At 51.9% G+C, this 68,669-nt stretch overlaps 4 protein-coding genes across 14 annotated transcripts in view; all 4 read right to left on the bottom strand.

Moving 5' to 3' along the window:
- Positions 1–6,056, bottom strand: part of Arhgap4 (Rho GTPase activating protein 4) — a 15,957-nt gene extending 9,901 nt beyond the window's left edge. For both annotated transcript variants that reach the window (XM_071606734.1, XM_027921659.3), the window contains exons 1-6: positions 5,946–6,056; positions 2,087–2,294; positions 1,845–2,007; positions 1,556–1,618; positions 1,055–1,243; positions 1–43 (exon numbers count right to left, since the gene is read on the bottom strand). The exon at positions 1–43 is cut by the window's left edge and continues 86 nt beyond it. In XM_071606734.1, coding sequence (XP_071462835.1) covers positions 1–43; positions 1,055–1,243; positions 1,556–1,618; positions 1,845–2,007; positions 2,087–2,294; positions 5,946–6,012 — 733 coding nt within the window. In that variant the 5' untranslated portion in view covers positions 6,013–6,056. The remainder of the gene's footprint in view (positions 44–1,054; positions 1,244–1,555; positions 1,619–1,844; positions 2,008–2,086; positions 2,295–5,945) is intronic.
- A 4,968-nt stretch (positions 6,057–11,024) lies between these two features.
- Naa10 (N-alpha-acetyltransferase 10, NatA catalytic subunit) lies at positions 11,025–15,853 on the bottom strand. Its single transcript, XM_027921683.2, has 8 exons — positions 15,631–15,853; positions 15,102–15,200; positions 14,631–14,689; positions 13,804–13,849; positions 13,591–13,706; positions 13,358–13,402; positions 12,168–12,252; positions 11,025–11,320 (listed from the first exon to the last, which is right to left on the bottom strand). The coding sequence occupies exons 1-8, from the start codon at positions 15,649–15,651 to the stop codon at positions 11,084–11,086; spliced, it is 708 nt and encodes a 235-aa protein (XP_027777484.1). The 5' UTR covers positions 15,652–15,853; the 3' UTR covers positions 11,025–11,083.
- Positions 15,854–16,109: 256 nt separating this feature from the next.
- On the bottom strand, positions 16,110–22,610 carry Renbp (renin binding protein). Of its 6 annotated transcripts, none has more exons than XM_027921679.1 (11): positions 22,528–22,610; positions 22,147–22,256; positions 21,911–21,986; positions 21,678–21,753; positions 21,355–21,527; positions 20,678–20,902; positions 20,013–20,094; positions 19,498–19,673; positions 18,977–19,108; positions 16,338–16,425; positions 16,110–16,256 (listed from the first exon to the last, which is right to left on the bottom strand). In XM_027921679.1, the coding sequence occupies exons 2-11, from the start codon at positions 22,251–22,253 to the stop codon at positions 16,138–16,140; spliced, it is 1,254 nt and encodes a 417-aa protein (XP_027777480.1). In that variant the 5' UTR covers positions 22,254–22,256; positions 22,528–22,610; the 3' UTR covers positions 16,110–16,137. The 6 variants fall into 6 exon arrangements, with proteins under 6 accessions (XP_027777480.1, XP_027777479.1, XP_027777477.1 ...); XM_027921678.2 differs by having other exon boundaries at positions 22,498–22,604; XM_027921676.2 differs by lacking the exon at positions 22,528–22,610 and adding an exon at positions 22,422–22,498.
- A 2,756-nt stretch (positions 22,611–25,366) lies between these two features.
- Positions 25,367–52,699, bottom strand: Hcfc1 (host cell factor C1). Of its 5 annotated transcripts, none has more exons than XM_027921689.2 (26): positions 51,016–52,699; positions 43,981–44,129; positions 43,590–43,750; positions 42,691–42,899; positions 41,500–41,584; positions 40,837–40,943; positions 39,290–39,469; positions 38,844–39,203; positions 38,366–38,526; positions 37,573–37,770; positions 36,990–37,214; positions 36,724–36,828; positions 36,247–36,466; positions 35,775–35,917; positions 35,487–35,625; positions 35,049–35,269; positions 32,934–34,437; positions 32,502–32,665; positions 31,392–31,836; positions 30,694–31,017; positions 30,351–30,469; positions 30,114–30,251; positions 29,403–29,588; positions 28,149–28,449; positions 27,472–27,535; positions 25,367–27,272 (listed from the first exon to the last, which is right to left on the bottom strand). In XM_027921689.2, the coding sequence occupies exons 1-26, from the start codon at positions 51,206–51,208 to the stop codon at positions 27,233–27,235; spliced, it is 6,141 nt and encodes a 2,046-aa protein (XP_027777490.2). In that variant the 5' UTR covers positions 51,209–52,699; the 3' UTR covers positions 25,367–27,232. The 5 variants fall into 5 exon arrangements, with proteins under 5 accessions (XP_027777490.2, XP_071462764.1, XP_027777488.2 ...); XM_071606663.1 differs by having other exon boundaries at positions 30,694–31,020; positions 31,392–31,965; XM_027921687.2 differs by having other exon boundaries at positions 31,392–31,968.
- Between the last annotated feature and the right edge of the window lie 15,970 nt (positions 52,700–68,669).

Consider the following 68,669-nt stretch of genomic DNA (forward strand, 5'->3'; position numbering starts at 1 on the left):
CCTTGGTGCACTTGAGTTTGTGTTCCAAGAACTTGGCCTGACGCTGCTCAAGACAATGGGGTACACAGGGGTGATGCATTCCCTAGCCCACCCCCATCTCCAGTCTTCCATATAGCCCCCTTGACTCCCCTCCCATTGTGTCCCATGGGCAAGTCCCTTAGCAAGTTGTCTTTCCCTCCTTACCTTGCAACACCTTAACCCTCAGGGATCAGTGCTTGGACCCACCAACCCTGGGGTGCCCAGCTGAGCCTGACTTGACTTCCCAGTTCTTTACCAGCTACTTCTAGTCCATCCCACTAGCCCTCTGTGAATCTACCTGTCACCTCTATTTAGGCCCTGACCTGCTTCACTGTCATTTCTCACAGCCAAGGGGGAGGACAACACACCAGATACCTAATAAATAAAAGGCCCAAACATTCACCCTCCATAATGGAGGTGGGAGGACCTGGAGGATACACAGGAAATTCCACTTGGACCCAACAGGGGGACTGAAAAGAGGAAAAGGCACATACTGTGTAGAAGGGACTAGACCAGTACACTCAGTCCCAGCCAGCATGGGGCCTCCTTCCTGGCATTTCACACCCTCCCCATTCTCTCTTTGAGATCACCTCGAATGTCCTTTCTCCTTGCACGTCACTTTATCACTCATCCTGAGTCTTTTTACCCCTCTGACATCTCATGGGATGGCTGGGAGGAGAGATCCCCAGGCCTGGCAACACCAAAGTTCTCTGTACTCTGGCAGGGATGTGGAGGCGGGGGCAGCTTGGAGCATGGGGGAACTGCATTGGGCTGTCCTGGGTCCTGAGACTGTCCTTCCCCCTCTGTGTCTCAGGCCCATGGATCTTTCTGTGTGTGATCCCTACGGCTTTGTCCTGCCACTTCTGCCCCTAGCTTGGGGAACCCTTCAGAACCAGGGACAGGTGACTGGGCCAGAATCCATCCTTTACAGGAGGTAAGAGTCTTGCTGGAGGCCTGCAGCTCCCCCTCCCCCCAGCAGATCCCAGGAAGAGCCAAAGGCTTGCAGGGATGAAGGCCAGGAACCCTCCAGGCCCACCTTCTCCACCAGCTTTCCCCCCTTCTTGAGGGAGCTCTTGCGGAGTGGCCCTGTCTCAGAGGTGGTGCTGGTGGTGGTGGCAGCAGGGGCACTCCGGCCTGCCCGCTTCTCCTCTTGCCGCTCAGCTTCCCGGAGCTTCGCCTCGGCATTCATGCTGTCTACATGATACACCTGGTACGTCTTCTTGGCCTGCAGGGAGGCCCCAGGCAAGGCAGCCCTGCTGAAGGGCCTGGCCACAGCCAGCTCCTTCCCCATCCCAGCCCATCTGGGACTTGGACCTGGGATCTGGGCAGTTCCACATGAGCACTTAGTCTAACCACCCTATCCCCAGAGCTGAGAAGGGGCCTTGCCCATAGTCCCCCAAATTCAAGTCTCCCCTGGGCACCACATTCTCCTTTAGCCTGATTTGGGGAGATGTGACAGCTTGGGGGTGTTCTCGCCTCCAACTGGTGTCTCTCCCTGGGCCACTGGGGTGGACCTCGCCCCTGCCCCATCCTTTACCGTCTGCAGCTCTGAGACCACTTCCAGCAGCTCATCCTGCAGCTGTTGCACCAAGTCCTTGCTCTATAGGTGGAGGGGGGAGTAACCATAGCACCCACCACAGTCCTGGATGAACCACCCCAGCTCAGCTGGGCACAAACCTGTCTTGAGACACAGGTCCCCTCTGCCCAATACCCACCAGGCCTCCTGTGCTTCCAGCCACAGTGCCACCAGATCAAGCCCCCACAGGCTGCCCCTGCTAGATCCTGATGGCCCCCATACCTCACATAGCCCAGGGCAAGAACCCTACCTTCCTGACAATGCGCCCCACATCCTCTGCGATGTGACTCAGACGCTGAGCCAGAGGCCCAGCCAGCACCTCGCTGAGGGCCGCACTGTCCCGGCTCTGCTGCCGTGTTTGCTGCAGCAACACAGCCCAGCAATGCAAGGAGGACAGTAGGGCTGGCTCCTTCCTGGGGGTAGAGAAGCACTCAGACCAGGGTGCCTGGCCCCAGGGTCCTGTTATGGCATCTCGTCCAGTGCAGCACCTACCGGAAGCTTTGCTGCTCCCGGCTGTTGCCTCCCAGGCGGCCTCCTCGGCTGGCAAAGCGTTCGGCCAGCTTGTCCAGGCCTCGGGAGTACTCCAGCTCCACCTCGGCGCGCCGTCGCATGAACTCGGCCAGCTCCTGCAGCAGCTCTCGCCGCAGCTCGCCCTGCAGCTCCAGGCAGCGCAGCTGCTCACTCAGCTGCCAGCGCATCTCTGCAGGGGACCATGGCTCAGGCCTGGCCAGCAAGTGTGGCCACCTCATCTACCCAGAAGCTCCTGCATGCCCGGGCTAGGCTAAGACTAAAGCTGAGAGGAGGGAAGAGGCAGCCCTGCAGAAAGAAGCTGGGCTCAAGGAAGCCTCCCGTGGGCAGGGAGCTCTGTGCTAATAACGTGTGTCCCAGCAAGAGGGGAGAGCCATGCAAAGGCCCAGGGGTGAAGGCAAGCGTGGCAGCTCCGGGAAGGTTGAAGCCATCTATGACTGGCAGAATACAGGGCCACTTCAGCTCCGTCTTGCCCCATTGCCAGCCAGGCGCCTTTCAATTTGGCTTCTTATCCCTGTTTGGTTGCTGGAAAGCCCCCAATGGTTTCCCCTGCCACTTCCTTCCCCTCAGGCACCCAGGATTCCGGCGCTGCAGCTTCTCTTGAACAGATACATGGAGCTGCTCAGGGGTGAGACCGCTGTGGCACTCTGCCAAGCCTCCAATGAACTCATGGCCTCAGTGGCCAGGGAGCCCTGTCCTTGAGCCCCAGGGGAAAAGGCAGTCTCATAGCGAATGGTTAGCTGATCCAGGCTGATAAGTGATGGGACAGATCCTACTCTGGATCACCCACTCCAGGGCTTCTCCCCGCCCCTGCAAAGAGGAGAACCACACCCGGAGGGCCCCCTTGCTGGCCTCCTGACAGCTTATCGCTGGCTCAATTGGGCAATGCAGCTTCCCCCACACAGACAGAAAGCTTAAGCAACTCACTGGCTGCACTTCTGCCCCCACGGAATGTACAGGTGGACATTAGGGATCCTGAGCAAAAAAAGTCACTGTCTTGGCTGCCATTGCACCAGTGTCTGTTCGTGCTCCCAGGGGCAGGACACTAATTCATCTCTTCACTCAGCAGAATGTGATTTCCCACCCATTCTGTGGCAGACACATCTTAGATACAATGGTGAAGAGGACTGACTGAGTGCCAGCCCTCCTGGAGCTGGGATTAGAGCAGGGGGACAGAGAGCAAAGGACACATTCATCCTAGAATGTCCAGGAACAACAGGTGATGAGAAGAAAAACACACAAGGCAAGGTCAGAGGGCAAGTCTGAGAAGCAGGAGTGGGGGTGGGGTGGGCAGATTCCCAGAGCCCATGGTCCAGGGAGGATTTCCAGCTGGACCTGAGGGAGAGGGGAGTTTCATTTTTAGGGCCCTCTCTGGCCGCCATGTGGAGCCTAGCTGGTAGCTACTGCACTAGCCCAGGCAAAAAATGGCAGGCTTCAAGTGGCTGTCCAACAAGACTCCACTATTAACAGGTTGGTACAGGTGGGTTTCTGTGCTTCTAGTGACTTCCCAGGGCCTGTGGAGCAAGCGGCCTTGGTGGGTTTCACCTGCCCAGGCATCTTTATCTCCTCCAATTTCCTCTTGCAGAATGTCCCATCCCAGTCCTCAGCCCCCAGGTTTGGGCAGGATCAACCTCTCTCTCCCTGGAGCCCCAGAATCAACTGCATGTGTCACTACCCCTCAGTCCTTCACACCACTCCCACTGGCCTGGCTTGGGGAAGGGCCCAGGGGTCATAACCCTGACCATTTATTTCACTGAAATTACTGAGCAGGAGCACTCTCTTTCTACCAAGGGGTCAAGCTGGGCAAGTGGAAGCCTGGAGTGGGGAGGAGTTCCCAACAGTGAAGCCAGTACAGAATAGGCCAGAGCTCACAGCATGATGCCATGTAATTTAGTGGCAATGGTTAAGGAACCTCCTGCTTAACCATCTCAGCCAACCTCCATGGCTGATGTGCGCTATGTAGGCACTAATGCCATGAGCTCAACCGGGAGAGTTTTCATTTAATCAGGATAACATTTTTGAATAGAAGTAAGTTTAATTGCATTCCAAGCAAGGTTTTCAATGACCCAGCTGGCCTCGTCTTCCCTCTAGCACCTGTCCTGCCCTCTGGGAGGACTATGTTCCCTGGGGACCTATCACAACTGAACAGTGCTGAATGGACCAGCCGACCACAGCACTGCATTTATTCTTTGCTGCCACCAGCAAAAACTGATCGGAGAATCGCACCCTATCAGGATCCAGACATGCAAACTGGCTGGTGTCAAGTAGCCACAAATGGCAAGCCAACTGCATCTGAAGTCCACAAGAGTACAAGGAGCTGGTGCCTAGCCCCCAGCCTCTAGGCTGTGCTATCAGAGCCTGCAGCTTGCAGGTCAGAGGACCTTGTCCTGACCTTCCCGCAAGCAAGGTCTGGCCCCATCCCATCCCCTTTTGCTATAGTTATTATCATACTTGAAAATAATTGTGCACTGGCTTGTTTACTATTTGTCTCCTCTACTGGACCCATGAAACATATGCAGGCAGGGACTGGTTCTTTCTTGTACAGCATCATATTCCTAGTGTCTGACTCAAAACAGATGTATACAAAACATCTGGCAAAAGGAGGGACTGAATCCAGAATCACATATGTTTGAAATACAAAGCTGAGCCTGGGCCCCATCAGCACTTCCTGTAAGCAAGGCCTTCGCTCTCACTTCTGCTGACAAGAGAAGTAGAAGAAAAGATGGCCTCCCAAACCACGGTTATGCTGACCTTTCAGAATTTAGGGTGTCAACACAGGGACCCTGTCTGTCTACCATGGTTGGAAGGACTTGGGGGGGAGAGTCTGGCTCAAAACTCCACTTTTTCAGTGTGTATAACTGACCCATATTGAAGAGTATTCAAAGTTCTTCAGTTTCATGACATTTTGAGGGAACAGGATGAGGATTACTGAGAGGTGGTGAAGGCTCACCCACTCAGAAATCACCTCAAGCTGATGCTAGACACCAGGTGGCCTCTCCCAGAGTGGAAGGACTAGGGCACACATTGGTATATACTGCTTGCATTGAATAATTATACTGGAACCACCACAATCAGGTTGGAAGACACTTCAAGGGTCATTCAATCTACCTCTTGAGAGCTACTGTGCTGTGTGCCCATGGAAAGTCACAGTACCTCTCAGGGCTGTTACCACAATAGGTAAACTGGGGTGACAGAGAGTGATATGAGGATCTGGCACTGGAAAGCAGCAGGGAACTGCTGGCCCTTACATGCTGCCTTCTTTCCTTTGCAAGAACCACCATGCCCTGAATTAATAGAAACTGTCTCTGAGAGTTTGCAAAGCTGATTTGCATGTGATTTGCACAGAGTGTTTATCAGAAGAGGTTTCATTTGTAAAACCAGCCCTGTTGACTCTCCCAAGCCAAGATTCACAGCACCAGCCTGACCCAGAGGCAGCTGTCCCCACCTGGGCTCACTCGATGCCAAAGGGAGGCAAAAGTGTTGGGACCTGGGATGGTGTTAGGGAGACTTGACCACCAACCCAACCAAGCTACTCACGTGACGCTCTTACCCGCAGCACCTTCCAGCAGTCAAGGTGGCCAGAAACACTCTAGCGGGGATGCCACCTTTCCAGTCTCCCCTCCCTCGGGTCACCAGGGTTTTCACTGCTCCCTGGGTGAGGCGCAGGGAGACCCATTTCGGGCAGACAGACTGAAGGCAGGACACTGGCGGGCGCTCGGGGCGAAGGGACCCACTACGCGGGCAGGAGCTCGGGCTCCCTCCGCCTCTCTCCTGAGGACGCTTCGGGCTCCACCACGAACTGGGGGGTCTCCGCCCCTCTCACCTTTCACTTGCGCCTCGTACTCGGCCTGCAGCCCCCGCTCCCGCCGAAGCTTCCCGTGCGCCGCCATGGCGGCTGGGCGGCCGCGCCGTCGAGCCCGCTGCTCCCACGCGGCGGCAAGCGGCCGGGCGCTGGGACCTGGGGCGCCACCGCCAGCACCCTGCGCCAGCCCCGCCCCGCCCCGCCCCCTGCGCGGTCCCCGGCGGGGCGGGGCGGGGCGCTCCTGGCCGGACTTTGCGCCGGGGGCTCCCTCCCTCTGAGCTCGCGCCCCGCCGCCGCCAAGCAGCTACCAGATGCCAAGCAAACTGGCACCCCCTGCCGTCCCCGCCCCCCAAAGGCAGTCTTTGGTCGCCACTGGCCCTCAACAGCAGTGGACAGTACACCATAGCTGCTCTGGGCTGGGTCTCCCCCTGAGTTGCCTGTTCCCCCAGCCTCCCTGGACATCCCTTGAAGTCCTTCCCCTTCTAAGTCCCAACCCAGAGAGAGGCTTAAGGAGCTTGGAAAACTGGAGTGGGAAGTTCTGCAGCCAGCCTTAGGCCTTCCTTCCCTCCAGGCAGGTCCCTTGCTGGGGGAGGGAGCAGGGTTCAATTATGGTTCCCCTTCTGCTCAACCCCATAGGGAGGAACAACCCTCATTTCCCCATAGGTGGTTACCACTTCCTGCTGCCGGAAGACACTCTCCTGCCTCCTTTCCCCAGCAGCTTGCACCTGCCCTGACCAAGGCCTGGCGGGTAACCCCCTCAGAGCTAGGTTTTAGCCAGCCTAGAGACAAGTCCTGGGGCCTCCGTCATCCAGGGATGATGGGGTTTCCCTCCATTCCTCTGTAACAACTCTGTGCCATAGGGCAGCAGCTTTTCTCCAGTAAATTGGGAAGGCAGGTGGCAGGTGGTGAAAAGCCAGACTAGACTACCGTCTCTCTTTAGTGGGAGATAAATCCCTGGGGTATAGGCCATGGGAGAGAGGCAAAGCAGTTAGGCAGTGATTGTCTCCAGACAGGAAGGCCTGCAGGCATTAGAGCAAGGGGTCCAGACATGTGTTCATGGATGTCAAAATGCAGGTATGGGTCTGGTACAGTGATACATCTGCAATCTCAGCTATTGAGGAAGCTGAGGCAAAAAGGACTGCAAGTTCGAGCCCAGTCTAGACAAGCAAGACCCTGCCTCACATTTTCTAAAAAAGATGACTGGGGGTATAGCTCAGTGGTAGAGTGCTTCTCTTGCACAAGGCCCTGGATTCACTCCCAGTACTAGGGGAAAAAATGTACTTGTGGATACATATAACCTTGACCTGCAGATCTGAGGGAAGGAGAGGCCATTCAGGTACTGTCTTTCAGCTTTAAGCAATAAATTCTCTTGCCCAGAGGGGAAAAAATACATCCCCTCAGCTGTGTCCCCCCAACACACACACCCCTAGTACCAAAGCCTTTCTCTAAGATGCTGCCATGTGCCCACAGGACCTTGAAGAAAGACATGGGAGCTAGCCAGACTCTGGTAGGTCCAGGACCTGAACTTCTAGTAGCTGGTTTCTTTTGTTGTTGTTGTTTGTTTGTTTGTTTTTAGTTGTTGACAGGACCTTTATTTATTTATTTATTTATGTTTATGTGGTGCTGAGGATCTAACCCAGTGCCTCACACATGCTAGGCAAGTGCTCTACCACTAAGCTACAACTCCAGCCCCAGCTGGTCTCTTTAAGTGTGAATGTTGGAGTCTTCCAGCAAAGCTGGTGAGCTTGAATCCCTTCTCACCATACACACACACATGCACATGCACACCTGAACCTGCTCCTGTGTTAGGAGAGACCCACACACCCCACCATTGCCTCATGCTGAAGGAACCAGGCACCCATTCCCCTCATTAGCTACCCAACACATCCTGCCTGGTTTCTATGCCTCTGGGCCCTGATTGGTCCCTAAAGGTCCCTCATCCATTCAGCAGAGCCAGGCACAGAACTCAACCACTTGGCTGCTAAAGTGGCCTCAGCCCTTGCTTTCAAATGCTCTCCTTAGTCCTTTTCGGACTCCAGAAATACCACATTGGTGCCCCTTTCAGTCCCTGCTTCCTCTCCCCTTCTTTGTCTCTCTTTCATTGGAGATTGAACCCAGGGACGCTTTACCACCGAGGTACAACCCCAGCCCTTTTTATTATTATTTCTTTTAATTTTGAGACAGGATCTTGCTAAGTTGCTGAGGCTGGTCTCCAACTTTTTAAAAATTCTTTTTAGTTATACATGACAGTAGAATCCATTTTGATATAATTATACAAACATAGCATATATCTTATTCTAGTTAGGACCCCATTCTTATGGATGTACATGATGGATGGTGGGATTGACTATGATATATTTACATATTTACACAAGAAAATTATTTCAGACTGACCCCGACCTTGCAATCCTCCTGTTTCAACCTCCTGAGTTCTTGGGATTACAGAGGGGCATTACCACTCCTGGCTTCAGCCCCTGCTTTGAATCCTTGAGTTGAAAGCAAAAACCAACCAGGCAACCCCTTGAGTCCTGGCTTTTAAGACACTTGTTTGGCATTTAAAGCCCTGAATGAAACTGCACCCTATTGATGGCTCTATCTTTAACTGTACTGTTCCTCTACAAAGAATCCAAAAGCCAAATTATATCACATAAGGTGAGGGCCAGGACTGCAGGACCTTTCTAAGCCCGTTGCATATACATTTGGTAGTGAGGGGTGATCGCAGAGCTGATGTAGTTAGGTAAGATGTGAAGGTGGACCAGAGGGAGATTAAACCAATGGTGAAATTGTCACCATATATCCACATGGAAATAAGAGCATGAATTAGGCAATGAGCCGCCGCTTCCCATTCCTCTGTGTCTGTTTTCCAAAAGTTTAATAATGGGGATTCAGAGGTCAAGGTTGTGCATCTTGAATGTGTATGGGTTCATCTCCTGGAGAAGCTTCCCTGGAGTCCACCCCCAGCCACACAGTGAGGAGGCGGGGGACCTGCTTTCCCACCCTGTCTTCCAGCCTCTACTCATCGGCTTAGAAGCGGCCGCTCCCAGGAGGCAGATACTGCAGAGGCAGGAGAAGTACCGGGCCTCTAGGGCCAAGCGGGTCTGTGGTTTCCGTCCTCTCTTTTTCTCCCCCGCTCTGCAAGTCCCACCTCCGCCCAGGAAACCTAACCGCCTGGGGGCGGAGGGGGCGGCCGCGCGCCTCTGGGCCGCTAGAGACGCAGAGCACCAAGGTCTAAGGCATAGTGAAAGTAGAGTTCCGCACGGCGCCGTAGGAGCTACTAGCAGCTCCCTCTCTCTAGCGCTGGGGCGCGGCCGAGACAACGCGCATGCTCGCCCTCTAGTTCGTAATTGGGCCGGCGCCGCCCGACCAATCAGAGCCTGGGAACTTAGCCCACCGCCTGCTTGCGAAGAGACTGACTCAGGCACGGTGGGCGGGACCAGGCGCCACTTCGACCCATACAAAGAGAAGCCTTGAAACTTCAGCCAATTAACGCAGCCTCACCCGAGCCAGCGAGCTAGGGAGAGGCGGCCGCGCGCAGGCGCCCTTCCTGCCTAGGCCCTGCCCAGCTGCGCTCTAGTCACGGTTTCTGCAGTTGGTCACGCGCCAGGCGCTAGCCAAAGAGGAAGTTCTGGTTTGGGTGGTGAATTATTCAACCTGACGGGGAAGCAGCGTGCCACCCGCAATAGCGGGACCATTAAGCATAGTGACAGCTCAGGAGTGCGGAGCTCCGCTGGCATGCTGGTGGCCCAGGCAGAGCCGGCTCAGAGACTAGGAGCATCAAACGCTGGCGTTGCAGCCAGGAGGGGCAGGGAGGAAAGATGCGGGAGCTAAAATTAAGGTTAGAGTGAGGCCATGAATTGGCTCATGACTTGTAACAAATATGCCACCTACTAGAAAATGTTAATAGGGAAACAGGGGGAAAGGGGATAGGTACTATCTGATCAGTTTTTCTGTAAAAAACTACAGTGGCACACGTCTGTGATCCCAGCAGCTCCAGCTCAGGAGGCTGGGCAGGAAGATCCAGAGTTCAAAGCCAGCCTTAGGAACTTGACGCTATCTCTAATAAAATTAATTTTTTTTTGGGGGGGGGGGTACTGGGGATTGAACCCAGGGCCTTGTGTATGTGAGGCAAGCACTCTACCAACTGAACTATATCCCCAGCCCCTCTAATAAAATATTTTTTTTAATTTGCTGAGGATGTTAAGCACCCCTAAATTCAATCTCCAATACCCCCCCCCCAAAAAAAAAACAAACTATACTGAGGTCTCTTAATTGTTTGCAAATGTAAGCTCATGTTAGGGAGTAGATTCAAGAGGTATCATGGTGGTTGAATACACAGGGCTTGCTATACTTTCACATGGCAGGGGAAGAAGTAATTGAAATAGTTGACAAGGCTTGAAACAACTGGATGGCAGGTTGGGACATGACTCAGATAGGATAGGTGTAGATAAGCCCAATGATCAGTTGGACACAGGCAACTGGCATCTACCAGGTATGAATTGGAGCTGAGCTGCAGTAGCTGGAAGGAAATGTGACTCGAGAAAGGGGTGGCAGAAGTAGTACTGCATACTAAGAATGAGGGGGAGATGCCTTTGAAGCTTAAGGTTGGCTAGCCTAGGCTTGTCCCTCCAAACATTGAATGTGGGAAAACAAGAAAGGCCCTGACAGATCATCTACCTCAGCCCTGGAATGTTAATGAGGACACAGAGGCCTAGCAAGGCAGCAGCAGAGCAGGGCTCCGAAGGCAGAGTGTCTGCTTCCTCACTGGGGATCCTCCTCCCCTGACCCAAAGCTGCTGAAAGCCATGGATCTTGGGAGTCCCATCTCCACACCCCTGAAGAAACCCTTCCCTTTTACTTGGGCTTGGCAGGTTGCTCTAGGTCCAAAGGTTGTAAAGTTTTTATCCCCTGGGCAGAAGCTGGAGAGGCACCCCCCACCAAACTCTGCAAAACACACCACACACACACACACACACACACACACACACACACACACACGCTTCCCAAGGCTTCAAACTGAAACAATAGAGTATTAGCATTGGCCTGTGCAAGGATGACACGCAAACTCGTGAAGTATGCCACACTCAAGAAATAAATCCCCAAGGACCACGGGCTGAGGTTTATTGTGAAAACCTATGGGTGGAGGATGGGCTAGGGCAGGCTCTAGGAGGCCGAGTCAGAGGCCTCTGAGCTGTCCTTGACATCCGTGCTCTCTGTGGTCTCGCTGACCTCGCTGAGGTCTTTGCTGTCCCCGCCACTATCCTCAGCAGCCAGGCCTTTCTCCTCACGACAGACCTCTCCTGAGCTTGGAAGCGAATTGCCTTTGCTCTCCACCTTGTTCTCAATGGCACCCAGGACCACGTGCCTGCCCTTTTCTTTCAGCTCCAGATGTCGCCTCAGCTGCCACCAGGAGCCCAGGGAGAAGCATGTAGAAAGAGAAAAGACATAAGACTGTAGTCAACAGGGCAAGGGAAGCCAGGTTCAGTCACTATGGGAGGGGCATAATGAGAGGCCAGAGCAGGGCCAGAGCAGGAAGCCCAACCGGTGGGGAAGACCTTGCTTGAGTTCTTTTTTTTTTTTAAATGTTTATTTTTTAGTTGTAGTTAGACACAATATCTTTGTTTTATTTATTTATATGTGGTGCTGAGGATTGAACCCAGGGCCTCACACGTGCTAGGTGAATGCTCTACCGCTGAGCCACAACCCCAGCCCCTTGCTTGAGTTCTGACTCTGCCCTTCTCTAGGCCTGTTTTCTCACCCATAAAATGAGAGTGACTGTGCCTCCCTCAAACCAGCCACTGGGAAACCCCCAAGATAACAGTGCCCTTTGAAGAGCCTTGTCCTCTAAGGAGGCATGGCCAGGACCCCAACTTTCTCCACAGCCCAGTTTGGTTTTACCTCTGAGCAGGCAAGTCACAGGTATTCCCTGGTCATCCCATTCCCCCTCTGGAAAGTCTCCCTCTGCACTTCATATCCCTCCTACAGGCTTGTTTCCCAGAAAACCGAATCTTGGATGGATGGCCTCTTCTAGAGCCAGCCAAGGCCAAGGTCCCCACTTGACCACTTAGGAAATGAAGGAAAAAGAGGGGCTCCAACCCCCAGCACTACAGCTGCAAGGACTGGCAACAAAAGTTGGTCCGGCTTCCAGCCTCCTCTGTCTCAGGCGTCCTGATAAGCCACCTTCCCCCAGCAGGACCCACCCCCCTTCACCTCCAGGACCGCTGCGGTGGCCAAGGTGGACTCTTACCTCATCAGCCATCTGGGTGAGGTCCCGCTTCATCGCATATGCATCTTCCCCATCTGCATAGTATTTGGGCTCCACTTCGCTGATCCTGGAGATAGTAAGAAAACCCAAACCTGGGGGCAAATTATCTTGGTCTCCTGGTATCATAGGCTAATGGATACGTGTCATTTCCCCCTGAAGAATCCTTTTGGAGGCAGAAATCCCAGCAGAAAGGAACTCTTGCCCAGCAGCAGGCAGCACCCACTGCATTGACATCATTCACTACAGTCCTGCCACTGCCGAGGCCAGTCCAGCTACCAAGGTCTGTCTGTGGTTCCTCGTGAGGTTAAACCTGGGTTAGCCCTGTCCTTCCCTACCTGCTCTGCTCCCTGTCACTTACCAAGCACATAGCCAATTTCTCTGCCTAGCAAGAACAATGGGAACTGGGGGCGAGGGGTGCTGTGGCCTCTGTGAGTACTCTTCCCACACATTGTGGCCCCTGCCCAAGCAGCTTAGGGGGAGTGCCTACATTGGGAGGTGTGTATGCACACTCTGGTGGCCCTGCCACTGGAAAGAAAGCTGCACTCATTGGCCTGACCCCAGTCTGACTTTCAAGTACTTTCTGCCACTGTCTACTGAACACGTCCAGGTTCTCTTGCCCATGTTGGGCACATGAAGATTCCCACATCCTGAGCCAACTTGCCCTCATCCACCAGGATGCTCACAGTTCTAGGTCTCTTGGTGCTCTAGCTGGTGGCCCTTCCTTCCTGTGTCATCCTTCCTTCTCCTCTCAAAGATGGTTCCTAGTCACTTGGAGTCCTGCTTCTTCATCTCTGTTCACACCTGGGGACCATATCTATCTACTCCCAAACTTGAACAAAGAAGCCTCACATGTTCTTTGCCACAGTGACCTTCACCAACCTTGGCCAGTAGCAAGCTATCCCTCCTCCATCAGCAAGACATGCCAGATCCCCCCCCCCACCGCCATCACAACATGCAGTGAACAGATATGGACAGGCAGGTGCTGTCTCCATGTCAGCAGCACAGAGTATGGAGAAGGACTCCTAGCAATGTCTGGAGTCCACAGCTGCCTGCCTCCCCCTCTTGGTCCCTCCCACATTGTGCCTGAAAGGCAGCTCAGCCCACTTCAACCAACTGGATGGACCAGACCTGGGACCAGCCCCAGTCCCTTAGAAAAATCTAGATCTACTTACTGAAAGTTGAGGGTGTTGGAATAGAGGTGCAGGGCGGCCCGGTTACTGCAGGGGAATAAGGCACTGCTGAACTTGGCCAGGTAGGCCATGTCCAGGTCCTCCCCCTCCCCCTGGTTCCCCCTTCCCACTGATCCTACTTCCCAGATTTCCTCCAAAAGGCTGAGCACCCTAGAACCTGCATCAAAATGTCGTCTCTTCTTCCCCCTCCCCCCATCCCTCAGCTTAGCTTCCACCTCTTCCTGACATGCAGGGAGACGTATTTGGCATTGAAGTTCTCTATCATGGCTCGAGAGGCCTGGTCCATCAGCTTCTGAGCCAGGCCAAGGCGCCTGTGGGAACGTTTCACAGCCTGGTGAGAAGAGGGTGGGTGGGGGAGGGATCTTAGTAAGATCTTAATGTAAGGGCTACCCCAATTACCCCCTGCTTCCTTGGTGGGCCCCACTCACCAGTGAGGTGATATGTCCATGAGGCACATCATCTGGGTCCTCTTCCCTAGAGGAGAAAGGAAAGAGCTAGAAAGGAGCCTGGTGCAGGCACAGCCACCCCCAAGCACCTGTGCACAGTGGGTGTTCAAACTACTTAAGGCTGGTCTTCTAGCACTCCAAGATCCAGGCTGGGGAAGAGCAGCCAGTAGTGCTCCCTGTACCCCACATTGACCAAATATGTGCAGTGTCAACACAATATTGTACCATGATAAAAATATATAAATAAAGGGCTGACAAGCCACAAAAAAGACAGGAAGGAACTTTAACTGCATATCATTAAGTGATAAAAACTCAGTCTGAAGAGTCTACAGACTATATGATTTCAACTACATGACATTCTGGAAATGGCAAAACTGTGGAGCTGGTAAAAAGATCAGTGGCTGTCAGGGGTTAGTGGGGGGGGGGGGCAGGGGGCGTTGCAGAGCACAGTAAAACAAGTCCTAGCCATATGTATAAGGCTGGGAGCTCACTGCACAGAAAGAACGGCAAGAATGTAAACTTTGGGCACTTAGTTAACAAAGTATCATTGTTGGTTCCTTACTTACAACAAATGTACCTAATGTAACATGTTAATAATAGAGGAAATGGAGAGTAAGGGATCGTATGGGAAATCTGTACTGATCTGCTTAATTCTTCTCTAAATTTACTGTCCTAAAGAGCAGCCTATTTTCTTTTTTAAAACCTACACACATGAGCATCCATGAGACATAGGGACTGTTGGCCTTCCCCTCCAAAGTTTGTCTCCCATAGTCCCAGCACTAGACTTCTCTTCCTCCTTGGTGACTCACATTTTGGCCAGGACATACCCCACAATCTTCCCATTCTCATCCTCAGCAATGTAAGAGAGCTGGTGACAGAGAGGAAAAGGAAGTCAGTACACAACTTCATGTAGGAGCCCAAAGAACCCACAGCCCACGTCCTGCTATGTGCCTGACAGCTGGAAGTTGCTCAAGTGGCGAGTTCTGTGACAGCTTTTGACCTTTGGGGCAAGTCGGACAGTTTTCACCATACCACAGAGTGTCCTGTCTTTGACCCACAAGAGAAGAGACAGAAGGTAGGAATCCTGTCCCCACCCTGCCCCTATTCTACTTCTACGCTCCCTTCAGGCACCTCCTTTTCGTCTGCCCCTGCCCCCTCCAGCTGAGAACACCCCTACCTCAGGCGACCACAAAGCCCTCGGGGCTCTTATGGCCTTGCCCACTGGGGCTGCAATTTCCTCTGCCTAGGGTGTCCTACTCCCAAATTCAAACTCTTCCCACCTGGGGCCAGGAGAGGCCATGGTAGAAGTAGTATTTCATCTGGTAGTTCTCAGGCAGGCAGAGGAGGTTGCAGTGCTGCATGTTCATCAGGTCCTCAGGCTGCAGGGGAGGACAGCGGGACGCGATCAGTTTAGGGCTGGGGTGACTAAGTAGGCCTCCGTCAGGTGAGAATCCAGCTCCCTGTCGGTGTTCTCGGCCTCCCCTCCACCGGGGCTGGGCAAGGCTGTGAATATCTGACTGCACAGGGCCTGGTCCATAGCCGCTGGTGCAAAACGCGTCAGTTTCAGGAAAGAGTGAGAGCCTGGAGGTTCCAGGAGTCCACCCTACCGGGTCCTGACATCACGCAAACAGGGGATTCACAGCCCTAAGCCCTGCGTCCCTGACCACCACTGCAGGCTGGTCCAGCTTCACGGTTCCCGCGGCTGCCGGCGCGCAGGGCCACAGGGCCAGGTCCCTCGGGAGCATGCGCACGCGGCCACCCGGTCCGGCGCCCACGCGGCGCGGACAGTCGCCCGCCCCGGCTCCTCACCCTCGCATTGCGGATGTTCATAACGGCGGCGGGGCTCGCGGGTCCCAGCGGGTCGTGAACGCGCAGTCAGCTGCCACCGCGCTCCGAAGCGATGCAGGGGAGGATGAGGATGGGGCCGGGGCCGGGACCGGGGCCGGGACCGGGGCTGGGGCTGGAGCTGGGGAAGGGCTCGCGGGGGCGACGGCGGAAGAGGCGGTGCGCTCCCGACCGGCCACCGGCCGGAAGTGCGCGGCTGCTGGACCCGCCCTCCTGGCCGCTAGGCCAATGTGTGGGGTGGTCCAGCGCGCAGGGTGGGCCAGTCCTCGGGGCGGGCTAGTGTGCGCACAAGCCAATGAACTGAACAGACCAAAGCGCAGGGCGGGAGTGTGGGTGGGGCGAGGCGCCGGCCCGGCGAGGCGGTACCTGCGGGCGGCTGGATGCTGGCTAGACGCAGTGGCCGCCCCCTCCCGCGCACCCATAGACTCGCGCACACCAGCAGGTAGAACAGGCTCTGCTTTATTCCGCGCCTCAGGGGGCGGGGACAGCGGGCGGGGAGCAGGTGGGGGCGGGGACCGAGGCAAGGCGGCTCAGCAGAGCGCCTAGCATCTCCTCGCACATGGCTAGGCACCGCGGCACGTGGAAGCAGCCTGTGGGGAAAGGCGGGTGGGTTAGGAGGGCAGGGGGAGCCGAGTCCACGAGCCCCAGCGGCCCCGCTGTCCCACACTCACCTTTGAAAGGACCCCCCTTAATGGTGAGGGCGACCTTTCCCTCTCGATTTAGATAGCCAAACCACTCCCCATACTCGGGATCTCGAAACTGGAATAACAATGAGACAATGACAGCTAGAGCCGGCAGAACCTGTCTGAGTGCTCGGAATGCTCATCGTACCCGCTGCACCGCTGTGTGTGTGGGGGGGTCGGAGCCTCGGTAGACCCCAGGTATCATGCCTCCAGAATTAGTGGTTTTAACCGCTACAAGGCGTCCTGGACAAAGATGAAAGCCGGAGAGTGAAAGGCAGCAGGCCGTCTGCCCCTGTATAACTGGCTAAAGAAGGGTCTGCAGGCGAGGCGCTGAAACTATGAGATGGAATAAAAAGAACCCTACTCTGAAACTACAGTCTACACTTCATAGCTTGATTGCAGTAGTGGTTACACAGGTTTATTACATTGTTATAACTCCTTGAACTGAATCCTTAAAGTTGATACATTTTAGTGTATGTGAATTGTACTTCTGGTCAAACCACTTAAAGAAACTTGAGCCCGTTGTGGTGATGCACACCCGTCATCCCAGTGGCAGGCTGAGACAGGAGGATCCCGAGTTCAAACCCAGCCTCAGCAGTGGCGAGGCCCTAAGCAACTCAGGGAAACCCTGTGTCTAAATGAAATACAAAATAGGGCTGGGGATGTGGCTCAGTGGTTGAGTGCCCCGGAGTTCAATCCCCAGTACCAAAAAGGGAAAGAAACTTCATGGGGGCTTGACCTGACAGGAAACTGGTTAACAAGTAATTCCCCTGTTCCCTGATTCAGAGGTCTGTGGTCCAGTAGATGACTATGCAATCCTACACAGAGATCAGACTCCTGTCCTTGTATAATGGGTTCCAAATGCATCTCATCCTTTTTCTTCCTCTGCCCCTGCCCAGTATTCCACTACTTTCCATACAGGGAACAGCATCTCAGCTAGCTAAGCTGACCCATTCCCCCACTCCTGTCCTGCCTGCACCTCATCCAGCATCTGTCTCAAGGAGGTTTGTCAGTTCCTTACATACTCTCCAGGATAATTATACTACAAGGCCCTAGCCTAGGTCCATTTCTTTTTCCTGATAAGTGGAGACCCTTCTCAGAGGATCATAGAGCAAAACAATGATATTAAACTCTACTATCAAAATGTCCCTTTAGGAGTTAGAGGGTGTAGCTCAGTGCTTGAAGCACTTGACTGGTATGCAGAAGGCTCTGGGTTTGATTTCCATAACTGCAAGAGAAAAGTCCATTTAAATTGTGATCTATGAGTTCATGGCACCTGGTCAACATGGTGCACACCTGCAGTCCCAGCAACTCAAGACAGTGAGGCAAGAGGATCTCAAGTTCAAGGCCAGTCTCAACAACTTGGGAAGACCCTGTCTCAAAAAGAAAAGGCACTGGGGTTGTGGCTCAGCAAGAGAGCACTTGCCTAGTACATGCAAGGCCCTGGGTTCGATCCTCAGCACCACATAAAAATAAATAAATAAATAAAATAAAAGTATAAAAGAAAAAATAAAAGACTGGGGATGGAACTCTGATAGAGTTCCATCCCCAGTACCAGGGGAGAAAAAGAGTTCATGGGAGTTAAAACTAATTCTTATCTATTCATTATTAACTTTTCAGTTATATTGCTCATGTCCCTATTGTTTTATGACTTGATGTGACACAGGAAGATAATGCCCAGCACCACACACAAATAAATAAACAAAAACAAAAAATGTAAGTAAAAACCTTCCTATTGTTTTTCTGTCCAGTTTTTCTTTTCCTTGACCATCCAGATTTTTGTTTTCTGTATTATGTTTCTTAGTGCATACTGATTTACATGTTCATTATGACTTTTGTAACTGTTTAATGTCATCTGTATCTTGTTCAAATGTGTCCTATTTCCTTTTATATTTATAACTGGTGGCCTCTAATCCATGCCCTTTATGAATACATTCAGTATTAAGACAAAGTCACAAGTCTAATGATTCCTACTATTTGGAAAGTCATAACAAGCATGTGAGATACTTGGAGATGCCTCTAACCACAACATAATATAAATAAATCTGGGATTCCCTTGCCTCCAGTCACAATGGCAGCAGCGCAAGATTTCAATTAGAGATCAGTGCACATAAAATAATTTTTCTCCTAGCTTCCACAGCCCATAGACCCCAGGATAAGAGCCTCTGCTATGGTTCCAGGTTTATCATCAAAGTGATCATGCCTTTGGAAATGCATAACCAATCTTCATTCTTTCCCCACCACTTGGGCCTCTGGGGGACCCCTGACTTGGTTTCCTTACTACTTCATGACTAACTTTCGTTTCTTTGTTTTGTTGCCTCACAGCTCTCAGTATTAAATATCTGTAGCCAGCCCAGACCTCTCCCTCTGAATTACAGACTCAGAAATCCAAACGCAGCTCCACCAGCCTCCTTGTCTCAAGGCTGAGCAGGTCGTTCATGGTCCTGCCAGTCTTCTTATCCAGGTTGAGCCCTGCCTAGACCCTCTTTCCTCATACACACCCTGCCCTGCTCTATCCTCCATAGTCTCAGATCCCTGCCCCTGGAAACTTAGGCACTCCCCATTCTGCTACCTGCCATCTCTGCCACCTACCAGGGGCTTTCAAGGGACAAGGGGGCAGTACTCACGTGGCGGAAGGTGTACTCAGCCACCTGATAGAAGAGGTGTAGCAAGGCAGGGTCCCCACTGTCACTATAACCCATGAGGAAGGCAATCATGGCCTCACTGTGTGGCCACCAGAGCTTCATATCCCACTCCAGCTAAAAGTAGAGCAGAGGCAGGTGGCTGAGAGCCCTGGTCACCTGCATCCCTCTCAGTAGGGCACTCATCACTCATCCTCTGGTCCCAGCTCAGTTTCCATCTGACACTTGGAGTTTAATTGTGAGATATCTCTGGGAGGCTCAGAATGGCCCCTCTGACAGGGACATACCCCAAGAGACCCCTTAAAAGGACAAGTGGAAGGACAGGCTCCCTTTTAGCCCTTGAATCAAAACCCTGTCCCTCTTGTTTAGGTGTCTTTAAGCCCCTTGGACACTGTTCCCACCCATGGTCAGCACAGCCACCCTCAGCAGTCAGAAGGCCACAGCACCAGGGAGCAATTCAAGAAAGCCTTAGAAAGGAGGCTAATCGTGTCCCTGGGAGCGCCAACCTGGGTAGGGCAGAGGTTGTCAGCATCCTGGAAGTAGAAGAGGCCTCCATGCTCAGGGTCCCACCCAGAGTGGAAAGACAACAACAGGAACTTCTCTATGACATGAGCACGAAGTTCAGGATTGCCTTTCCTGAGGGCATGACGAAGCAGGAACCAGCCAGCTTCCAAGGCGTGGCCTGGGGAGGGGTGGAGTAAAGCAGCACCAGACCCTCCTCAGGCTTGGGGGGAGGTCAAGCCCCCCCTGGCACTTCCCTTCCTCCCTCCCTAACCCTTAGAGCCTTGTATTCCGCCCCCAAGGGATAGTCTGCTTTTCAGCCTTTCAGGCCTGCCTGAACTCTGCAACCTGGCAACAAGCTCCCCTGACTTATGCTCCTGCTGTCGCCAATGTCCCAGCACCAGAAGACCAGTTCTCTCTCTGCTCCTCTGTAGAGGGTGGCAGAAGGCAACTCCCCTTACCTGAAGCCTCAAGCCTGAGGTTGTCCCTTCCTCAGGCTCAGTCGATTCTGCCCCCTCACCTGGGTTCTGGTGTCTCCCCAAACAACCAGAGAGTTCTTTGCCATCCTCTGACACGTTCTCCAGCACAGCTTGCCCATCCCTCTGCAGGGGAAGGGGCAGGAGAAGCCAACTCTATCATCTAGCTCCCAGCCCCAAGTAACCCCTCCCTCCCACCAGCCTAGTCACCCACCTGATTCACCCCCATAGGCCTCCAGGTTCTAATCCTGGCCACAGGCCTGGGCCTCTTGAAGGGGAAGTGTGAAACATTGAAGGGGACTGACAGGGCAGGCATGGATGCCAGCAGAGGATGGGGTGGGACAAGGGTTAAGTCTGGGTTTCCAGCTCAGGGGCTCTGGCTCCCTTCCTTCAGCCCTTGGCCACACCCAGTTCTCTGCCAAGTGACATGCTTGGGCTCTACCTTCCCAAGGGCTCTGGGCTGCACTTCCCCTAATAAGCCTCCCCAGGTCTGACATTTGGAGTTTAATTGAGATATCTCTGGGAGGCTCAGAATGCCCCTCTAACTGGGATATACCCCAAAAAACCCCTTAAAAGGACAAATGGAAGGACAGGCTCCCTTTTAGCCCTTGAATCAAAACCCTGTCCCTCTTGTCTAGCTGTCTTTAAGGCAGAAGAATCACCCCAGGTAGTGGGAGAGAGTGTGTCATACTACCCCTCACACACACACCTGGACATGTTGCAGAATCCTCTGGGCACACCAGTCTCCCAGCTCTGCATATTTGCCTGCCAGCTCCTCATCTGCCTCCCCAAGCTGCTCTACCAGGTTGAGTAGCATCATGGGCACTGCCATGGACTCTGCAGCCGGAGTCCCTGGCAACTGGGGCCGACCAAGCCCTGATGAGTCCTCTCGTACCCAGTGGATGATCTGATCCATCATTTCCACTGCTTCATTCTGCAGGAAATGGAGGTGAGAAAAGGAAGGCCCAGGTGAAGGCTGTATTGCCTCTGACTCAGCTGTACTGTCCCCTAGGAACCTGTAGGGTCCTGAGGATTCAGCCCCCTGGTGGGAAGGTTGTGTTCTCTTCTGCACTCCAAGGACACCTTCTACAGCTCTGCTTTAGTACTAGCCTAGGGGCCTGGGGAGGAGGTGAAGGACCCCTCCCAGCTGCACCCAGGGTGTGGATCAAGCCCTCTCTGCCCCAGGGCCCTGTGGTGATACAGGAGGTGGGGCTCAGAGGAGAAGAAGACTTGGGCGGAGGGAAAAACCCTTAGATATGATGAAAATACATGCAATAATACAGGGCTGGAGCAGGCCCAGGGCAGGATAGGATTGCATGGGACACATATAGCAGAGTTCTAGGGCACCTCTTCAAGGTGCACCCTTAGATCCATCCTCCCACAGACCTGGTAACGCTCTTCCCCTGTCACCCTCCACAGCTCATTCATGGCCATGGTGAAGAAACACTCGCTGAAGATGGTCCTCTGCACCTTGACAGGGAGGCCACTCTGAGTCAGCACAAAGGCACACTTCTTGTCAGGAGGTGCCACCCGGGCATAACGCAGCAAAAACTCGCCACCTGGTGGTTAGGGAGTTGGCAGGGGAGGACTCAGATGAGGACCTTCACTAGATCCTTTACTGCTTGTAGACGGCTCTAGTAATGCCCCCATGAGCCTTATTGAGTAAACATGGATGAGGCCCCTGGGGAGATGGGGATAAGAGGAGGCACCTGCTTTGGCTGAGTCCAGAAGTTCAGAACGGCGGAAGCGCTGGAACTTGCGGTACAAACGACAATACATCCATACCTGTGGGGGAACAGGGCAAGTAGGGAGTGGCTTGGGTGAGGGGGAGGCCTAGATTTTCCTATTGTGGGAAGAAGACTGTTGAAATGACAGGCCTGTGTGGACTATCAGGAGGGGCCCAGGGGCTCAGTGTGAGCCATAAGGCTGGGAACACCCCTACCTGTCTCCCCTGCAGCCAGACATATTTGAGGTTGTCATACACCTGCCCATCTCGGCCCAGGCATGTGAAAAAGCCCCTGTGGGACACAAAGGGGTTAGTGAGTGGGGAGAAATCTCACACCTCTACACACAGATGCAGGCCAGGCTGGGGCCATTGGATCTGTGAGTTGCCTTTGAGTGAGGTAGAGGCTTGAGAAGGGCAAACACCCTGCTGAGGACACCGGGAGGGCCACGCACCCATGCTCCTGGTCGTGGGAATGCTCCATCCAGAAAGCCACTACTCGGTCCAGCTCCTGCTCCATACGCTCCTTCCAGGCTCGCAGAGTCTCCCACTCCTTTTCCATGTCCTGAAGGGGGACTCAGGGGTTGAAGGCACAGCGACCCAGGAGGATTTCCCAATCCCCCTGGGTCTCAGTTTCCTCAGAGGACTTCAGTGGACCCCAGAACTCCCTGACTCGTCCCCCCATAGAAGGCGAAGCTCAGACACAGCCTCGGGGCTTCCCCACCACTACCTCTGTGCTGAACTTCTGACCCCACCTCCGCTGGGGCCCTCTAGGACAGCACCTCCCCATCAGTCCCACCACTAGCCTGTTGCACTCGGAGACCCCCGCTCATCACCCTCTCCTCCAGGAAGCCAGACGGAGCTGGTAGCGGTCCCGTGACTGTCACTCAGCTGACCGAGCTGTGCCCCACTCTCCCGCCCCTTCTTCAGGTTCCGCTGGGCCAGGGGGCAGGGCCTGAGGCGGGGGCGGGGCCTGAGGCGGGTGGGCGGGGAGTAGCTCCGCCCCCGTGCTCAGCCCTGAACGACCCTTGGGCCTGCGATGGCTTCTGCTGCGCACCCTCTGCTGGAGATCTTCCTGGTGGGAAATGCTGCATGAGTTGGCAGGACAGTCTGGGACGATGGGGAGGGCAGGAGTGGGGTGGTGGGACTGGGTCTGAATGGAGTGGTGGTCTTGGCAGGTGTGCGTGGCTAGGGTGCAGCAGGAGAGGGGAAAACTGGAAATGCCTGAATCCAGAGGCCCTTCTGACCTGTGACCCCACAAGGTAGACAAGTCCTCTATTGAGTTAGTTCTCTAGCCTTCAGCAGTCAGCAATAGGCAACTATTGGTGCTTATTTCCCTCAAGAAATGCTGCTGACAGGCTGGACGGTAACTGTGAACAGAGCAGGCATCCGTCCAGCTTCCTGGGTCTGTCTTTCAGCCACCCAGTCTGTTTGCATTGTTCAGTGACCTACCCCATCAGGTGCTCCAAGGAAAGCTGACTAAACTGTTCTTCACTCTCCCTGCCAATTGGCCAGCCTCACTGCTCAGTAGAATTATGTGGGGAGTGTGTGTGTATGTATTGGGGGAAGGGGGTTCCAGGAGCCAGAATGTCTGGGTTCCCTGGGCCCCTAGTGTGGTTGAGGGAGCTTAGACATTTTCTGGAAGGATGGATTGCAGTCCAGGAGCATACGTAGGTCTCTCTGCCTCATTGATGCAGCTCTGGGAGATGGCCAGCATGCAGAGGTTCCAGTCCTTGAGCATGACGCCGTACTGGGGCTCCTACTGCTCTGTGCTGGCCTTTGGTGTCATGGTGGTTGTTTCCTTCCAGGCTATAGCTACTTAGCTCCTGCCACAGGCTGATTCTCCCAACATCAGTTTCTCTTTGAGGTGCTTGGGAGTAAGCTTGGTCTTGTGGCCAGCAGGTGGCTATCTACTGCAGCTGTTCTATGTTCACATCTCAGCTTTAGATCATGCTTGGGGAACCCTGGCTTTGTACCCAGAGTCTTGTGTCCACTTGTATCATATCAGTTCATGTCTTGCCTCTCTGTACATACTCTCTTCCTGCTCAGCCAAGGGCAGGCCTTGATATATGGAGGGTTCTAGATTTCTATGGGTGGTCTATGCCTTGGCCGCTCCAGAGGTGGAGAACTGGAAGAACTTCTGTCCACAGCCCGGGAGCAGGGCAAGATGGGGCCGTGCTGCCTGTCCCTGCTGTCTCTTCCACAAAGCTGAAAAGTGGTGGGCTCAGACTCAATCCCAGTTTAAGACCAGCACCAAAGACACAACAGGTATGGCCCTTGCCTTCTGGAGTGCAATGCAAGCTGCCGTGAAGCAGGGCAGGGAAGGTGGAGGATGGGTGACCCCACATGTATGGGCTACAGGAGTGGGATAAGAACCCTTGCAACCCTCCCAAGCTAAGCATCCACAAGTCCAACAATTACATAGGCCCCTCCCCTTCTGAGGCCAGCTCCACATAGATCCTTCACCCCAGCTAGCTGGTGCTGTCCCATCCCTGGGCATGGGTCCCACAGTTCTCCATCTGAATTGCTTTCCCACCCCTCTCCTGGGCCTCTGCCTGGTGAAGCTGCTCTTCTGAGCTCCTCAAGGTGCACATGCTGGGCTCCAGATTCCACCTAAGGTAAAGAAGACAGCCATGGCCCCTAGTGTCAAGACCAACAGGTTAGGTGGGTAGACATGATGTCCCATGATAGGAGATACTTTAGAACCCAATGGTATGAGCACCAGGGACAGAGCTTCCTGGTAGAGGTCCATTGCATTGGGCCTTCATTTGTCACCAGCATGCACCAAATGCACATACCTGTGCACACAGGAGTGCCACAAGCCAAGAAATAGAGGCAAGTTTTGGTGCCCCACCCAAGGATCTTTTGGTACCAGAGTGGGTGAGAGGAAAGTTGGCAGCAGAGGTGTCAGAGAGAAAGTAGAGAATGCTGAGGAATCATACTCTCCACAGCTCCTTTCCCAAGCACAAGCCCCAGGACCCGGGCCTGCAGCAGGGGCCTGCCCTACCCCAGGCTTTGTCTCCTTTTTGATTAGCATTAAGCATCCATTTAGTCCATCTAATGCTAGATGTACTGTCAAACCCAGATGCCAGACTGTCACTTCTATAGTTTTTCCTCTTCCCCTTTGAGGACCTCACTTTTAAGAGGAAGCTGAAGAGGATTCATTCCTGCTTCATAGAGTGCCCACCATGTGCCAGACACATCTGTCCTGTCGGGGCTGGCACTCTAGGAGGCCTTCTGGTGGTCCTGGCCTTCAGTGAGATGCACATAGGAGCTGCAGCTCAGCTCCTGCCCTGCGTCCCATACCAGGGAGTTGGCTGCTGGTATCATGCTCTGGTGTCATCTTGTTAGGGAGAGAAGGTGATTTGGCCCCCAGACAAAAGGCATGGGTAACAGTCGCCTATGGGCCCCCTGAGACCTCACCCTGTATGGCAGCTATTATGCAACCTGCTGGTTACACCAACCTAGGATTGTTGTAAAAGGCAGCTCAGGACACAGTGGGGGGTCCTTGCTCTGCAACCTTCCAGTTCAGGAGAACTGAGAAGCGGAATCCCTTATCTACAATGCTTAGGGAACAAGAGGCCCCCAGGTGGCTCAAGTGAGCCTTGGGGAGGTCCCAACTTCCCCCCCTTCCACAGGACACGTGAAACCTGGACACAGTGAAACACCAGATGGTTATTTCAAAAAAAGTCTTTTTAATTGTTCAAAATAGCACAAAACGACATCGCACTATGGTAATATTGAGTCACAGGGGTTACTCTACAATAGATGAACGGGTGGTACTGTTCTCAGAAACAAGAGAAATCAAAGGGCGTTTGGGAGAAGGAACAGGGGTAAAACAGTGGGACCAGGCGAGTGGGCTCCAAGGTGACTAAACGTGACATTTTCCACAGCGAAATATACTATAATACAACAAACCAGAGGCCCCAGAGGGTGCAGGCCAGAGGTGGGAGGGGATACCCTTTCCCCTCCCACATCTCCAGAGATGGCAGGACTGAAGATTGGCTGCTCATTTTAAATCCTTCCATGACCTGTTTGCAACCTTTCCTCATCACCTAAAGCCTGGGTGTGGGGCAGAAAAATCCAAACAGAGCTCTAACTCCCCAAGTCTGGCCCTTTGCAGGGAGGATCAACCTAGTCTGGGGATAAGGCTGCAAAATTCATGGAGCTGATGGCCAGTGTTGTTAGCTTCAGGCTCCCTCTGGGTGACACAATGCACTCTCCTGCACTGGAGAAAGGCCTCTGAGGACACCTCATTCCCATTCTTTCCCTTCAGTTCAGAGTGTCAGTCTCTCAGACAGTAATGCTGGAGGTGGGCCCACTCTCAAGCTCCCTCAAGCCTGACCTTGTAGGTGTGAAGTGCTCACCCATGGGGAGTAAGGTTTGACAGCTCACCCTTCCTTTGACCTAGAGGCTTGGGGACAGGCAAAGAGGCAGAGGGCCGGGGCTAGCAATTGGAAAGTTGGGCTGGGTATTGAACACCAGTCCCATGTGGGAGATTCCACACCTATCCTGCCCCAACTGCCCCCAACTTTTCCTCCCGAAAGATCCCTGCCAAGGATTAGCCAAGGAGAAAAAAAGTTGAAAAAAAAAAAAAGATAAACATTCTGTACACAGCTAACAACAAAAAGGGACAAAACCCCACACGCTAAGGCTAAAATTACAATAAAAATGTTAACTTCATCAATTTCAACTTAAAAAAAAAAAATACAACAAATGCAGCAGTTGGTGATGTGGCCCCAGCCTCAAGCCAGGCAGGTCCAAAGCCAGGCTTGCCAGGGACCACTCCATGCCCCATTGGGAGATTTCAGGATTTCACAGCCGCTGCTCAGGCTACCCAGGGGGTTCTCCTTTCCCCTCCTTCTATTTCCTTATTTTCTCTTTATAAAGGGGAAGGGGAGAAGTGGGAGCATGAAGGCCTCAGGGAAGATCTGTAAGCTTCCTGTGGGCTCGCTGGGCGAGATAGGACTGGCTAAGCCTGAGGAAGGGATGGGAGATGACTGGAAACACAAGGGTAACAAAATAAAATAGAACCAGACAGATAACCCAATTTGGGATGCCCAGGAAAGTCTCTCTGAGGAGGGACCCAGGGGGTACCTTTCCTTGGCTCCTCTACCCAACCGCCACCCAGAACTTGGCTGCCCCCTCAGGCCAAGGGTGAAGAACCACACACGTGCAGGCTTTGAAGCGAGGGTGATGTCTATCTCCTTTGAGTTTCAATTTCTTTCCCTCAAAGGCCTCTACAGCCTGGGGGCAGGTGCTGGAGGGAAGGGGAAAGGAGGAGCGCTACTCTTCTGCTCCTGGCTCACTTATCACTTGCTGCTCTTTCAATCTGCCTTCTGCTTCCTCCCAACAGCAATGATAAAATGTGCTTTCTTTATTGTAAAAACAGACAGAAAGAAGGAGCATGAATGGTGGCCAGTGGCTGGTGAGGGTGAAGTGCGAATGCCGGGCAGGCGGGGCAGGCAGGGCAGCCCCTGATGGGTGGTTCCTGAAGCAGAGGGGGTCTGGAGAAGAATCCAGGTGCTGGTCAGCTTACTTTCACTGACCATCTGCCTTAGATTTCTTTGGAGCAGATTTCCTTGGAAAATGGAGTGGGGGGGGGGGGAGGGAGAGAGAGAGAGAGAGAGAATGAGTGTGTTAGGCTCCAAGTTGGAGTCAGCAAGATCAGCAATATTGGACACCTGGTGGATCCAGTCCCAAGCCAACTGATGAGAGGCTGAATCTTACTATTTCCGCCCCCCACCTCAGACTGTTCCTGAAAGGGACCTTCTGCTTACATTTCCGGAGAGGACATAGGCCGCTTGCTGGCCGGCTTGGTGCCTGAGCTGTCTTTACTGGTTTCTAAAAGGAACATGAGATGGTGAGCAGCCTGACAAAGAGCACGGAATACATTTGTGATTCACCCCCGAAAAGCCCTGGCCACCTCTCTGCTGCTCCTCAGGGCTCAGAACTGCGTACACTCCCCTCAGATCTCCCCAAGACACAAGCCAGAGGCCCACTGGGCTTCAATCTTGCCTCTCTTGCTGCTTTCCCTGCCCTCAGAGGAGCAGAAATACTGCCCTCTGATGGCTGCCCACCCCACCCCACCCTTGCCCCCCAACCACAGGGCTCCAGACTCAGCTTGGGCTCTCTACTTTTGGTAGCATGCTGTTCTTGGACCTAGAAATCTTTGTCCTTCCCTACCACCCTACACCGTTGTGCACCCATGTTGTAGAACTCCCATGTTGTAGAACTCCCAAGTCTAGCTTGAAGCTGGGGCCCCCTGCCCTACTCACTGCCTACCCCCATGGGAGCACTGTACATAGCATTAGCAGGAACAACTAGGGGAGGGCAGGACACACAGGATGAAGAGGGGACAACATCTGAGAAGAATCCTATAGTAGGTCAGTACCAACCTCCTGCTGTACCCAGCTTAACCATAAGCTGCCCCAAGAGCTCCACAAATGATACTTACCTTGCAACCACCTCACTTGTGTGGCTGGGCCATACCCCTTCTCATTGCGGGCAGCGATGCGGAAGATGATGGCGGGCTTGGTGGTGTAGTCAATGTGGGCATTGGAGAGACTGGAGGACTGCACAAGGCAAGAGGGGCTGGGCCCGCAGTACACTCGCATAAAGGCCAGCTGGGCTGGGGTTGAGCTCTTGGGCTCGCCGCCAGCCTGTGAGCTCTGGATGGCCAGGTACACAGAGTACTCGATGATCTTGCCGGAGGTCACAGAGGGCGGCTCCCAGGTGAGGTGAGCACCGTCTGGACTCTAGAAGCCAGGACAGAAGGTCAAGCTCTGCCTTCTTCAGTCACTGAGGTCTCAGCCCACCCGGCCTGTCCCCAGAACAGGGGGCAAAGAAGCCTGCAGTACTGATTGCTCCTACCCCAAGAGCTTTTTTTCCCCCTAACACAATAGATATTCCACATCAGAGATCAAAGAACTTTAAAAGAGATCTGCCCCGAAGTGGAAAGAATAAAAGGAACTGGGACTCAAAACAGCCTTCCTGAATCTACTACATAATGTGTGACCTGTCACTTTGCCTCTTGATGTGTCAGTTTCTGCATCTAAGAAACGGAGCTATAATAGCAAGAAGAGCCACACCTCCTGGGGATGTTTTTAGGATAAAAGACATATCGAAGAGCAGGCCTGGTGGCACATGCCTGTAATGCCAGCTACTCAGGAGGCTGAAGCAGCACAAGTTGTAGGCCAACCTGGGCAACTTAGAGAGACCCTGTCTCAAAATAAAAATAAAAAAGGGCTAGGGATGTAGCTCAATGGTAGAGCCCTTGCACAGCATGCATAAGGCCTCAGGTTCAATCCCCAGTACTATAGGAAAAAATAAAACATGGAGCAGTACAGACAGCTTAACACAGAGTGCCTGCTCAAGGACACTAGCTGTCAGGCTACAGAGAAAGAAACTGAGGCTAGGGAATAGAAAGGAACTTTACCTTGTCACCCTGGCAATTGATGACACAGGACCAGAAGCCAGAGTCTTAGCATTCATTACCCACCAGGCAGCAGTCTCTGTCCACCAAGGGTGGGCCCGGCTACCATGCTCACATCTGTGTGCACCCCCATCACCACCACCACCACCACCACCACCACCTGGGTCCTCTGCATGGATCGGGAGCTCTGTGCCTGTGCACTCAGCCGAAATTTGCTCTGCTCCCAGCAGGCAAGGGACCAATGGTGGGGACAGGCCACCCCACAGGGAGACTCACTTTGCTGATTTTAATGGCACAAGGGGCCCCTGGGAAACCAGGCAGACATGTCTTAAAGGCTGAGATCTCGCTGAAGGGCCCCCGGCCACAAGCGTTGATACCAGCAACACGAAACTTATAGGCTGTGCCTGGCTGTAGCTCCTGCTTCTTCAGTTGGTTATAGTCAGGGACAGTGCCCGAGTCATCCTGGGGAAAGAAAATGTAAAAATCAGATGAAGAAAAGAGAAGAAAGTGGCATGAAGCTCATTGCTAAGAAGTTGGCCCTGTGGGCTGTGGGTTAAGCTCAATGGCAGAGCATTTGCCTAGTACTCAAGGCCCTGGGTTCCATCCCAGCACCACAAAAATTAAAAAGGCAGCTAGGGGGTCAGAAGAGCAAATGTCCATCTTGTGAACACTGTAGATGCATGAGAACTATGTGATGAAGGGGAATGAGGTCACCAATGGCTGCCGCTATGTGGCAAGGAGGGATATGATGAGGGTGGCTGAGGTCAGGCACCATCAGGAAAGGACCAAAAGTTTTCACTTTCTTATTGCCTCAGGGGGAAGGATCTCCACCTGGCCATCCTCAATGTTTACTGACCACTCAAGTTGGAGAAAAGATAGTTTCTTGTGAGCCTCAACTCAGGGCAGCAGAGCCAAATCTGCTTCTAAATACTTGCCTCACGGCCAGGATCCACTCACCCAAGGGTGCCAGCTCTTGGGGACACTTACATCTGATGGGACAGCATCATCAGGTGGCAGGAAATAGTGAGTCACCATCACATTGGTGCCCTTAATGACCCCCACATCAAACCATTGGTTCTCCTTCTTCACAGGGGCTTTGCTGGGTGGTGGTGGCAGGTCTGGCTTCTGGAAAATAAAAAGGGAGATGAGATCAGGTCCTTAGCCTTCAGGGTCTGGAGGCAATGCGGATCCCTGTCCCCCAGGGTCCCATCACACCCAACTCACCACACCCAGGGACTCTATGCCATTGGCCACTTCAGTTAGGGTAGCTGCAGCCTGTAGCTTCGCTGGGCTAGCTACCACAACTGGCTGGGGGGCCACAAAGGTGTTGGACGGAGCCAGGCCTGGGAATAAAGAAGGTATCAACAGCAAAGGTTCTGGAAACCTGACTTCTCTGCAGGGCCTGGACCTCCTGAAATGGCACCCTTATGCTACCCTCACCTCCCTGTCTCCCCCTGGCCACCTTCTACCCACGTACTCTAGCACCAATTTACCCCCCAAATTTCTTTCCCAAAATAACTAAGCTCCCCAGGGGTAGGGCTCAAAGCCAAGGCAGGGCCCTGCTTACTCTCAGTGGCTGTTGAAGGCAGCAGAGCCACGGTACTGGGGACAGCACCAGCCAGCTCATTGAGGCAGTTGCTTTCGATGGTTGGGTCATTGAGGCTGTCGGCTGGGGCTAGGGCCTCGGTAGGGAGGTGGTGCTGCTGCTGGGCCTGGGCCTGGGCCTCCTGCAGCTGCTGCTGCTGCTGCACCAAGGCAGCCAATTCCTGCTGCGTCAGCACAATAGGGATGGTGGTGGCCTGGCCCTCCTGGCCCTCGGCTGAAAGGTGACCCAGCTCTGCTTGTGTCACAGCTGCTGCCGCCTCGGATGTGTCCATGGGCTCCCCGGTGCCTGCTCCAAGGCCAAGAAAAAATACTACTCAAAAGGAACGCCAACATGCTTGGCCCTATGGACAGGGATGCTGTCCCTAAGGTAAGAGCTCAGAGACCTATTTCTCTGATGGTTTTTATCCCACCCATACCCCACTGTGGGTTGTACTCTGGCCACTGGACCCTGCCTCCTTCTCAGTTGTCAGCTCCAGCCTGCCTGGCCAACATAGGTCTCCCCACCACTGGCCTGTCCAGGGTCCACTATACCACTCTTGCAGGAAGTGGGCCTTCTCTCCTCAGCTGACCTACCACCACCTGTCACCTCAGCCCTCTATTTAGGGCTATCATTCCTCATGAGGAGTCTACTTTCTCTTGGGACTCCTGGTTAGCACCTACCCATGACAGCCTGCTGTGCGGCCTGGAGCACTGCCTGGATGGCCAGGGCCTGGGCCTCCTCGGTGGCTGCAGCCTGGGCAGCTGCTTCTGCAGCAGCAGTCACTGCAAGCTCCTCAGGGGTGAGCCCTGTTACCATGAGGGTGGTGGTGCCCGCCTGGGCCTCAGCCATCAGCTCTTGGGGAAGTGTTAACTGGTCTACTTCAGACTGTGTGGGCTGGGGTGGCTGGACCACCACAGTGGCCACTACCGCTGAGCTGGCAGGCTCCTGGCCTGAAGATGGGTCCCCTGTGCTGCTCAGATCCACGGCAGTCTGAAGCTCAGGGGTCTGGGAGGCTGACAGGACCTCGGTGGACTCCCCCATCAGGGGTGTGGAGGAAGACTGCAGGAGTTGCCGTGGCGGCAGCTGCTGGCGAGGTCCTGGTGAGACCTGGAGTTCCTCTGGGGGCTGCAGGATGTCAACAGCAGAGAAGGGCATGTCAGAAGTTTCTGTGTTGGCTATGGTCACTGTTATCGTGGCTGGGATGGGGACTTCGGAAGTCAGAGCCCCTGGGGTAGTCTCAGTCAGTGATGAAATCTTCTAGAAAGGGAGAGAAGCTCCCGTCAGAGGTGGGGAGGGAAGCCAGGACCCAGTAGTGAGGCTAAAAAGCAGGATAGCCTTCATCTTTCCCTTTGGGCCTATAGGGTCACTTGTGATGGGCCATCTTGACCCCATGCTAAATGGGAATGGGGACAGTGGGTCATCAACCAGCACAAAAGGTACAATGAGAAGGGTAGACCCTTGAGACCCCCAGGTCAAATTGAATTAGTCTTCAGAGAGGCTTCCCAGTATATAGGCAAAAAAAGCACTCAAACCCCCACCATCTCACTTTTATAGGCTACAGTGAAACCACAAGCGACTGGAAACAGCTACGGAGACAAAGCGCCCTGGAATGGCTGAGAACTGTCGGACAGCTGCCTCCTGCCCATCAAGTATGGAAGCTGCCCTTTTACGGTCTGGAAAAGGAACCAGGAACAGCACTGTGCCTGGTACAAGAGCGACATCTGGTGTCTGACTCTGGAACAGCACGGGCCAAAGGGTACAGTGGATGAGGGATCCCTTCTGGCTCTTACCGGCACGGAAGGGCCTGGAACAGGTGTGGACTGTGTCACGGTGGTCACTGCCCGTGGCAGCGTGGAGGACACGGTTGTTGTGATGGCACTGGAGCTGGCGATGTTCACACTGTCACCCTGGGTGCTCTCCACTTCTCCCTGATCACTGGCAGCTGGTGGGGGATCTGTGAAGGCACAGGCAGAATGGTTGGCTTCTGCTTGGCTTTACCATCATAGGCTTCTGCTGTCCTCAAGGGAGGACCAGAGAATGAGACAGTATCCTGGAGACCCCCCTATGTGTAACTTGACGCATCAAAGCTCTCTCCACCTCACCCCACTTGCAGATTGATTGCCATAGCATATTGGTCTCTGGACATAATTTTGTCACCTTTTTTCTCCTCTGAGCCTTGGGGTCTGGGGGATATGAACACAAGGACAAATGCCTTCACTCACCTTGATTTGAGCTCATGTTGGAGGTGACAGTGGTGGCTGTGTGTGTGGTGCCCGTCTCGTGGGTCTCACAGGGGGGGTTGGAGCACACCCTCTGTGTTGGGAAAGGAGCCAGCAATGCACCACCAGCCTGGGAGGTGATGGTGGGCACTGCTGCTGCCTCCAAGCTGGACTCCAGGGTCCTGTGGGATGGGGCAGCATCAGGGAGCAGGGCACCCACGCTGACTGACATAGTGGTGCCTGTGGAAGTGGTCTGGTGCGTCTCACAGGGTCGGCCAGCAGGGGGCTGCTGCCCACCCTCGGGCTGGCCTGCCCCCCCATTTGAGGTGGCAGTGGTGGCCGTGTGTGTGGTACCCGTCTCATGGGTCTCACAAGGCGGGTTGGAGCACACCCGCTGGGCGCTGCCTGCATTGGAGGTAGTGGCGGTGTTGGTGGTGCCTGTCTCATGGGTCTCGCATGGCGGGTTGGAGCAGACTTGGGTCACTGTGGATGAGGGGCACAGCAGAGCCTCCAGGGCCGTCACAGTTACAGTGGTGCTGGGTGAACTGGTTTGGAGGCTCTCGTATGCAGGTGTGGGGACCACACGAGCTGCACTGGGCTCCCCAGTACCTATGATGGAGCGTGCCATGGTGGGGGTGTTGGTTGTGTGTGTGTGATGCGTCTCCAACTGGCGCCCCAGGAGCACGTCCTTGTTGCTGGGGCCACTTGGCCCAACTTTACCACTCAGAGGGGCCAACTGCACAAAAGCAGGGCTGTGGACCCCAGCCTCCAGGGCCAAGCTTGGCCTCAGCAGGGAGCCAGTTGAGCATGGGGCCCCAGTGGCCATCACAGTCATGGTGGTGCTGGTCGCACTGGTCTGGCGGGTTTGGCACTGGGACTTGACAGAACCTTGGGCTCCCTCCAATGCCCCAGGAACCACACTGATCCGGACCACAGTGGGAGTGGTAGAGGCACGACGGGTATCTCGTTGCTGGCCAGCACCAATGCTGGACATGGCCGTCGTGGCGGTGCTGGTGGTGCCCGTCTCATGGGTCTCACAGGGTGGGTTTGAGCAGCCATGCTGCCCAGCCATGTTGGAGGTGGCTGTGGTGGCAGTGTTGGTGGTTCCTGTCTCATGGGTCTCACAGGGTGGGTTCGAGCAGACGCGGACCACACTACCATTCTGCTGCCCCACAGTTGAGGTCACAAGAGAAGCAGCTGCCTCCTGCCTATCACAGACAAACTGCACTTGGGTGGGCTGGGGGTGTCCCCCAAGGTTGGCCACAACAGTGGTGGTGGCCGTGTTGGTAGTGCCCGTCTCGTGGGTCTCACAGGGTGGGTTGGAGCACACCAGTGTCACAGTGCCAGGCTGAACATCACCCTGGCCAGAGTCGGCAATGGTGACTGTGGCTGTGGGCTGCTCTGTAGTAGGTGAGGCCAGAATGGACACAGGGAGATCGTGCACAGGCTGGGCCTCGACCCCACTAGGCGCTGTAATCAGAGTCACCTGGGTAGGCTGAGAGACAGGCTGGGGGAGATACAAAACCAAAAGAGTTAGTATCATGAGTTACATGACTTCCCATCTGTCTGTCTCTCCCATCATCCTACATTATCACCCATGCCAAATGGGACCACAAACTCTCCTCCTAACCAGCCCTGGCAAATCTGTCTCCCCTCTGATCCCAAGAGGCTGACTTGATGAAATACCAGGGAAGAGTCACTGCTTTGCCTCAAGGGCAATTCAAACTAAGGAAGGGGTTGTGAGACAGGACCAGGACAGGAGAGGAGGCTAGAATAGAGTCCTTCTCAGGGAATGTAATCCCTTGATGATGTACAAAGGCCATCAAGAGATTCCTCACTACTTTTAGAAATCCAGCTTAAGAAAACGTACGGAGAGAAGACCAATACTACAGGCACATGAAGATGAACTCTATAACATTATAAGAGAGTAAGTATTGGCTCAAACAGGGGGTCTCACCACAACAGACTATGAACAGGACTACACATCAATAAGGAAATCACCCCACGTGCTGGAAAAACGCCAGGGCTGCACAACTTCTGGAAAAGGGCCTAGTCCTCCCATACTTTTCACCTGGGTCACTGCTGTGTGCGATGGCACATCTTTGGGCCCCACCCTACCTGCATGGTGATGGTGGGTGTGGTGAGCCCGCCAGCAGCCGTCAGTGTGGTCTGTGCAGCTGACACGGTAATGGCGGTGGGGTTGATCACCTGGCTCGAGAGGGTGGCGATGGTACCCAATGTGGTGATGGGCGTGGCCAGGGAGGCGCTGGTGCTGTGGCCCCCAGCTCCAGCAAGGCTGGTGGAAACAGTGCCCGTCACCGTGCCTAGGGTTGTGACACCTAAAGGAAGGGAAGCAGAGATAAAGTGTAGCCTGCTGCTACCACTGCCTTTCCAGTAGCATCTCTCCATGGATGGGGCTAAGGGACCAGGAGCTCTGGAGTGCAGCTACTGAGGACCTGCCATCCTCCCCCAGCTGGACTATGGGGAGGTGGCCACAGGAAGCCTGTAGGGATGGAGCCCAGCCATTGTTGAGGCCCTAGCCTGTGGGCTACACACCTGTGGTACCCTTCACAACCAATGTGGTGACGGCTGGCTTGACGGCAGAGACGGTGACAGGGGTGACCAGGCGAACGCCCCCCATGGGCACGGTGCGGAGGATGGTGCCTGGCTGTCCAGGGGCCCCCTTTAGCACCACCTAGAACACCAGAGCAAAGCGCCACCAACATCACTCCCAGGCTGGCTGGACTGTGTTGCCCTTCCCAGACCTGTCAGGAGGACATGTGTGCCCTGCTGGGGTGGACTACACTAGAGACCAGGGTGAAGAGAGGGTCATGTGTACCTTACCTGTGTCACTCCTTGCTGCCCATGGCCAGTGGCAATCTTGGGGACAGCAGTGATGATTTTAGCAGGTGCTCCAGTTCCTGAAGTCATAACCTTGGTGGTAATAATGGTGATGGGGGACTTGATGCCAGGACTACTAGTCACACCTGCATAGGAGACACGGGGATGGGGGTGGGGTGGGGGGTGGACACGACACAGACATGACATGAGTTCTGTGAAGACATCCCATATCCCATCTTCCTTGGGCCCCCTTTTAATGCAGTCCCCTCTGCAGCCCAGGAGATAAAAGAACTACCAATCAGAATCAGATGCCTGCCAGCTCCCTACAAATCTCAAAAACTAACAAAGCAAAAGGATGCAGGAAAGGGGAAACCAAAATCAGGGTCCACAGTGTGACTGCCCCCCCCACCTTCTTCCTCATGACAGGTACTTGTCAGCAAGGACCTTCAGGAACCTGTGTCAGGGATACCCCTACCTGTTGCGCCTGCCTGGGTAATGATGGCGGACATGGGGATGGTCTTGATAATGGTGGTCGTGCCAGGTTTGGTAGTGCTGGGGGAGACACTGCTGATGCCCAGGATGGTGGGCTTGGTCCCTGCTCCACTGGCCTGCGTGGTGGTGATGATGGTGGTAGGTTTTCCATCTGCTGAGGTCACCAGCTTCAGGATTGTCCCTGCTGGCAGGGGTCCTTTGGTCTGAAATGGGAAGCAAGTATGAATGGGTACCACTATAGGGAAAGAACGTTTGCTTTGGCTATTCTCCAATGGCAGTCTAAGTAGTCCAGGAAATGTTTTGCAGGTGATAGGACTGAATAGCAGGACTCTATAAGCAACACATACTCCTGAAATCTTCCATGAGCAGAGACATTGAGTTATCCTCATGGCACAGCACCTGTTCTTGCCTATGAGGCTCTGAGTCTAGGGATCATTTTCAGTAAACACTAAGAGCTCACCTGGATGATCTGAGTTACAGGACCCGTAGATGCCTGGCCTGTGACTGCTGAAGTCTGAACTGGTTTGGTCTGGACCACTGACATCACTTTGCCCAGATTGGAAATCTAAAAAGGAAAGGATGGAGCAGGGAGTGATCCAGAAACCAAATAAGGGCATGGCCTGGACTGGGTCTCTATTGGAAGTGGACCAGGGGCAACAAGTCACCCCTGGCAGCCACCTTAGTCTGGCAGCTGTCACATGCAGCCAGGTGGTGCCCGTCACTCACCAAAGCACTGCCTCCTGGTACGGAGATGGGGCTCTTCACAAGGGTGATGGTCTTGGTGACCCCACCTACAACTGTGGTCACCACCTGGGCTTGCTGGGCCACGGTCACGGTCCCTGACTTGTGCACCGTGATAATAGGGCGGGTAGATGTGTTAGCGGCAGAGGAGACTGATGTCCCCACTTGGGCAGCTGCAGTCTTCAGCATACGAGTAGCAGGATTGCTCACCTTGAGGGACAAAGATGTCTGTTGAGCAGGGTAGAGACTGAGCTGCCATTTGGAATGCCCATGGCTCTACCTCTGATGCTCACCACACTTCATCCCCAGAACAAAATAGAGAGGTTTACTTTTCCTTTTAATGATGCTAGGGAGCAGCCTGAATGACCACATGTCTATCCCTAAGGCTGTAATACCCCCCAAAAGTAACTGCTTATGCCACAGCCCACACCAGTACCAATTATGGACCAATGGCCTCAAGGGTTGGTCAAAAGCCCAGAAGAAGTGACTGCTGTTTTATGACAGTGACCAGAAACGCCTGGCCCTGTGGTTGCTGGCTTATAACCAAGCCCAGAAGACAGATGCTCACCATGACGGGAGAGGAGGCCACCTTCACAGTGGCTGGGAGGGTGGTCGTGCCAGGTGTCACAGCCACAGTCTTGACGATGGTGGTGCCCGCTGGGACACTCAGCACTGTAGGCGCTGAAGAAGGAGGGATTTTCTGGGTGGCAGCAGCAGCAGCTGCCAATGCGGCCATTCCACTCATCTGCGGACTGCTACCAATCACCTGTGGCAGGCACAGGGCACATAAGCCATGTGGCACCACCTGCCTCCCTGGAACCTGCCAAGGGACTCAGCAGCATCCCTTAGCTTTTCCTACTGCTGGCCCCTCTCTCCTAGCCCCAAATAAGAAAGATCGCCACCAAAAAGCAAGCACAGAAACCCCTGTGGCAGGAATTTGCAAGGCACTCTGGATCCTTAAAAAAAAAAAAAAGACAACAGAGTCAGTGCTACTGCACATGCTAACATGCACAAGGCCCCGGCCGGGTTCAATTGCCTACAGAGTCAGATACACCTCACTTCTTATGGGCCTGGGTCAGACCCAGCTGGCCACATTCTCCCTCAAGCTACAGGACAAGGAAGTCCACGTTTAAAATGCCCTGAGGATCACAAAGCAAGTTAGGTTCTTTTGAAGCATTAACTTATTAATTCTCAATCCTGCCAGAAATCTCACCACCAGCATTTTACACACAAGAAAGGCATATGATACATGGTACAGGAGCCAGCTGGGATCCAAACCCATCAGAGCTCTATTTATTCTACTTGGTCACCAGAAAGTCCCGCTCCCATTCCCTTAGCCCTGCCCAGTGACAACTCCTCACCGTCCCCTGGGCACTCTGTGTGGGCACAACCATTCGCACACCGGCAGGCAAGGAGGTCACAGTGACAGGGGCTTTCCCAGCCTGGCTGGCAGGCCGCATTGTGACCAATGGGGTTCCTGTTGTAGCCTGAGGACCAGTCACTTTGAGAACAGCAGGGACACCTGATGAGAGAAGGTGTTGGCCATCAGCAAGTCACCTTCCACACAATGTCCCAGGCCCTCTGTATTTCAGTACATAGACCTGAACTACTCCTAGACCGGTCTGTGGTCTGCGGTTTGCTTTGTGTGTGGATCTTCTGTGCCTTCTGGCAAGTTCTCTGCAAGCAGGATGGAGCTTTCTCCTCCCCCTCATCCCCTTGCAATAAGCCCAAAGTCAATGGCTACTGGGCTGTTATTTAACAGCCCTCATAAATCAGGGCAGTGGCTCCTACTTAGGCACTGAAGGTCCCTAGGGATATGCCCCTGACCCTGCAGCTTACCTTGAGTCCTGGCTGCAGTGGGCACAGAAATGGAGCTCCCTGGCACTGTCGGCAAGACCTGGATGGTGGTGGTGGTCGGGGGCGCGGCGGCAGCCTGGGGCAGGAGCGTGATGCCTACTTGGGTCAGCGGCTGCACAGCAGGTGCGGCTGCTGCTGGGGCAGGGCTCTTGGGAGGGTTGGCAGGCACAGATGGGACTGGATTGGGTGTGGGGGAGGTGGCAGTAGCAGCCGTGGCAGGAATGTCATATTTCTGGAGCTGCAGAAGGTAACTGTCGGCTGTTGCCACTGCCCCCCAGCTCACCTCCAGGGAGTTGGTGTTGGCTCGTACCAGTTGTACCCGGGCCGGGGGTGGTGGCTTTTCTGTAAGAGAACACAGCTTCTAAGATGAGAGGAGCGGGAAGCTTTAGGAGTGGGATTGGTGCCGACCCGGAAGAATGGTGCCTTACCTGTCTCCAAGTACCAGAGGTCCTTGCAGCAGACCTGGTTGTTCCAGGCCTTCCGGTAGCCATCGCGCCCACTCCAAATATACAGGCGGGTATTGATGGCAACTGCACAGTGGCCAGCTCGAGCACGAGGAATGTTGTCCTCCAGTGTGTCCATCAGGATGGTCTCCCAGGCCATGGTATCTAAGGGTTGGCAGGTGCTGGAGGTTAACAGGAAGGGTAGAGGAAACCCACCCTTTCCCAATTCCCAGCTGCCCCTTGTCTTTTTATTGTTAGGGATGGGGAATAAAAACCAGAAAATTGTCAATGCACTAAATTAAGAACAAGCAAACTCCATACACCAAAAGCACCATTTAAAAAATATGATGCTGGGTGCAGTGGTGCACACCTATAATCCTAGTTATTCAGGAGGCCAAGACAGGAAGACATTCCAAGTTCAAGTACAGCCTGGGCAACATAGCAAGACCCTGTCTCAAAAAAATAAAAAAGGCTAGGAATGTAACTCAATGGCAGAGAATACCTGGGTTCAATCCCCAGTAGAGAAAGAGAGACAGAGAGAGAGAATTGTTAGAAAACTATAAGTGAAGGTTTTGAACATCAAATAACACGTGTGCCAGAGAGAGATAGAGACAAGGGGGACCACGGTTTATAAGAAAAATTGAATAGAAAGGCCTTAAAACAAAAATGTACCCTTCAGTCAACATAAACCACACAGTACCTGGCAGTTTGAGTTCTGTGCCCACTGCAACTGGGGCTCAGGGTGAACCGATGCCAAGGGGTGGCCAGTGGGGAATTCCTGCCACCCAGCAGGCTGGCAGAGTCTGTATGCTGACGGCCAGGTTCCAGGAACTTGAGCACCACTGGGGTTATCTACACCGATATAGCCAGAGTGGTGTGGCAACATCTGATGGCAACTTTACCTCTAGACATTTTTTTTTTCCTTTGAGATGGGGTCTCACTATGTTGCCCAGGCTCAAGCCACTCTCCTGCCTCAGCTCTGGAGTAGCTGGGACTACAGGCACCACATACGCCTGGCTACCTACCTCTAGGTGTTAATTACTCTTTGAGTGCACTTGCATTTGGGTGAAAATGGTGAAAGGATACTCATAGGAGCAGCATCACAAGTTTTGGCGTCACAATAACAATTCAGAAGAATGCAGCTGCTTATTGTGAGGGGACGTGGAATGATCTCCAAAATGAAAAGTGCCAGTGCAGCCCTGTGTACAGCAGGCTACAGACCTACAGTTACTGCCTTTGTGTGTAGAAGAGTCCCTGTAGAGGGGGCACAAGAAACCACCCATGTGGCTGCCTGAGATGTGGGGAGGCTCTGCACCAAATACACTTTCAGATGTCAGACCATGTATGTGATGAGACTATTGAAATAATAAGAGAGAAGAGCACTGTTTTGGAGCACTCCACCCAATGGGTACTTCTAGTGGTTTCTAAAAGGAGCCATGGGCCCAGCCTCACTCCCCGCACACCCCACACAGCTCTCAGGGCTGAGGAGGGTTAGCCTCTCCCAGGCCACTCCAAACCCGAGGAGGCCATACCCAGGTTGAGACAAGCCAGCGTGTTGGTACACTTCCACTCCTTCTCGTGTGTGGCCACTTTGACATCATCCATGACGAGAGGCACCCAGCCACCAAACACATACATTCTGAGAGGAGGGAGGGAAAAGCAGGAGAGGATTGTAGAGGAGATGCCAAGCTAGAGGCCACCTCTTCTACTCTGGAAGTTCCAAACATACTCAGTCTTCTAGATCTCCCCAGGAGTCCCCCAGGGCGCACAAAGCCTTTAGATAGCCCTCTCCTACCTGGTGGCTCAGTTCTCACAAGAACTGCGTCACCTCTCCAGCAAGAAACCACTGTTTTGCTCATCTAAGACTCACCTTAATTTCCATCGTCCCTAGATTCCCCTTAGGACCTTGGCATTCAAAAAGATAGCTACTTGTGGGGAGGATCGGCACCTTTGATGGGATAGAGCCTCACAGGCCCAAGAAGGGTCTCAGGCTGAGTTTTGTGGGCAGGACCCTCCATACTGAATTTATCTTCTCTGGATCCCCCAGGGTTGTAAGGGAAAAACGGGGCTACTCAATGCCAACCCAGCCAAGAAGCAGCCTCCTTGGGCCTTAGGGACTGTCACAACAAAACTGACCAGGAACCCTTCAGAGTGAGAACAATTCCAGGCCAGGAAAGAGGAAAGTAGCCACTCACTTGTTTCCTATGGTAGTTGCAGAGTGAAGACTGCGAGGAAGGGGTGCCACCCCACTGAGACTGGGCTTATTCCATGTCAGCGTCTCTGCAAAGATGAAAGAGAAAGGATTATCCACACTGGACCAGACACAGAGGATATTCCCTGGACTTGGGCATGGCAGGTGTGACCTAGCACAAGAACTGCATCCCTGACCTTACTATATATAGCTCACAGAAGGCCCTCTGATTGTTACCCTAACAGCCAGATTCTAGTATTTTCAAAATGATTCTGATAACCCCAGGAAGACAGTTTCTTTCAAAAAGTATTGAGCACCTCCCATGAGGAAGCAATGCTTCTGGAGCTGGGAAAGGAAGGCTGAACTCCCCCTTCAGCCACTCTCACTTCCTACCCTTCATGGAACACACCATCATACCACCTTAATGCTCTACAGACTGTATTTTGGCCTATGCTGATGTTTCTCTCACACTGAACCATTTGAGTACTGAAACACAACTAATACCTACTCTCCCATTGGCAGACCTTCCAGAAATCTGTATTTGGCAATCTTTTCCTAATCACCCCTGATGCCACCACCTGGCTACCAGACCAAGTATCCCCCCAAAAGCTTAACAGTCTATGGACATCCAATTTTACCACAACAGCCAGACTAGGCTGCATTAGTCACATGTAGACTAACGACTCTTAAGTCAACAAGCACTAATGCTACCCAAATCAAGAGTAATTCCAATAGAGAAAAACCTCAGTCTCCTTTCTTATTCTCCTAAAGCTAGCTAACAAACTCATCAGACTAAGCCTTACCTTCTTAAAAAGAATATCACCAACACAGGACAAAGATACCGGCTCACAAACCTAGGGACTATCAAGTGTCCTACCTTCACCCTGTCATAAGGAGTGCAAAGAGCTAAAGAGGACACCACCTCCCTGTGAGCCCCACCTCCCTGTATGATGATGGCAGCCCAGACCAAGTCTATTACAGCAGCAAGGGCTTCCTTTTTTTTTTTTTTTGAGAGAGAGAGAGGAAGAGGGAGAGAATTTTTTTTTTAATATTTATTTTTTAGTTTTCGGTGGATAAAACATCTTTATTTATTTATTTTTTATGTGGTACTGAGGATCGAACCCAGCGCGCCCTGCATGCCAGGCGAGCATGTTACCGCATGAGCCACATCCCCAGCCCAGCAAGGGCTTCTTACCAATATCCAGGGTCCAGAGATCTCCTAGCCTGCAGCCACTCATCCCTCCATAGATCACCAATTTGGATTTCTTATTGTCTTTTTCTGTGTAGACCACAGCAGTATGTGACTCTCGAGGTGGAGGCAAGACTCCGTAAGTGATGGGGATATCCCAGGCTACCACTCCAGAGCCTGGCCGTAATTCCAGGATATATAAGTCATTCAGGTACCTGATGAAGAAAGATCAGTTAGTGAGCCTCAATTCCACATGCTAGAGGCCTCACTGGGTACGTATCAGTGAGCAGCAGACTCTTGGGAACATAAAGGGGGCAAAGTCTGTGTGAACTCCAAGTTGTTCTTTTACCCTTGCCCTTGAGGAAGGTGCTGCCAAAAGCTTCTGAAGGCATGCCTAATTGGAATAGCGGGACAGGGTGTGAGGCCACGTGGCCTCATCGAGTTCAGACCCAGCAGCAGGCCCCTCCAGGCTGCTGAGCTCACAAAGCTGAGCATTATACAGGGCCTCCTAGAGCAAGAAGGGGTTGTTGGCCTGGGACTACCTCCAGACAGAAAGGCCCTTGGCCACAGGCCTTGGAAAATTCCCATCAGGAAACTTGTAGGCAGTGAAGGATGAGAGGGAAAGCACCAATTCTAAACTGAGTCTGAGGTACAGGGACCGGCCTAAGGCAAAGCAGGCTTCCACCTCCTCCCATGAGGCCTACTCATAGTTTCAGATATCAGAGTAGCAGAGTTCCTCAGAGAGCATTCAGTGCCAATCTCTCATTTGACAACCCAGCGCAGGAAAGGCACAATGCTGCAGGGGGCTTAGCCGGCCTATCTGACTTTAGGATTCCAGAGAGCCCTCTATCTAGGCAAGCAGACCCACCCTGGTGGAGTTCTATAGAAAAAACAAGTGTTTTTACCTTGGAATGTTGTTCTTGGGGTCCTCGCTATCGTTGGCCAGACCCCCAAATAGGTAGCATTTGTTGCCCACAAGGGAGAAGCTGTGCCCAAGCCGAGGACATGGAGGGGGCCCGTTTTTGGGCGTTTTTGCTTTGAGTCTCTTCCACTCCCACCGGCTTGCCTGCAAAAACAAGACTTGGAGAATAACTCCTGGGATAAGAGGCCTCAAGTAGGGAATCTGGGGCAATTTATGGTGTAAAGAAGAAAAGATCTCCTCCACTGCCTCGCTCATGGTAAGCCCCCAAGCCACCAATGTAAAGGAGCAGTATAGGAGGTCATATGGAGACTAGAAGGCAGTGTGAAAACATAGGTCTGTGAAGAAGGAAGGTCCCAGGGGCTCTATACCGTTACCTGGAGCTCGTAGAGATCGTTGCTGTATTTCCCGTACTCCACCATCCCACCAAACACCAGCAGGCGAGTACCATCACATACGAAGCCATAGGCAGCACACCCCGGAGGGATGTCCCCTCTCACAGCCGGGATGAACCACTGGTTGGTTGCTGAAGAACAAAAGAAGTAGAAGTCAAAACACCCAGAAGCTTCTAGAATCTGAGCCCGATTCCTCATATCCCCCAAGTTCCCCAACCTTCACGTATAGTCAGAGAAAGGAGAGGCTGAGCCAGGATGCTATCCCTTGGGAGCCCTATCACCCTGCACCTACAGTCACTCTGGCCAGGCCATCTGCCAGAGCCCGGGACTTCAGATTACTACACAACTGCCTGTGACCATCCTGCTTCTCATCAAGGTCATCTTGGCAAGCAGGAAGTCACTGGCCAAGACAATCCATCAGCTTCTGGGAATCTGGGCACTGACTTTTCCCTATCACTAGCAGGATCATCACAATAAACTTCTGTACTCAAATGTTCTCTCTAAGCCCCACGCTTCTCCTAGAAGCCTACATTTCTCTCCCTGCACCACAGGGTCAAGACAGCCAGAACCCATGGCTGTCTCTTTGCAATAAAACAGCAACTGCTGCAGGCCTATGCCTCCCCTCTGTGCAGGCAGGCGAGGGAGGCCACAAACCAGCCTCAGCTAGCCGGCAGGGGAGAGATGGGGGCAAGAATTGGTCTCTGCTGACCTCCCGGGCCTTGCTGTCTGCTCTGACTTCCCCGCTGTTCTCGTCTCCTAGGTGATGGTCCACAGGCTCAGTGGCAGCGCCAGTACCCCTCCCCCACAACCACGCCTACGCCTATGCTGCTCCAGAACATTCTCAAGCCAGAGGTGGCAACCGCAGCAGAGCTTCTATGACAGAAGCTTCTCAAAAGCCCTTCACACTTCTGGCTGGGGGTGGGGGTGGGGAGGCTACCAAGAAAGAGGGCAAATCAAATCCCATGCACTGCTTGGATCCCCAGTGCATAACAGAGTCTTGAGTGGAAATGTGCTTTTTCCTAGACTGCCTGGTTTGTCTGGCTCCTCAATTCAGGCTCCCATGTCCCCTACATCTGTGGTGTCAGGACTTCTGAGAAAGTGCTGGGGAGCTGGGCACAGTGGCACATGCCTGTACTTCCAATGACTCAGGAGGCTAAGGCAGGAGGATCACAAATTTGAAGCCAGCCTCAACAATTTAGTAAGACCCTTCTTCAAAATAAAACAAAAGAGCTGGGGATATAGCTCAGACATTGAGTACCCCTGGGATCAATCCCCAATACTGGGGGCAGGGAGACAGCAATGGGGGAAATATCCTTCTACTATGACTTATTAACCAAAAGAGGCTGTCCCTCAGAGAATATATCAATCTCTCTCAAACGCCAAACTGAGGAATAGTTGTAAATCTGATTATGCGCCCCAGTCAGATCTCAGTTCCAGGGAATCATCTGGACAAAGGCTGAGTCAAGACTGTTCCCCTAGGCAGAGTGTGGTGGTTCAGGCCTATGCCTCCCCTCCGTGCAGGTGGTGGTGGTGCATGCCCGTAATCCCAGTGAGTTGGGAAGCTGGGGCAGAAGGATCACAAGTTCAAAGCCAGCCTCAACAACTTAGTGAGACCCTGTCTGAAAAAAATTAAATTTAAAAAGGCTGGGGATGTGGCTCAGTGGTAAAGCACCCCTGGGTTCAATTCCCAGTACCAAAAAATAAAAAAGGACAGAAAAAAAGAAAAATGGTGGTCTCCATTAAGAGCTGACTTGGCGGGGTCGGGTGGGGAGTTGGTCAGGATATTCCTGTGGGGAAAAGTGGGAGGCTTCTGAGGTCCAGTCCAGGCTGCTCATTGCTTCTCAGCCTGACCGTTCATATTGGGATACCATAACAGAATAACAAATATACATTTAATGGGGATGAAAAGTGTTGTGAGATTAGGGAAGAGGAGGAACAGTAGTTTTTTTCTTTATTCAAATACATTTAAGGAAAGGGGGCTGGTCATGGTTATTTATACAACTGCCACTACATCCTGGATAACCCACAATGTGCCCCAAGACTCCACAGGCAGCACACCATTGTGCCCTGGGACACGCCTGAGGGAGCAGGGCCTCCCCAGACCCCACAAATGCCACAGGTGGATTGGAACAGCTGCCCGCTCCTCGGCTGTTCAGCTGAGTCACTGGGACTCCAGGCTGCTAGCACTATGGTCTCTGTCATCTTCCTGTAAGACAGGTGCAATGTTTTATCAGCTCTCTGCCTCCTTCTCATTTCCAGTGCAAATGCAAACCAAGAAAAGCAGGAGCTTTCAACGCCCAGGCAAATCAATGCTGCACAAATCGGGAGAGACAGCCTCCCAAAATCCAGGCAAGAAGTCCCTTCCATCCAAGTTATCAGGATAAAAGCCAACAGAAGCCTCTGAGGCCACCTCAGTCCATCCACCTCTCTCGGTTGATAAAGGGACAGGGCCCAGAAGAAGTGACTCACCTGAGGTCACAGAGTAAACAGAGACAAGAACCTGACTGACTGAATCTGATCTATTTGTGTCCACCTGAGGATCTCATGTAGAGGCAGCCACTGGCTACCCCCCCTCACCAGAGCACCCTTGTGCAGAAACAAGTAGCTACAGAAGCATGGACCAAGGTTTGGGATGAAAGCTAATGGCTAAAAGGACCAGCCCACAGCTTTCCCATCACACTCTGGTCAGACACAATTGACCAAGTGAGAAGGGCTCTGTGATGCCCCAGGGTCTCTGGATCACCAGCTCCTTCTAAGTGACCCAAGAGGTGATCTTGTTCTAGAACATTCCAGGCAAGGCAGGACCCCTCCCCAACTCCCTTGGAGAGAGTATGTCAGGGAGTACAGTTCCTGGTAGAGACAGAATGCAGGCTTTCCTCATTTAACCCATAAGTCCCATTCCACCCCCCTGAAAGAACACAAGCAAGTAAGGTCTTCTCTCCATCTTTTAAACCAGACAGCTGTTCTCAGCCATCCCTCAATCACCTGGGGGTATCATGTAACCCAATCCTTTGGCCCTTCAGTTTGGATATGCCCTGGCATGTCACTGCCCTCCAGGCTCGCTCTCACCAGACAGGGGAATTTGGGGAAAGGAGGTCACCCTCCTGCAGGATCTGATGTGATATGAAACACTCTCCCCTCTTCTCAGCTAAGACTGAAGCCCAGCTTCTATTTGCTCTCCCACCCCTCTTGGTGCGTTTGCCAACTCCATCTGTAGTTGTTGATGCCACCATCTAGAGACTGACACCCATGCATCAGGGCAGAAAGTGAAGTTAAAGGAATCGTCTTCCTTTTTGTTCAATCTGTCACATCAGAGCATTTCCGGTGTGGCAGGCCCTGTGCTAGGAGGCAGAGAGGAACCACATCCTCTATTTCCATCTTATAGGAAGACTGTGCACCCTCTTCCAGCAATGGGAAGAGTTGAGAAGCAAGCCCAACTCTGGAAAGCAAAGCAAGGGTGATGGAGGGCACAAATGGAAACGAGGGGACATCTGAGCCAGGCCTTGAAGGGTGAACAGGATTTCCCAGCAAACGAAAGTAGCAAGGCCAATCAGGAAGTGACTCCAAGAGCCTGGTAACAAGTGAGGAGGGTCTGGAATGGAAGGGCAACAGATGTGTTACCAGCTGGAATAAGTGACCAATTAGGTACAAGGACAAAAGAAAAGGGGGGCATTCCTAAGATGGTGGCCCATAGCCCATAAATGAAGAGAAAGGTGGCAGAACAGTCAAGAGTGAAGGTCGTGCTCCTGCCCAATTCTGCCACTAGCTGGGGGGGTGACCCTGGACTTGTCACTTCCCCTCTTGGACCCCAATTTCCTCATCTACAGAAACAAGGAAGTCTCATTAGATTTTTTAAAAAATTTTATTTTTAGTTATAGATGGACACAACATCTTTATTTTTTACTTTTGTCTGGTGCTGAGGATCGAACCCAGTGCCTCATGCATGGTAGGCGAGCGCTCTACCTCTGAGCCACAACCCCAGCCCCTCATTAGATATTTTCTAAAGTTTCTTCAGCTGTACTGTCTATGTCACTAAAGCACTACTGAGGCAAAAGTAGTCTGTGTAAGCACTTGCTATCATATCTCTCCTCATCAGGGCACCCCCAACCTGGCAGGCTCTAAATCCTTTGGCTCAGAGCCTCTGGGTAATCTGCTTTGCCTCATGGAAATAAAATCCCCTGAGGAGCACTCCTGTAATCCCAGCAGTTTAGGAGGCTGAGGCAGGAGGATCTGAAGTTCAAGGCCAGCCTTAGCAATTCAGGGAGACCTTGTCTCAAAATGAAATTAAAAAATAAAAAGGGCTGGGGGTGTGGCTCAGTGGTTAAGCACTCTAGGTTCAATTCCTGGTACCAATCAAAACAAAACAAAACAAAATCCCAAAGACAAGGATGATAGCTACTTTAAGACCTCCCAAAGGCCAGTCAGGTGTCCCCCAGCCACCGTGGTTAACTGCCACCAAAGAACCAAAGAGGAAAGCCACGCACTTTCTCTCACATGTACACAGGTACCTACCTTCAAGTGCACACAGTCCACCCCATGCCCGTCACCCCAGGTCACTAAGCTGACCAAGACACTGGAAACTGACCAAGGCAGTGAAAAGCCCATACACACACCATGAAATGACAAGGATTGATTCCAGACTGGCCTGCTCTCCACAGGAGCAAGTCTTTTTGAGGGCTGATCCTGTGCAGGGAAAAGTGCAGAGGCAGAGGCATGTGAATGTGCCTTGACCTCAACTGAAACAAAACCAAGGTGGAAAGGGAGTTGTGGGGGCAGATGGGTAGCCAGAACTCTGGGGCACCAAGTGCTAGGTACTGCCCTGGACCATAAGAATAATGGATACACCGGGCTGAGGAAGAGTGCTGGGCCTGCTAGTTGCTCTTGAGAAGTTGCCTAACCAATTGACCCTGAAAGTTTCCAAACTGCTTCCCGGGAGGATTCCAGGACTCTGCTCTAAGCAGCCCTTTGGAAGGCTGACTACATTCTAACAGCCTACCTATTCGTGCAGCTTGATAAGGAATTAATGCCAAAGTGGTCAATTCATTTTAATAAATTAAGGAACTTGCAGAGGCCCCAAGGAAGCCAAGGCAGAGGCCTGCAGTGGACTTTGGAGCTGACTGTAATTAGGCCCCTGCCCTACTTTCTAAAATTGCATTTCCCTGCCAGGGAGCCTACTCCAGGCCTCAGAAGAAAGTCAGTCCGAGGAGTCAAGAAGGTGCTGTTCATGGCGAGGGCATCTCTAAAAACAGCTCTACCACCTGAGAAGTTGTATCCCTGCCCTTGGCCTTAGCTTACTGGGCTAATTCCTGCCACCACAGCTGCCCAGACTGGCATAAGCACCACAGACCCCCCCTTCTGCAGAGCCCAAGAGAAAGGCCCTGCTCTCTGGAGGCAACAGGTGCTGAGAAACAAGGAATGCAAAGGATCACCAGCAACCCACCAGCCTTTCAAAGTCAAGCTGGTAGGGGCCAATAATGTTAGAGGTGTTGAGACCTGTCTGTGTTCTCAGTAATGGTGGCCACAGAGGTGGGTGGGGGGATCCCAGCCCCCAGTCAGAAGCCCCGTGCCAAGCCTCACTCCCCTCGTCACTCCTTCTACACACTGCCAGCTTCCTACCCCCAGAGCAAGGAGGTGATGGGGGCCAACCAAAGAAACAGCAGCCTGGCTGTGCCTTGTAGCCCATCCTTGAAGTTGACAGGAAGTTCTGGGACCACCAGAGCCTGGGGAGTATGGACCCCAGTGAAGGGGAGGAGTGGGCAGACTCAGCACTGCAAGATGCACCTCCCTCTGCTGTTGGAGGCACTTCCTGAAGGCCACTGCAGCTGCAGGGGCTCTCTTCTCCAGCTCTCATCTGGGACTGCATCCACAAACCTGCAAGACCGCTCACCTTTCCTTCAGGGCAAGACGAGGGCTAGGAGCAGTCAGTGGGCAAGTTGGGCCCACCCTTGTGCTAGGCGAGCCGAAAAGGGCCAAGAGGCTTCCACAGGGGAAGGATGCGACAAAGCTGTGGTGGAAAGAAGCAGGCTTTCCGCCCCAGAGACCAGGCAAGGAAGGCTTCCAGGCAAGGGACAACATGTGGCTCCCACGAGGGAGGGGGCAGAGGCCACCGGTGCATCAGTCATGCCTGCAGATAAAGGCGCCTCTCAACTAACAAGGTTTTGGGGGAGACAGAGGGAGGGGCATAATCACTGCCTCGATCTCACAGAAGAGGGGAGGCACAGGGCTACCTGGTGAGGGAAAATGGATCCACCTCATCAACTGCAGCGCACCAGTTTAGGAAAAGAGGCTATTTGCGGAGAATAAAATACTGCAGAACTAAATGCCAAAAAGGGGAGGTGACACAGCCACGGTTCTATTGGTCCCCAAGGCCCCAGCGGCATTACCCAGGAGGCGGTGTCCAGCACAGCTCGCAACCCCCCCCCCCCCCCCCGCTGGATTAGGCTCCTGAAACTCTGCCCCTCAAGAGCGCTTCCCTCCGGCTCTCCAGAGACAGAACGGATCCATAATCCAAAAATTGTCATTTCTCCTGAATGGGCATAGACATTAGGGATGAGGAAGAGCGGAGCGACCAAGAGAGGGGGGAGGACTCTGGCTGCGCCAAGGGGACACCTCCGCCCGCCATCCAGCCGGCGGGGGTAAGGGCGTACGTCTGAAGTCACCATCGGTGGCGGCACCACCTCCCCCTCACCAGTTGACTACAGGGTTTCTCCCAAGTAACGAAAAAGCAACCCTCAAACGCAGGAAAGTCCGGGGGTGTAAGAACAGGGGGAAGACGAGGGAAACGAAGAGAAGGCAGGTAGTGCAAAGGAGAGAAGAAAGCACATCAGCGAAGGAGACGGAAAGATGGGACGGATGGGAGAGAGAGGAGGGAAAGGAAGACGGAGGAGGGAAGGGAGGAGGGCAAAAAATGGGGAGGGAGGGAAGAGGATGGTGAGGGAGGAGATGGAAGGAGGGAGGAAAGAGGAGGGAGAGGAGATGGAGGAAAAGATTCGAAGACCCAGCGGGCTTTGCACTCACCCGTGTTGTACACGTGCAGTTCGTCCACTATCCCTTCGTTGCCGCCACCAAACACCACGATGAGCTCCTTGATGGCCACGGCGCGGTGGCCGTGGCGGGGTCGGGGCACCGGACCCGACCAGCCCACCACTCGCTTCCAGCGGGGTTGCAGAAGCACCGCTGGCGAGTTGGCGGGCGACACGGCCGAAGCCATAGTTCCAAGAAAGGGTGCGGTGGGAAGAAATCACCAGGCGGGAAGGGAACCCCTCAATTCCTCTCACACACCCCCCCTTTCGCCTAAGGCAGTTCTCACGGAGAAGCGGTTCCTCACACAGCGGTGGACGACTCCATGGAGGCCGCCATCTTAACTACCCTCCTTCCCTTTGGCTCTTCCCCTTCTTCTCGCTCGCCCCGTCTCCCCAAGAGCTTCCCGAAACTGTCAACTACCTAAGCCCGAGAAGCTGGTGGCCGTCGAGTTCTGCCGCCCTGACTATTTGTTCGGGTGCTCCCGCTTACAAGCTCGGGCGGGAGGCCCTGGGAGCCGCCATCTTGAGCCGCCTCTCTCTCCTCCCTTCCTCAGTCGTAGCCCTCCCCCGCCGGAAATGGCGGAACCCCGGCCCGGTTCCCACACCCCCAAGTCCCCAGCACTGGCCGGCTTCCGGGGCGGGTGGAAAGGAGCCACAAGCGCCGCGGTCGTCTCAGCCCCGCCGGCGCTCAGACCACAATTGTGGGAGCCGCCATCTTGAGACTGTCCCGCTTCCCCGCCTAGCACTTAGTACAGCTGCCGCTCCCGAAACACCCCCGATTCTCCTAAGGAATGGAGTCACGCCGGAGGCCAGTGGAACCAGCTCGAACTCTCCGGGGCGGCTCCGAGGCCCGCACCGTACGGCTCGTGAGGTCTCGCACCTCTCTGTTGAGTCCGCCTCCGCTGCTCAGGCTGCGCCTGCCGCCCTGGGAGCCGCCATCTTGAGACTAGCTCCCCCTTCCCCCCTATTCTCTTCCTCCTTGGTCAGTTCTTCTACTGCAGACCAAACGCAAAGCAGCGTCCAATCCTCGCTTCCCTCCTTATGACTCCTTCCCACAGGAGCCGCTCCAAAGAGCCAGAGTTAGGCCCCGAAGTGGCAACTGTACGGCAGGAGGAGCGGTAACGGCAGGGCGCTCATGCCTCCTCCCTGGGAGCCGCCATCTTGTGTAAAGAAGTAACAACTAAACATGGCGGCGGCGGTCGGGCGAGGGGGTGGAGTCTGGCGACGTCACCACTCCCCCGCCCTCACACCGCTTCGCCTCTGGGCTCAAGCCTCTTAAAGGATCCCTGCGCTGCCCTGCGGCGGGAAGTGGGGATTGGTGCCGCTGTGCATTCGGCTAGGGCTCTAGCCTCGCTTGGGTTAGGTGCAGACTCATCCCACCCCACGGCTCCCCGTGAGCGCGCCTCCACGCCTCCGCCCTGGGAGCCGCCATCTTGCCACTTCCCCTAGCCCGGCCGTCCCCGGGCGTCAATAGCGACTTTCAGCACAAAACAAAGATGGCGGCGGCATCTGGAGATGCCCGGATGAGAATGGTAACTCCCTCAGACTCGCTGGGCCCCGCCCCTCTTGGGAACTGTCTCCCGGGTCGCAGAAGGGACATGTGCCCGAGGAGTTGCCTTACACAAGCAGGGGGAGGGTCGTGAAGAGAAACCAGTGCAGTGGTGCCTCCAACCGAGGAACAACCATTTTCCCGCCCCGCACTGTCGTAGGAGGCGGCTCGAGACCGGCCACCGAGGGAGCCGACGGGGCGGGGCAAGAGTGGGCGGTTACACGGCTGAGAGCCCGGCGCCCAGGGGCGGAGCCGCCGCCAGCTCCCAGGCTCCCAGGCCCGTCAGCTCCGCCCCCGGGCGCCACCACCTCCTCCCGCGCCCAAGCGAAGAGCCGAGCCGCGCGCCCGGGGGCGCCTTGCGTCGGGCCGCCCCCACCGTTCCTCCTTTGCCCCGCCAGCCACAGGGTGGGCAAACGGGCTGGCTGCGTCCGAACCAGGCGGGCGGGAGTTGCCTGCGTCATTCGCGTCACCTCACGTCACCCCGCCCCGCCTGCTTCCCAGGGCTCTGAGCCCCGCCCCTTGCGCAGGCGCGAGGCAGCTTTCGGGTCCGCCCTTTTTCGAGATTTGAATTTCCCCCAGCGAAGCGAGGGACGCAAAATACCCGGATGGTGTTTGCTGGACTTTTCGCGCCAATACCGTAAATTCTCACAACAACTTTGAGAGCTGGGTACCGGCATCGCCCGCCCGTTCCAGATTTCCCAGGAGGCGCCCTGGGGGCTTCAGCGTCATCATACTCATTGCCTCTCGCAGGCTCTAACGCTAGGGTCCTGAACCCTGGTGTCCTGAACTTTGGAGCCAGACACATGATGATTTCTTCACTTTAGCATATCTTCATTTTAACTTCTTTTTAATATTCTTTTAAAAATTTTTTTAGTTGTTCATAGACCTTTATTTTATTCATATATTTATACGTGGTGCTGAGGATTGAACTCAGTGCCCCACACATGCTAGGCAAGCGCTCTATCACTGAGCCACAACCCCAGCCCCTTCATTTTATCTTTATTTTCACTAACCTGTAGTAGAAATTTGACATTTTCCGAAATTACAGATACAGGCAGCAGTGCAGAGTAGCAGCCATATCTGTGACTTGAAGGAAATTGCACATCATTTCAGATCCTATAGCCGTTTTGTAGAGGTCCAGAAGTTAAGTAATTTCAAGATTTATCAACAGACTAACTCTGAAGTTACTATATTAGCTTCTGGTAGATCTTGTAATTTAATGTGCTAGTAAAGAAGCACCTATATTACCATATCACACTTTTTCCAAAATATTGTAATGATCCTCTTTTGACAAATAATTTGGCAGTTCTATTATAGTTTATGCAGTTGAAAGCACTCATTTAAGAAACTCCAAGGTATAATCCATTTATGTATGATGTGTCAATATGCATTCTATTGTCATGTATAACTAATTAGAACAAATTGTGTATATATATATATATATAAATGAAAGTCCAAAGATGCCAGGCACAGTGACTCACACCTGTAATCCCAGCAACTCAGGAGACTGAGGCAGGAGGATTGCAAGTTTAAAACCAGCCTCAGCAATTTAGAGAGGCCCTAAGGAACTCAGCAAGACCGTATCCCAAAATAAAATGCTTTTTTTTTTTTTTTTTTAAAAAAAAAGGGGCCTGGGACTGTGGCATGACCCTGGATTGATTCACAGTAACCAAAGGAAAAAAAGTTCAGAGCCAGAACTGTTATGTACCCCTGTAATCCCAGCAACTCTGGAAGCTGAAGAAGGAAGACCACAAGTTTGAGGCCAGCCTCAGCAATTTAGCAAGACCCTGACTCAAAACAAAAAAATAACAAAAGGACTGGGGATGTAGCTCAGTGGTAGACTATCCTTGGGTTCAATCCCCAGTACTCACCCCCTAGCCTCCCCCCCGAAAAAAAAAAAAGAAAGTCTAAAGAGGTCTAAGGCACAGCAAAAGAGAAAAGCCCACACTTAAGTGACTTTGTTACCAACTGTTCTCTATGACATTGGGCAGTTTGCCTCACCTCTCTGGTTTCAGTCCCTTCCCTAGTAAAATAAAGAAGTTTGAGCTGTTGATCCAAGGGCCTTCCCTAAATTCAGCATGTTTCTTTTCCAAATTCAGGAACCACTATAGTTGTTCTGTGCTGTTTAGGCTTCTCAAGTTGTCCTGCAGGGTGTTTTAAATTATATCCCCTTATCTGCAGAAAGATAGCAAGGAGTGTCTTGGGGGCACAACAAATAGTTTTTGGAAATGCAAGCAAAGAAACAGTAGTGGCTTCTTTATCTTGTTTCTTTGCTTGGAGATGGCATCAGCTGCTGCTTAAGTGCATACAGCCACCGAAGCAGGAGGGTCTATGGATCACATGTTTTATGGAAGAAAACCTTTGGCTGGGAGATTGTCACACTTTGCAGGTATTTCCAAAAGACCCCTGGCCCAGGGCCAGGGATGTAGTTCAGTAGTAGAGTGCTTGCCTGGAATGCATGAGGCCCTGGGTTCAAATTCCAGCACCATACACACAAAAGAAAGATACCAAAAACCTAAGGTCCGAATGCTGTTGAGCCTTCAGCCTTCTTCTGCCAGTTGCCAGGGGAAACTATGATGAGCTGTGTATGGTAGAACAAGGCCATGCGCTTCAGGGTTATACCATAAAGTAACCAGCCTGGTTTTCCTGTGGAGCTTGGGCAGTTGCTATGATTACATGTCACTTTCGGCTTGGACTCAGGTGGACTCCGCCCGTATACGAAGAAAGAAGAGTTGCTTTCCACACCCTTCCTGGATTTCCTTCGTTATTAAATTGACAGTATTCGACTCCTGTCCCCAGCCTGCCACCTGGCTTGTTGAAAGACAGGAAAATCTGACTAGTTCATGCATCATGGGGCTCCAGATGGGTGCAGGGAGGGACCCAGAGACACCAGGCAGCTCCTCTGCTAGTGTCCCAAGAGTGGAATGGGGGAAGTGACAAGGAGGAAATGACAGCCAGGTTGAGAGTATAAGCAGGCCAGGAGCATTGGCCAGGTGCAGAGGGCACAGGGCTTCCAGACCTACAAAGTCTTGTTCTGGCTGGAAGACAGAGCTGGCCCTGAGGGACTTGCAGGACTAGATGCAGATGGCACTTTAAGTCTGGCCTAGAGGTTGGACATGATTGTGGGGAGCCAGTCACTGAAGGGTATTAAGCAGGGACAGACATGATCCAATCCAGGAGTACTTGAGGATGATGTGTACAGACCACGTTAGCAGTGGCTTGGGGGTCAGAAGTCCAGAATAGGTGGCCTCCAGACCTGGAGTCTCCTAGGCTGGAGAGGAGGGGACAGGATGAGTCTGGGATACCCCACACTGAGATGGGAAGCTTGTGTGATGAAAGAGGCAGATTCAAGCTAATGGCTTCAGTTCCCTGGTGGGAGTTTGAAAGGGCAGTGGGACATGGGACACCCCATGCCGGACCTGGTAGTCCTCCTTAGCATCAGATCCCCAAGGGAAGAAAGCTCAGCATCCACATGGGCCCCCAGGTCCTATTGTAGAAATGAAAGAGCAAATAGGACTGGTAAGAAAGAGCAAAGCTTTGTACTTTAATATAACTGAATAAAACTGAGCAGGTTTGGGACAGAAGCACCAGAGGAAGAGCAAAGTGTTTGAGCCTTGCCTCACTATTTTGGGTATCCTTGCCTCAACTGCAGGGAGGAAGATGGATATTGTACCTCAAAAATATATGCTACTGCTGGGTGGTGCACACCTGTAATCTCAGCAACTTGGGAGGCTGAGGCAGGAGTATTGCAAATTCAAGGCCATACTCAGCAACTTAGACTCTAATCAACTTAGCAAGACGCTATCTCAAAATAAATAACAACAACAACAACAACTGGGGATGTACCTCAGTGGTAAAGTGCCCCTGGGTTCAATCCCCAGTACCAAGCCCTCCCCAAATACATTGTACTAAGTGATCTACAAATACAAGAACTCATTCTGGCACTGGAAGTGTAGCCCAATGACAGAGTGCTTACCTAGCATGCACGAGGCCCCAGGTTCCATCCCCAGCACAAAAACAACACAAAACAAAAACTCACTTCATCTACACAACCACCATGCAGGGAAGGTACTTTCCCACTTCTCCAGTTCACAGGTGAGCAAACTGAGACCCAGAATGGTTCTGACCCAAGGTCACATGGCTAGTGAGTGAAGGTGCCAGGGCTAGAAGGCAGACAGTCTGGCATAGGTACCAGGAACTTGAGGCCCTGTCTTGTCTCTCCTTTGTGTCTGCTTTCTTGGCTCTGAGTCATGCTCAGAGCATTGAACCTCTTTTCCCTACAATATTAGTCCATTTCTTTTGACTAGGCTAACTCACACTACAGCTGCTCCAAAGCACTTGGCAGCCAGTGACAGTTAAGTTTTTCCGGCTCCATCACTGCAAGGAATTGGAAGATTTTGTCATAGGTGAAGGAAACAAGGTGATTTGCAGTGTAGCATTTCAGGAGGGGCAGGAGGGAAAACCCTCGTCTTCCTCTAGCTCTGTGCCCTAGAATCTAGAACTTGGACAGCATCTGATGGTCTCTAATTCATCTAGGTGTTTGGTTAACAAGGCTTTTGGGCTGACCTGGAAACTTCCACATTTATAACCCTACTGAGCGGGGAAAGCCTGTCCTGAGTTGTAACAACAGATATAGGAAAGGAAGTCTCCAAATGGGGTGGCTTTAAGGGAACTAGGACATGAGCGGGAATTTTTATAGTATGCAGATGAAAGAAGAGCAGCATAGGAACCAGGAGAGAGAGGCACAAAGCCCTGGGCAATAGAGGCTTCTAGAGGCTGAGGGCAAAGTGAATATAGCATGAGTACTGTTTCACTTTTATTTATTTCTGATGAAAACCATTGGCGGCTCCCGAGGCTGAGAATTGGGAAGATGGAGGCTCTTTTTTTTGGAATTTTTTTCTACCCACACTCTTTTTGTAACCACAAAGGAAAAAAGGCAGAACAGTCCTCTGCTTTGTGCCAACCAATCACAGGACTCCTGCCCTCCTCCAGCCTGCTGCTGCCACTCTGGGGCAAGGTAGCAGCATCAGCATCAGAAATCAGGGGGACTTTTTCCTGCTGGCTCAGCTGGGAAGCCAAGTAGTAAACAAGGCTGTTTACTTAGATTTTGAAATGAAGGTGAAAACTGCAGCGTAGGTCACGTTGAAAGTTCTAGAGGAAGCCAGAGTTGGGGCAGGCCCTGTTCCATGAGGCTGTGGCCAGCCACCTGTGCATGGCCACCCACCTGCAGGTGTTTCATAGGTGTCTCTTCATGCTGGTGGGCTACAAACACTATGCTAAAGCAGCACCAGGAGCACTTAGTTGTCTTGGCCAGCTTGGCCCTGGTCTACAGCTCTGTTCAGTGGCTGCAGCTCTGGATGCAGACACATCCCATCACAGTCTTGGACAGTGGCTCCCTTCACCCATTTTTGCATGCATGGGGGCTTGGGGCCTTTTCCTAGATAGGGCCTAGAAACTGGTTATTGCTCTGTTCAGTTATGGCCTTGCCCTACTGTGCCTATTGGGGCTTGAGGTGGCACTGCATGCTCACATGGTGGCTGCGGTGGGTCAGGCCCTGCACGCCCACAGGTGTTATGGTAGTGCTTCCTCAGCCACCTGTCAGGGCTTTATGGTCCTCAAGCTGTGTGACCATCAGTTTGTGTAGTTGGCGTCCCTTCCAAGCTCATAGGCCACATTTTTTGTGTGTACTGGGGAGTGAATCCAGGGGTGCTTAACCCCTGAAACACATCCCCAGCCCTATTTTTTTTTAAGTTATCCTTAATCTATTGTTTTTTTTTAAGAGAGAGAGAGAGAAAGAGAGAGAATTTTTTAATATTTATTTTTTAGTTTTCGGCGGACACAACATCTTTGTTTGTATGTGGTGCTGAGGATCGAACCCGGGCCGCACGCATGCCAGGCGAGCGCGCTACCACTTGAGCCACATTCCCAGCCCCCTATTTTGTATTTTATTTAGAGACAGGGTTTCACTGAGTTGCTTAGTGTCTTGCTAACTTGCTTAGGCTGGCTTTGAACTCTCGATCCTCCTGCCTCAGCCTCCTGAGCCACTGGGATTACAGGCTTGTGCCACCACACCTGGCTCAAGGTGTGTGATAATCCAAGGTCCATGATGTGCTCCAGTTCCACTTCGCATTTTGTTTCTGACAAGTTTAAATTCTGGCTCAAGGGAGTGCCCTGAGGAAAAGCTGACTAAAACCAATGAGCTCCCAGCACTGAAATAGACTATTTGATGACATTCTCTTATCAGTGTGAGATATCCTGGGTGTGGCAACATGTGAAGGTTTCATAGAAGACTGTCCTTCCCTGAAAAGCTTTGGGCTTCAATAATTAGGAGTGAAGCTAGGCCTGCTAGTGCCATCTGTAATCCCAGCAATTCAGGAGGCTGAGGGAGGAGTATGGCAAGTTTGAGGCCAGTGTGGGAAACTTAGTGAGACCCTGTCTCAAAATAAAAAGTTGAAAAGAAAAACAATGACTGGGAACCTAGCTCAGTGGTAAAGTGTTATGAGTTCAATTCCTAGAACCAACTGAACAAACAAACAATTTAGGAGTAGCATGTTATGCTTTCTGCAATTTAAAGAGAAAGTGGAGTTCTATGTGCATGAAATGTGGGGATTCATCAGACTGTTCTTGTAACTTTTTTGTAGTTTGGAATATTTCATAATAAAATGTCAGGGAGGAAATGACCCAAGAGTTCCACGATGTTGGAGGTTGGAGAGAATGGTTGTCTGCAGCATCTTTGGGGTGTTGGCTATAGATGCAGGCTGGCAACAGCTGGGCCAGCCAATGAGTAGGGCAACCAGCAAGTGTCTCTACACATGACTCGGCTTACACATACCCTACACATACCCAACAGATTCATGAGAAATCATGTAATTCCCCAAGATTCTTGACTTGGGCCAGGTGCTGTGGCACACACTTGTAATCCTGGTGGCTCAAGAGGCTGAGGCAGAAGGATTATAAATTCAAAGCCAGGGCTGGGGATGTGGCTCAAGTGGTAGCATGCTCGCCTGGCATGCGTGTGGCCCGGGTTCGATCCTCAGCACCACATACAAACAAAGATGTTGTGTCCGCCGAGAACTAAAAAAAATAAATATTAAAAAAAAATAAGTTCAAAGCCAGCCTCCGCAATTTAGTGAGGCCCTATTTCTAAATAAAATTAAAAGAATAGCTGGGTATGGTGGGCACTCCTGTAACCCCAGCAGCTCAGGAGGCTGAGGTAGGAGGATCGGGAGTTTAAATCCAGTCTCAACAACTTAGTGAGGCGCTAAGCAACTCAGTGAAACCTTGTCTCTAAATAAAATACAAAACTGGGCTGGGGATGTGACTTAGTGCACGACTGCTCCTGAGTTCAATCCCCAGTACCCCCCCCCAAAATCATATTAAATTGAAAGAAAAAAAAAGGGCTGGGAATATGGCTCAGTGGATAAGTGCCCCCTTGGTTCAAACACTGGTATGAAAAAAAAAATGCCTGACTTGATGTTCATGTTAGTTGTCGGCAGGTCATGTGAAAGCCATGTCACCTCAGATCCTTTGTGGAATAAGGCAGTGCATGCTTAGGTGAAGAAACAGAAGTGTCAAAAGTTGAATTCTCCATAGACAGGTTTGTCCATAGTGTGTCTTAGTTGTCCTTAGAGAGTAGGGTTACCAAAGATTCATGGGTCTGTCATCATTGGGGAGACTCAGAGTGTGCTGATGATGACAGTTTTTGGACCCAAAGCCAAGGAATCAGATCCTCTGGTTTATAGGCCTAAATCTTTTTTTTTTAAGAGAGAGAGAGAATTTTAATATTTATTTTTTTAGTTCTCGGCAGACACAACATCTTTGTTTGTATGTGGTGCTGAGGATCGAACCCGGGCCGCATGCATGCCAGCGAGCGCGCTGCCGCTTGAGCCACATCCCCAGCCCGGGCCTAAATCTTGTAGTTTAAGATTTTCTTGTTCACAGGTAGACAATAATGTAGGCTCATCTGAGTGGCCATCCACAAATTAAATAGATAAGTGGTCAGCTACAAAGGCAAGACCAAAGGAAAGATGACACCTTGTTGTCGTCCAGTGACCTCTGAGGACAGGCTGCCCCTGTACCTTTCAGTGTCCTCAAGGCCCTCTCACCAGAGCCTTGTATGCATATTGTCCTATGACTGTTGCTTTGATTACTGAGATGCTTTTGAAACCTCTCAAGTAGGTGGCAGGCTGATGAGTGTCAATTAAACCTTGTAAAACCCTATGGAAATTCCAGTGCCTCAGGCAACCTTTGTCCCTCTCTCAATGTCTAGGGCAGGTGGTGGGCCCTGGTCCAGGGGTTGTGGCCTAGAGGCAAGATACACCAGTGGTGGATACCAGGGGTAGCATCTGCTTGGGAAACAGCTTTGTTCTGTTTGAAGTTAGGTCTCAAAAGCTCCATCTGCCCTGGAAGAGGAAGAAGTCCGGGTTATCCCCAGAGAGCTGCCCTTACCTCAGTAACTGGTGGGACAGGTGAGAAGTGAGAACCTGGCTCTTAATCAGGGATCCCAGCCACCCCCATCCACCCCTTCCTTTTGTTGTTTCTTTGTCAATGGTCCATGAATACCATTAAGGTATTCATTCCATACCTTTGAGCTAAAAGCACCAGTAACTATTATAGTTTTTCTTTTTACCAATACCTATGCAATAACCCTGAGAGACTTCTGGTTTTCATTTTGCTCCTGTGTCAGGCACGGTCCCCACAGGAAACAGGTGTCACACTCAAGATTTGGGTGATTCACAGTGGTTTCATGGATAAATACTTTGAGGGGGGAATCCCAGGGGGCTCTTACTCCTCTGGAACCCTAGGGCAGTGGACTCCATACAAAGTAGGGATGGGCAATGGGAAGCTGACTCTTCTCCTCCTGTTGAGTCTCCTATTCAGGGTTGTCAGGTTACACCCAAGCTCCATGAACAATGTTTTAGCACAAATGCATCCAAAATGTTGCCCCAGGACCTGTGTAAGGTTGAGCAGAGGGTGAAGAAGGCCTGGAACCTTTTCTTTCCACCCCATTTTCTGATCAGTGTTTCTCAAAGTGGGGGCAGGTTTAGCCATGCAGTTTCTTGTGTCCCTTCCTGCCCAGATAAACCCCACTTCTGGGCCTGAGACCTCAGTGCTTCATTCCTGGACTGAGGCTATCAGATGCTCATTACCCCTGAGATGCTAGAGGAAGGGGACTCCTGGCTGCATTCCCTCAGCCTCTGCTCTGCAGTCCTTTGGTATGCAGCACCTCCTTGGGGGTTCAGTCTTGTTGCTGGATCTGTTGTCTTTACTGTTTTGTTTTGGTTTTTTGGGGCGGGGGAAATACCTCGGATTGAACTCAGGGGCACTCGACCACTGAGCCTCATCCCTAGCCCTATTTTGTATTTTATTGAGAGACAGGGTCTCACTGAGTTGCTTAGGGCCTCACCGTTGCTGAGGCTGGCTTTGAACTTGTGATCCTCCTGTCTCAGCCTCCCAAGCCACTGGGATTACAGGTGTTTACCACTGCACCCGGCATTGGTAGATTTTTCTGGTGGTCATTTTGGGGGAATATATAGTCAACAACCCCAATTTGGAACATGGGGCTCCCTTCTCCTTTTTTGGGGGGGTGATACCAGGGATTGAACTCAGGAGCACTCAACCACTGAGCCACATCCGCAGCCCTTTTTTATATTTTATTTAGAGACAGGATCTTGCTGAGTTGCTTAGCACCTCACCATTCTGAGGCTGGCTTTGAACTCGTGGTCCTTCTGCCTCAGTCTCCTGGGCTGCTGGGATTACAGGAGTGCACCACCATGCATAGCCCATGTATACTTCTACAGCTTTCTGCATCCCAGTTTTCCCTTTGCTCTGTTCTTCATCTTGGTCTTGGTGCTCCATGAGAGCCCTGCACAGCTGGCGAGCCAATGGTTGCCAGATGGGGCCTCCCCCAACCTTTGACCTAACGGTTTAGAGCTTCCTAAGCCAGGAGGGATCTCAGAAACCATCTGTGTGGGGCCCCTCACTTCACAGAATAAGAAACTGAAACCAGAGAGGTTCCACTTGGCTGAAAGTCACAACCCTGAGGATCAGAAGCCCAGGCAGCCTGCCTCTAGGGTCAAAGCTCTCTCCTTGAAGAAGTGCTTTCTGGAACCATGACTGGGCATTTTCTCCACAGAAAAAAATGTTTGTTTTCGCTGTGATTGTGTTGATAATAAAAGCTCATTGGAAGGGAAAGAAATAAACAACATACAGAAGAATGTAAACGTCACCCACAACAACCTAAGAAGTCTGTCAGAATTGTGGTGGCCCTGACTTCACAAGTGTCTCTTCACACGCAGCCACAGTGGGTTCAGTAGTATACACGTATACTGCTTGATCTAGCCACATTTACTGTTGTCACCTTCCCTCCTCCCCAACCTGGGTCTTACGTGTACCCTCATGCCCTTCAGTTCATATGGAACATACAGAGGTCAATTATCACCAACCCATAAAACCCACAGACACCCATGCAGTTGCTTGCAGGCCCTGCTCTGCCTTAATGACAGGCTGTGGTCCTTGCTTAATGCTGGAGGCTGCATGCTTCTGCCTCTGTGTCCTGAAGCACAGCTTCCTTGATTCAGTTTGGCAGTTTGGGGAGGAGGGATTGCAAAGCTGAAGAGCACTTGTAGTTAGCTGTGTACAGTGGTGCACATCTGTCATCCCAGCAGCTCAGGAGGCTGAGGCAGGAGTATTGAAAGTTGGAGAACAGCCTGAGCAACTTAGCAATGTCCTGTGGTTAAGCACCCTGAGTTCAGTCCCCAGTACCAAAATAATAATAATAATAATAATAATAATAATAATAATAAATGAGAAGAGCTGGTAATACATCTCAGTGGTAGTACACTTGCCTAGAATGTACAAGGACCTGGGTTCCATCCTCAATATCAAAGAAAAAAAAACAAAAGAGTTTGTATTTTTAATCCATGGATTGCTTTTCCCAGTGACAGTCATGATTCACATTTCTACCAGCAACTTCAGAATCTTCCCCAAAGCAAAAGGTTGGCACTCATTTTCATGCTGTGCCAATGTGGCACGGGGAAATCTCATTGTGACTTTAATTCAGCACCTTTCTCTTTTCTCACTCTCACACATACACATGACTAATGCATGTGCATGTGTCTGTTGCAAGTTTGAGTTTGTTCTGTAAATTGCTTGTTTATATCCTTTTCCCATTTGGGGGCTGTCTTTCTCATCAATTTGCAGGAGCTTCTTTTATATTATAGGTATTAAGTCATCATCTGTCATATGGATGACAAACGTATTTTCTTAATGTATTGTTTGTCATTTGACTTTGTGGGCATCTGAGAACATTTGGACTTCTAGTCTTGCTTGAAAACAGTTTTCTGGGTGGCTAGATGATACCTGTGTACACATGAGCTGGCTTTGTTAAATCAACATATCCCATAGCTGCTTCAGATTTTTCACTACAAAATTTTCATTATGAAATTATTCTAAGGGCCACGAGAGTAACTCAGTGGTACAGCATGTGCTTAGTATGCACAAGGCCCTGGGTTTGATGCCAAGCACCACCAAAAAAGTAATCTAAAATAATAATTATTCCAAAATTATTATCAAAGGTCAAATTTTGTATTTCTAAAAAAGGCAAGTGCCACTCTCATCTCATGATCATGTTTCATGGAGGAAAGGAAATGCCAGCACTGTGTATGAAATATTTCAATGTAGCCTGGGAGAACAAAGGAGAGGTTGTCTTGGCTTTTAAAATGAGGCAACTCCAGGCAAGCAGGATGGCCAAGCCTTCAATCTCAGCAACTCAGGAGGCTGAGACAGGAGGACTGCAAGTTGTAGGCTAGTCTCAGCAACTGAGTGAACCCTATCTCAAAATAAAAAGTAAAAAACTGGGGATGGAGCTCAGTGGTATAGCAACCCTGGGTTCAATCCCCATGACCGCAAAACACACACAAAGAGGCATGTCCAACAGGTAAAGCATTTCTTTCCCCTCTTGAAGGCGTGAGGAGCACATCTACACTTTCAGAATGGAAGTTTTGGGTCCTAGGTGTTGTCAGCCTTGTTTTATTTTGGTGCTGACAGAATGCTGTCCTTTGCTAACTGACCAGGTGGCCAGCGAGTACCTTTGTCCAGTGTGTGGCCATCTTTTCCCCAGAGCTAGGTTTCTTTGACACTGGTGGCAGGCCAGGTCCTTTTAACCTTTCTCATGTTTTTCTAGTCATTTCTTCCGTTGCCACCTTTCACTTTGATCTTTGCTCTGCTTCTCTTCAGAACACTTGCTCACTGATTTCTGGCAGATTTATTTCTTCCTCTTTTTTCTCTGCCTCATCTGACTTCTACTGACTGGGGCCTCGGCCAGGGTGTCTGTACTGGTACCATGGCAGCCAGCTCAGGTCTCTTTCCTTGAAAGACAGGAAACTTAACAGATTCAGCTGGGGTCCAACCCTGCCCTCCTGCGCCAGAGGCAAACCACCATCCAGCATGTGTGGCTCCTTTCCTTCCTGTGGTATATGCACAAGTAGTGTTGCCACCTTCTCTACATGCAACACACTGTCCAGAGCCTTGTCAAACCCATTAAAGGACTGGATCAATGGCAGATTTTCCCAGTGTCCCAGGGCTGTGGGGTAGTTTCCCATCTGCTATTGCTCACAACAGCTCCGCTTGGGCACATTCCCATGCATGCCTCTTGGTACTTACATGCTTCCCAATGTGCTGAAATTAGTGCCCCTGAGTTCCTGCTGCACCATAGCCTCACCAGCCTTGGTGTGGTCACAGGGTTTACTATGTGCTGATCTGCTCAGGATAACCTACATTTCCCTTTTGATCTTGTTTGCCTTTCCCAACTTAAAATTGAGGTTGCCTCAGAAAACTAAAAATACTCAGATGCATTGGTCATGCCTTTAATTCCAATGACTCTGGAGGCTGAGGCAGGAGGATTGAAAGTTCAAGGTTAGACTGGGCAACTTAGTGAGTCCCTGTCTCAAAATAGAAAATAAAAAGAGCTGGGAATGTGATAAAGCGAACCTGGGTTCAATGCTTAGTACCACACACAAAAAAATTATTTCTAAATTAAAATTAGACTTACCATTTGATCCAATAATCCTACTTCTGGATACATCCACAAAAGACTTGGGAGCAGCTACCACCACAGCAGCATCATTCACTATAGCCAAGAGATAGTCACGGCCCAATGTCTATCAATAGATGAGTAGCTACACAAAATGAAGCCTAGCCACATGATGGAATGTTATTCAGCCTTAAAAAGGAAGAAAATTTGGGCTGCGAATGTAGGTCAGTGGTAAAGTGCTTGTCTAGCATGTACAGAATCTGGGTTCCATCCCTAGCAATGAGCACACACACACACACACACAGGAAATTCTGACACACAACATGGATGAGCCTTGAGGACATGATGTTTAGAGAAAGAAGCCAGGCGCCAAAGGACAATTACTGCATGGTTCCACTCATAGGAGGTTCCTAGAGTAATCACATCCATGGAGATAGAGACTAGAATGCTGGGTGACAGGGGCTAGAAGGAGGAAAGCAAGGACTTAGCATTTAATGGGCACAAAGTTTCATTCAGATTTGCAAGATGAAAAGCTTCTACAGATGGATGATGGTGACAGTTGCACAACACTGTACATAATGCTGCTGAACTGTACACTTAAAAATGGTTAAGATGGGGCTGGGGATAGAGCTCAATTAGTAGAGCTTGTCTCCCATGCATAAGGTCCTGGATTCAATCCCCAGCACCACACACACACAAAAAAATGGTTAAGATGGCCAGCTGCAGTGGTACACATCTGTAATCCCAGCAGCTTGGGAGGCTGAGGCAGGAGGATTACAAGTTCAAAGCCAGCCTCAGTGACCATGAGGCGCTAAGCAACTCAGTGAGATCCTGTCTCTAAATAAAATACAAAATAGGGCTGGGGATGTAGCTTAGTGGTTGAGTGCCCCTGAATTCAATCCCTACCAAAAAAAAAAAAAAAAAAGAAAAGAAAAAAAAAATGGTTAAGATGACTTGTGCCAGCCAAGAGCTGTGGTGCACACGTATAATCCCAGCAGCTCAGGAGGCTGAGGCAGGAGGATCATAAGTTCAAAGCCAGCCTCAACAACTTAGTGAGGTCCTAAGCAAGTCGGTGAGACCCTGTCTCTAAATAAAATATTAAAAAGGGTTAGGGATCTGGCTCAGTGGTTAAAGATGCCTGGGTTGAATCCCAGGTATCCATTAAAAAAAAAAAAAAAAAAAAGACACATGCCTAAAATTCCATCCACTTGGGAGGTTGAGGAATGCCTATTGCAAATTTGAAGCTGGCCTCAGTTACTTAGTGAAGCCCTCAGCAATTTAGCAAGATTCTGTCTCAAAATAAAACATTGAAAAGGCTGGGATATGGCTCAGTGGTTGAGTACCCCTGGGTTCACTCTCCGCCATTGCAACTGATTAATCAATAGGTTAAGATGGTGAATTTTCTGTTATGTGTATGTAAGCACAATATTTGGCAGTGCTGCAGATGGAAGTCACGATCTTGTGCATAATAAGCACATGTTCTACCTCTGAAGTACACCCCCAGCCCCATTAACCACAAGATTTTTTTAAAAAATTGAGGTTGGTTCCAGCTGTTCACTAACTGTGAGGTCTTGGGTGTCTGTATTTCCTCTCTCATAAGGTGTAGGCTGGTAGTGAGGCCTGGGTAACAGGCTGAGGCTGGGCAATACTAAGTTTGCCACAGATTCACCCTGCAAGGAAGAGCCATTGCAGTCTCACAGCTGTATTACAGATAAGGGGACATGAGTCCCACTGACATTAGCTGACAGTTACTGAAGGCTTACCATAGAGGAAAATGAGTTTAGAGAAGCTGAATAACCTTCAAGTTCATGGACATAGGAAGTGGCCAAAGTGGAGCTTGGGTTTTCCTTCTGTTCACTCTTGTCTGTAACTGTATTCCAGGGAGCCCTCACTGTGAGAACTTTGGATCCAAATTTCATTTTGAAAATGTGTGTGTGTGTGTGTGTGTGTGAGTGTTTTAATGGGATTGAACCCAGGGATATTCTGCTGAGCCACATCCTCAGTCCTTATTTTATTTTGAGAGAGGGTTTTGTTAAGTTGCCCAGGCTGGCCTACAACTTGGGATCATCCTGCTTCAGCTTCCTGAGTAGCTGGGATTCCAGGTGTGCATGACCATGTCTGGCTCTAGCATCACAATAAACAAACAAACAATCAATACATTCACAATGTCTGATCTTCCTCACTCTTATCACCAAAACTCCTTTCTTCTTGTAAAACTGAAACTGCATCCACATTAAACCCTAACTTCTCAGTTCCCACTCCCTCAAGCCCCTAAATTACTTTAAGATGTATCACAGATCGAGCATGGATACAGGGACCTCTGGACGTGACTTAGCAATAGCATGTCTGCCCAGCATGTGTGAGGTCCTGGGTTCCATCCCCAGCACCAATAAATAAACAAATATAAAAATATCTAAGAGTGGGGACACAGGGAAGACTCAGTATCCCTGCATTTCAGCTTTAGCAGGGAATTCTCTACCCTTGACTGGCATGCTGTGTGGAAAAAATATTTGCCAATTGAAACTCTTCACCTTGGAAATTCAGATGGGCTTCTTTCCAGATTGTTCCAAACAGTTAGAGGAGCTGATTCTGTGGCACTCCTAATGAACAGGAACATGTGGGGATCCTGAGCTGGCTCCACTGGGGGGCTTCTGCCAGGACAGACACAACAAATGACAACAGTAGCTCTTTGAGGAGGTCTGGTGGGGAACTGTCAGAGATTAGAGGTTGTCAGATTGGATCAAAAGCAACAATCTTCAAGCAAATGCTGTGGAATAGAGACACACCTAAGACATAAGCCCTTGGAAAGATTCCATGAGAAAGAATGAGAAAAAAGATCCAACAGTCACCTAGTTACCATAGAAGGCTAGCATAGCTATATTGACACCAGTTAGAACAGAGTATAGTATAAAACAAATCATTTTAGGAATAATGTTAAAATAGATCCCAAATAGTTCAAGCAAAAGTTGACAGACCTTTAGGGAGAAACAGAAAAAATCTAGCACCATAGAGGGAGATTTCTGTCTACAGGGTTCCCTCCAAGGTAACTGCTCCATGAAGAAACAGA

This window comes from Marmota flaviventris, chromosome X (genome assembly GCF_047511675.1).
Source record: "Marmota flaviventris isolate mMarFla1 chromosome X, mMarFla1.hap1, whole genome shotgun sequence".
In the NCBI taxonomy this organism is placed as follows: domain Eukaryota; kingdom Metazoa; phylum Chordata; class Mammalia; order Rodentia; family Sciuridae; genus Marmota; species Marmota flaviventris.

Coding starts and splice junctions, on each gene's coding strand:
- Renbp (XM_027921676.2), bottom strand. CDS start 22,481: ATGGGGAGGTGCTGTCCTAGAGGGCCCCAGCGGAGGTGGGGTCAGAAG. Junction 21,987..22,146: donor TCCCACGACCAGGAGCATGG/GTGCGTGGCCCT, acceptor TGTGTCCCACAG/GGGCTTTTTCACATGCCTGG. Junction 21,528..21,677: donor TCTGGACTCAGCCAAAGCAG/GTGCCTCCTCTT, acceptor CCTAACCACCAG/GTGGCGAGTTTTTGCTGCGT.
- Hcfc1 (XM_027921685.2), bottom strand. CDS start 51,208: ATGGCTTCGGCCGTGTCGCCCGCCAACTCGCCAGCGGTGCTTCTGCAA. Junction 34,438..35,048: donor CACCCACCATCACCATGCAG/GTAGGGTGGGGC, acceptor TATCTCCCCCAG/CCTGTCTCTCAGCCTACCCA. Junction 27,536..28,148: donor ACAAGTGAGGTGGTTGCAAG/GTAAGTATCATT, acceptor TGTTCCTTTTAG/AAACCAGTAAAGACAGCTCA.
- Naa10 (XM_027921683.2), bottom strand. CDS start 15,651: ATGAACATCCGCAATGCGAGG. Junction 13,850..14,630: donor GGGTATGTCCTGGCCAAAAT/GTGAGTCACCAA, acceptor TTTCTCCTCTAG/GGAAGAGGACCCAGATGATG. Junction 13,403..13,590: donor TCCCTGCATGTCAGGAAGAG/GTGGAAGCTAAG, acceptor ATTCCCCTGCAG/TAACCGGGCCGCCCTGCACC.